At 36.6% G+C, this 60,551-nt stretch overlaps 1 protein-coding gene across 1 annotated transcript; it reads right to left on the reverse strand.

Annotated features, from left to right (window-relative positions):
* Nucleotides 1-11,305: 11,305 nt before the first annotated feature.
* ADAM18 (ADAM metallopeptidase domain 18) lies at nt 11,306-51,387 on the reverse strand. Its single transcript, XM_008061854.1, has 6 exons — nt 51,333-51,387; nt 50,703-50,779; nt 21,870-21,925; nt 19,218-19,296; nt 18,783-18,859; nt 11,306-11,510 (listed from the first exon to the last, which is right to left on the reverse strand). The coding sequence occupies exons 1-6, from the start codon at nt 51,385-51,387 to the stop codon at nt 11,306-11,308; spliced, it is 549 nt and encodes a 182-aa protein (XP_008060045.1).
* Nucleotides 51,388-60,551: the final 9,164 nt, after the last annotated feature.

Genomic DNA, 60,551 nt, shown 5'->3' on the forward strand with positions numbered 1-60,551 from the left:
AGGCGGGTCTCGAACCCGCGGGCTCAGGCCATCCACTCACCTCAGCCTCCCAAAGGCATGTGATTACAGGCTGAGCCACCGAGCCCAGCTATGGGCTATATTTCTAACATACTGAAATGCCTTTTCACAAATGGAATTTTTAGATACACTAAAATTTCTTCTTTAATTCAAGCATATTGGTAATTAAATACAAGAGTAACGAGAGCGCTACGATTGCATTTGTCAAAGAATAGCCTGGTTTAAAATGAACAAACAAACAAACAGACGATGGATGAATACCTCTGTTTGAATAAGTTTGTTCATATTTCCATAGAGTAGTAAGTATGCCTCATCTCATATATCCACTGCTACTATGTTTTTCTATCTATCATTGATCTATTTATCTATCATCTATTTTTTATCATCTATCCATCTATCATCTACGTGCCTACCTACCTACCTACTGGTCATTTATGTATTTATTATCTAATCTATGCATTATTCATTTATTATCTTTCTGCCTATTGTCTGTCATCAGCCTATATATCATCTCTCTGTGTGTATACACATATATATGCAATTTTGTAGGACAGGAAGTTCTCATTTTCTCTCAAATTTCTGAAACATGTAGATTTGACCTTTTAAATGACCTTTTATAGTTTTTTCTGCAATTATCCAATACTTAACAGGATTTTTGCAACAGTGATCATAAAATTTATTGCTCAAACTGGAATAATGTGGATTGAGAAAAGGAGGAACTGAAATAATTACAATTATATAATGATTGAAATAGCTATTTGATGACTAAAAGTTTTGATTTTCTTACTTTGGTGTAAAAATTATGTTTACTCAAAAGTTATTGCCAAAAATAGATACTTTTCTAAAAACAATTATATCAAGACAACAAAGTCAACATTATATTTTCATACATTAAAAATAGCATAAGCAAAATAATTGCTATTGTAGATTCTTCCTCCTTTTGGGGGGAGTCTCACTCTGTTGCCCAGGCTGTAGTGCAGTGGCATGATCACGGATTACTGCAGCCTCAAACTCCTAGGCTCAGGCGATTCTTCCACATCAGCCACCTGCTCATGCAGCTGAGAACTACAGGTATGTGTCACAATGTCCAGTTAAATGTTTTATTTATTGTGGAAATAATGCTTCACTATGTTGCCCAGGCTGTTCTCTAACTTCTGGGCTCAAGCAATCTTCTCATCTCAGCCTCCCAAAGTGCTGAGATTACAGACATGAGCCAACATGCCCAGCTGCTGTATTTCTTTAAAGTCACCTACCTACCACCTTCCCATCATCTCCAATTTGTGGCAACCACTGATCTCTTCTCTATTTCTTTAAATTATCATTTTAAGAATGTTTCATAAATGTAATCAAACCTGTATTAATCTTCTGACAATAGTTTGATTTACTCTTCATAATGCCAGTGAGATCCATGCAAGTAGTGTGTCTATCAATAGTTTGTTCCTTTTTGTTTCTGTGTAGTACTATGGTAAGAATGAACTAGTTGGTGATTATTCACCTGTTGGAAAAAATTAAGAATTTCTATTTCTCAATTTTTGACAATTGTAAATGAGGCCTATGAATATTCATGCACAGGTTTTTGTATGCATATTAGTTTAATTTTTCCTGTACATATGTACAAATGTTTAATTGTTGGGTTGTATGACAAGCATAGAATTCGTTTTTGTTTTTGTTTTTGTTTTGAGTTGGAATCTCACTCTTTCGCCCAGGCTGGAGTGCAGTGGCACACTCATGGCCACTGCAGCCTCCACCGGCTCGGCTCAGATGATCCTTCCACCTCAGCCTTCCAAGTAGCTGGAACTCCTGACATGTGCCACTACACCTGACTAATTTTTAAAAAATTTCATTGTAGAGATGAGGTCTCTCCAAGTTACCTAGGATGGTCTCAAACTCGTGGGCTCAGGCAATCCTCTCACCTTGGCCTTCCAAAGTGCTAGGATTATAGCAATGAGCCACTGCACCCGGCCTAGAATTCATATATTTTTTTAAGAAAATATTTTCCACACTGACTGTATACCATTTTCATTTCCACCAGCACTGCAGGAAAGATTTAGTTTTTCCTCATTCTTGCTAGCATTTGATATGGTCAGACCCTTGAAAAAAATCAGCTGCTCTAATAAGTATATAATAATATCTGACAATGGCTTTTAATTTGCACTGTACATATTTTATATATTTTTAAAATTTTGTTTTGTTTTTGCCATGTCTATATCCTTTTCATGGAAATTCCTCTTAAGGTTTTACTTATTATTTAATTGCATAGCTTGGAATTTTTGAATGTTGATTTTTAAGAACTACTTAAATAATCTATATATTGATACCTTCTCATATTCTCCTTGTTTTAGCCTGCCAGTTTTATTATCATTTGTATGAATGGGATAAAAGTGTAATTTTGTTATATATATGGATTGCATAGTGGTGAAGTGGCTCTTCAGGTAACTATCATCCAAATGATGTACATTGTATCTATTAAGTAAACTCTCATTATTCACTCTCCTTTCACACCCTCAATTTTCCAAGTTCCCAGTGTCTATCATTTCACACTCTACATTCACGTGTATGCATTATGTAGCTCCCACTTATGCATGAGGATATGTGGTATTTGTCTTTTTGTGTATTACTTGTTTCACTTAAGATAATGGCTTCCAGTTCCATCTATGCTGCTGCAGAAGACATGATTTCCTTCTTCTTATGGTTGATTAGTATTCTATTGTGCATATACCACATTTTCTTTATTGAATCATCTGTTGATAGACACTTAGGCTGGTTTCATATCTTTGCTGTTTTGAAGAGTGCTATAGCAAACGTACATGTGCAGGTATCTTTTGAGATAGTGATTTCTTTTCCTCTGGGTAGATATCCCGTAGTGGGATTGTTGGATGAAATGACAGTTATATTTTCAGTTCTTTGAGAAATTTCCATACTTTTTCCTATAGAGGTCAAACTAGTTTACTATGCCACCAACAGTCTGTGAGTGTTCCCTTTTCTCCACAAATGCACCAACACCTGCTGTTACTGACTTTGTAAGAATAGCCATTCTGACTGGTGTGGGATGATATTTCATTGTAGCTTTAATTTGCATTTTTCTGATTAGTGATGTTGGGCAGTTTTTATATGCCTGCTGGCTATTTGTATGTCCTCCTTTAAAAATGTGTATTAAGCCGGGCTCGGTGGCTCAGCCTGTAATCCCGCACCTTTGGGAGGCTGAGGTGAGTGGATTGCCTGAGCCCGCCGGGTTTGAGACCCGCCTGGGCAACTTGGTGAGACCTCATCTCTACAATAAATCAAAATCAGCCATGTGTGGTAGTGCGCGCCTGTAGTTCCAGCTACTTGGAGGTGGAAGGATCGCTGGAGCCCAGCAGGTCGAGGCTGCGGTGGCCGGGAGCAGCCACTGCACTCCAGTCTGGGTGACAGAGTGAGACTCCAACTCAAAAAAAAAAAAAAAAAAAATTTTTCTATTAATGTCTTTTGTCCACTTTTTAATGGGATTATTTGTTGTTATTGTGTTGAGTTTCTTGTAAATTCTGAGATATTAATCTCTTATCTGATGCAAAGTTTGCAAGTGTTTTCTCCCATTCTTCAGGTTGTCTGTTCACAGCCTGTCTTTTCATTATTGTTGGAGGATCTTTTGCATATCAAAACACTTTAATTTTAAAACAGCTCAATTCATATATTTTTTCTTCTCTGGATCATGATTTTGTGTTATGTCTAAGAATTTTTATGCTTAGGTTCTAAATCATTTTTATGTTCCTTTAAACATTTTTAGAGTTCAAAAGTTTAGATTTAAATATAAAAATCACATTTCATTATTAATTTGTCCATTGATAGACAATTAGGCTGATTCCATATCTTTACTATATTGAACAATTCTGCAATAAGCATGGGAGTGTAGATGTCTCTTTGAAATACTAATTTCATTTTCTTTGGATATATACTCAGCAGTGGAAATGCTGGATCATAATATTTATAATTTTTTATGAACTACCATACTATTTCCCATAATGGCTATACTAATTTACATAACCACTAACAGTGTATATGAGTTCCCCTTTATCTATATCCTCACTAGCATTTATTTCTTGTCTTTTTGATAACAGTCTTTCTAACTGGGGTGAGGTGATATCTCATTATAGTTTGGGTTTGCATTTCTCTGATGATTAGTCACATTAAGCATTTTTCATATACTTGTTGGCTATTGGTATGTGTTTTTCTGAGAAAGTTTGTTCAAGAATTTTGCCCATTTGTTGTGCAGAATCTTTTCAGTGTGTTGTAGTTCCGTTTGTTTAATTTTGCTTTTGTTGTTTATGTTTTTGAGATCTTGTATTTTTTTTTTTTAAAAAAAAAGGTTGTTCTGATTGGTGTCATGTAGTGTTTCCCTTATGTTTACCTCTAGAAATTTCATAATTAGAGATCTTACTTTTAAGTGATTAACACCTTCTTTTACATTATCTTGTTGCATTGATCCATTTATCATTATATGATGGCCTTGTTTGTCTCTTTTTACAGATTTTTTTTTTTTGCCTTGAAGTCTGTCTTATCTAAGTATAGATACTCCTGCTTTACTTTGGTTTCCATATGTATGGAATATCTTTTTTCCATATATTCATGCAGTCTATGTGCATTCTTACAGATAAAGTGAGTTTTTTTGTATGCAGCCTACAGTTGGGTCTTTTGTTTTTGTTTGTTTGTTTTATTTATATTTTTATTAAGATGTGGGGTACAATTCAGGGTTAGGTATGGTCATTGTACAGGTAAAGTTTGGGCCTCACTTTGGTCCCCACATCATCTGGCTTGAGATCAGGTACCCCTATTAATGAAGTGTGCCCCTCTGCTCCTTCCTCTGGCAGTTTCCCATTTACTGCTAATCCCTTTCTTATATTATCCTGATAATTGTTCAGGGTCCACTTATGAGTGAGAACATGTGGTACTCAGTTCTTTGTTTCTGTGATAGATCACTGAGTATTACAGACTCTAAATCCATCCAAGATGTCACAATGTTCCTAATTTTGTCCTTTGACAGCATAATATTCCATAATGTGTAAGTACCACATTTTAAAAAAATCCAGTCTACTTTCTATGGGCAGCATGGTTGGTTTCACATTTTTGTTATTGTGAATAGTTCTGCAATAAATCTGCATGTAGGTATCTTTTTTGTAGAATGATTTGAGTTCCTCTGGGTATATTCCCAGAACAGGGATTGCTGAGTCTCTGGGAGGTTGATTTTTACATCTTTTAGGGATGGCCACACTGCTTTCCACAGGGGTTATACTAGGTTGCACTAGGTAGAAGTGTTCCTTTCCCCTCCCCCATCCTCTCCAGCATCTGTTGTTTTTTTGAGTTATTGATGATGGCCATTCTAACTGGAATTAGGTAGTATCTCAGTGTGTTTTTAATTTGCATTTCTTTGATGACGAGTGAGGCTGAGCATTTTTTCATGTATATGTTGATTGCCCATATGTCTTCTCTTGAGAAGTGTCTATTCATATATTTTGACCACTTTTTAATAGAGCTGCTTATTTTTTTCTTTTAGCACATTTGAGTTCCTTATAGATTGCAGATGTTAGGCCTTTGTCAGATATACAGATGGCAAATATTTTTTCCCAATCTGTGGGCTGTCTCCTCGGTCTCTCAATGGTTTCTTTGGCTTTGCAGAAGCTTGCCAGTTTGATGAGATACCACTTGTCTATCTTATCTCTTAGGGCATGGACACTTGGGGTTTTGATTAGGAATTGGTTGCCAGTTCTAATTTCCACAAGGGTGTCTCCAGCATTTTCTAAGGTTCTTATAGTTTGAGGTTTTACATTTAGGTCTTTGATCCATTTAGTGATGATTTTTGTGTATGGTAATAGGTTGGGGTCTTGTTTTAATGTTCTGCATGTGGTCAGCCAGTTTTCCCAGCACCATTTACTGAATAAGTTCTCCTTTTTCCAGTGGTTGTTAGTGGAGGCTTATTGAGATGAGTTGGTTGAGAAATTGAGGTTTTGCTTCTGAAATTTCTATTCTGTTCCATCGGTCATGTTTTTGTTTTAATCAATTCAGTCATCTTATGTTTTTTATTAGAACACATAATTCATTTACAATCAAGGTAATTATTGATTGGTAATAAAAATTTGGTATTTCCATATTGTTATTTGTTTTCTAGTTGTTTTGTTAAACTTTTGTTCCTTTTTCATTTCTTACTATCTTCTTATGTGATTAAGTGATTGATTTTATTAGTAGATTTTGATTTCTTGCTTTCTACTTTTAATATATCTATTAAAAGTTTTTGTTTTGTGGTTATCATCAAACTTACAAAGAATATATTATAGTTAAAGCAGGAGTCAGTTGAAACTTATTTTGATCACAAAAAACAGAAAAAAACAAACTACTCATTAACTATTACTCCCTCATAGTTTGCATTTTAAGATAATAATTTATATCTTCTTATTTTGCTTATCCCTTTACAAAATTATTGTAGTTATTATTTTTTTATTTGTTTTGTCTTTTAATCTTTTTGTTAAGAATATAAGTAGTTTACATCTCATGATCACCACATTAGCATATTCTAAACTTGTCTGTATTTTTATCTGTGAATTTCACACCTTTGGATGCTTTTGTCTTGCACATAAGCATCGTTTTCTTTTGAGTTTGAAAACGTTTCTGTTATAATTTCTTTCAAGAAATTGTTACCCCTTTTTCACTAACATACCTGCAGCAGATGACACTGAATGTCATGTAAGCTGGTAAGTATATTCAGTTGGAAAATACTTTTTATGAATGTTTGACTCTTGTCACACCCTGCTAGCACATTTTGGTTAATGGTTGGATCTGTAATTTTAGCATTTTGATGGATTTAATAAAAATTACTAGTGAGCAGCTTGTCCAACTTTTACCCTGCTGTATGTGTGTAAGCAATGCTCTTTCCATTTTTCTATATCTCTAATCTGAAATAAGAAACCTGTAAGAAATGCTTTTTTCCTTTTCTCTAGCAAATAACTTTGGCAGCAGAGAGTTAAAAACAGAGAATTTTAAAAGCATAAAAGTGTGAAGTCTCTAGAAACCATAAAGATAATTGGTTTCACAGCTCTTAGCTATGTACAGGTTCTCCTCTCCCCCCCCCCCCCCCCCCCCCAGATCACACAGCTACTCACAATGAAGATTGGAGTAAGGACTGAAATAGATTTTATCATGGTTCTGACTGGAGGAGAGGAACATCAGCTACTGCAATGTTCCTAAACCCGTTTCTTCTATCTCCTTTATGATACAGAAGGCTAAACTTCATTGAAAAGAGCAAAGAGATTCATACCCTAAAGCCACCAGTGGGACTTATTACAGCTGGTGAAAGGAAAGAGAAAAAAAGTGTTTTATCTCTGGAGAGAGATACTCTGGACAGAGAATAAATACTTGCTAGGTCTGCATTAACTCTGGAGGAGAGGAATGTTTATGAAGACTACATCCCCAAACCATGGTTCACAGTGTCTGCTTAACACTGATTCTCATTCAGAACATCAGAAAACACCTCTGTTTTCTGTCTCATGCCAAGCCTATGTGTTAAGTTAGTTCAGTAAAAAAATGTAACAGTGGAAATAGCAGAGGATCATGAAAAAGATAGATTTTATCGGAAAAGACACAAGACAAGGCCAAGTAGAGAAACACAAAACCAAGCAGGAAATAAGCATCCTACTGCACATGATCACTTACCAGAGATACAATATCACTAGAGGGATGTGTACCCTCTGGTATGATGAGGGTAACAATAGTAATCACAAACTTCAAAAATACCTGCCTACTGACTAGATTAACACAAAATTTCAGATTAAAGACCTAGCAGAAGAAAAGATGCACTTCTATCTAACCGTAACAAATTAACTCAGTATCAGCTTCCATACACAACAGTACTTGACTTTCAATAAAAAAATGGAAGGCTATAAAGAAGCAACACAACAAAAAAACACAATCTGAAAGACCGAACAACCATAAGGATCAGACTGATATATTACACAGATTTTGAAATGATGAGAAAATAAATTTAAATTATTTTCTTAAAGTCTCTAATGGAAAAGATTATACAGCATACAGGATCAGATATGTAAGTTCAACATCAAATACGAATTTTTAACTTTAAAAAGTTTAAACAATTCAGGGTTAGGTATACAAATACAAATACTTATAATGCAGGTACCCTTGTTGATAAAGTGTACCCCCCTCCCACAGCAGATTTCCACTACTGCCAAACCTCTTATAGCATTATAATTGATCAACTTCTGCTGAAGAGTGAGAACATGTGATGCACAGTTCTTTGTTTCTGTGATAGATCACTCAGTATTATAGAGTCTAAGTCCATCCAAGTGCATATACATGATGGAATATTACACAGCCATAAGAAGAACAAAATTATGACCTTAACATCAAATACTTCTATTGCAATGAACCAAGGCATGAGTTTGCTGTCCTTGTCTACATTTATCTAAAAATAACATTTTCTTATGAAATACCCTTGCATTCTGTTATTTAAAAAGGAGGTGTTAGTTATTTTGCAACTGGAAAACATCTAGAAAAGAGAATAGTGTTCTCTCTGCTTGCCTCTTAAAATATCTCTTACTACAACTTTCTTACAAACTTCTTCTTTTTTTTTTTTTGAAAGCAGGATTTATCAAGAGGACAGAAACAGAAAAGCTCCCATAGTGGGAGGGGATCTGAAGGGGCTACCCTTCTTACAAACTTCTAGACAACACTAATGAGAGTCTGAAAGTGAAGAGTGTAAGTTTGCCAAACTTATTTTGGATTTCTTTGAAATAAAAGTGGAAAATGAAGAACGAAGCTTAAAAATCTCTCATAAGGAGGATGCTGTAATAACAGATATAAAGTCTACATTCCCTGCAAAAAAAAAAACTAGAAAACAGAAGCTTTGAAGAATACAAGCAAATTGATATAATAGATATCTGCAGAACTCTACTCAAATGAATAATATAAAATAAAACATACAAGCTACAATCAAAAGTATTACAAGAACACAATGAAATTCAATTAAAAATCAATACCAAAAAGATATCTAAAAATGCAAAAATATTCACTTCTAAATGCTCCATGGACCAATTAAGGAATAATAACAGAACTCAGAAACCATATTATATTAATGGATTATAAGTATGTGTTATCTAAAATGCATAAAATAGATTGATGTCAGTGAAATACAGAGTGAGAAGCTTCAGATATCTGTATTACATTAAACCAACAAGAAAAATTGTGAAAACTGTTAGAATTAACTTTTTCATGACTTCATAAATTAGCTAAAAACCTTGAAGAATTCTGTGAAAGATTTATTCAAGAAAAATTGCAGATCTTGGTAAAAATAGCAATTTGTGCAGAATTTGAATTTGCCCCAGAGTTGAAAACTATTAGCCTATATTTGTAATGAATACTAGTAGACTGGAAACCACTGAAATAACAGAATGGAGCTGGAATATCTTATAAACTTCATTCCCAAATAATTGTCATGTGCTTCCTAGAAGACCCACTTCGAGCTTGTCTGTATTTAACTGAAATCAGTCCTCACCTAGTATGAAAAGCCTTTTTCCCAAAAGCTTTTTTTGAGTTATGGTCAAGTGTTTTAACTTTACATGTAGGAAATAACTATGAATAACAGTGGGGCAGGCAATAAACTAACCACAAAGATTAAAAGAAAAGCTAAAGAACAGATGTTTATATGAGGCTTTGAAAAACAAAGACAAATTTCTGGAAATCTAGAAGGTCACATAGGTGTAGAGATGAACACATGACTAAGGCTGTGTGCATGCTTAAGAAAGACCTGAAAACGCTTTAAATTCTCAACTCCAACTGATCTTAAGGCTCTATGCAATCAGGAAGTGAAATGAAAGGCAGAGTTGGCTTTTATACATGACTGAGTAATGAAAAAAATGATCCATCATGCAGAGAGACCCATGCTTCAAGAAGAACAAAGACTTCAATAGCTACACACAATGAAGACTTTAGAGATCCAGTTCAAAAAAATTCACAGAACAATTATAACAAAATAACAATAAGGAAAACCCTCGAAAGATGGGTAAAACCAGATTTCCAGAATTGCCACATGATGTTATTTGAAATGCCTAATTGCAATTTTCAACAAAACGGAGACATGCAAAGATCCAAAAGAATATGGCCTATGCTTAATAAAGAAACCATTAAGAGACCTGTCTTTGATGAAAATTAGATGCTAAACTAAAAAAAAAAAAGAAAAGAAAAAGAAGAAAAATACTTTAAATTCGTTCTTTAAAATAATTTCAAAGAGCTTAAGGAAACCATCTTTAAACAACTAATGGGAAATAATATAATTATGTCTCACTGGATAAAGAATACCGATAAAGGGATAAAATGAAAAAAGTAGAAATTTTGGATTTGAAAAACACAATGAATTAAATAATCATTAGAAAAACAAACAAACAAAAAACAGATTTGAGCAGAGAGAAGAAAGAATCAGTGAACTTGATGATAGATCAATTGAGCTTATATACTCTAGGAAGCAAAAGAAAAAAATGGAGAAAAGTGAACAGAACCTACAAAATCTGTGAGACAATATCACTCATATCAACATATACATAATAAGAGTACCAGAAAAAGAGAAAGGAGATGCAAGGACAGAAAGAATACTTTTAAATGTAATGACCCAAATCTTTTCAAATTTGGTTTCAAAACACACTAGTTCTAAACTCCAAAGTGTTATGAACTCCAAGTAGGAAAAATACAAAGAGATTACTCACAAACATATAAGCAAACTGTCATAAGGCAAAGACAAAGAAAGAATCTTGAAAGGAACAACAGAGAAACAACTCCGAGTTATGTACAATATTCAATAAGAATAACAGAAGATATTTTGTCAGAAACAACAGAGGCCAGATAGTAGTGGACTGAAATATTCAAAGTGTTGAATGAAGCTGCCAAGCAATAATTCTATATCCAGTCTACCCATAAATTAATGTATAAATTGTATGTAAAACTATATATCAAAACATTAAAAATAATTTTAACAGTGTACTGACAATAACAGTGACTCTGTCCTTTCTGCATTTCTAAACTTTTTCCATGATATGTATTTTGTTTGAAAAAATACAGAACATAAATGTTGCACAACGCATCATAAAATGACACAGTTGAAATATATTATTATATACAATTTCAGCTATTTTAGATGAACCTTAGATGCTTTATTTAAAGTAATATAACAATATGCAGAATTGAATAGTCTTAGTCAACAGTTAACTAGATTATTTTCATGATTGAAAAAAATCTACAGAGATAATATTCTAGCAAATCATAACATCAGACTCATGATAGTTACCTGTGAACTTAAATGAACTTTATAGGGCTGGCCATTCTGCCAAATATTGCTGTAATTTTCTGTTAACTTTGATACATTTGCATTATTACTTTTCACTTGGTAAATTATGTGCTCAAACCTTGCTGAAGTTTCAAGTGGTTGGATTCTATAGCTGATATTTTCAAACTGAAGAAATCCCCTGAAAATTCAAAAAGCAAAAAAGTTATAAGAAATTCTACAAATGCTCCCATCAAAGTTATAAACTGAAGTGTTGTGAGAAACAAGAAGTCATACTGAAGAACATGGATGTTTTTTGTTTGTTTGTTTTGTAATTTTTTCTGAGTTAGAGTCTCACTCTTGTTACGCGGGCTGAGAGGAGTGCAGTACCACATTCATGGTCACCACAACCTCAACTTGCTGGGCTCCAGTGATCCTTCTGCCTTAGTCTTCTAAATAGCTGAACCATAGGCACGTACCACCACACCTGACTTTTTTTTTTTTTTTTTTGAGTTGGAGTCTCACTCTATGGCCCAGGCTGGAGTGCAGTGGCACGCTTCCAGCCACTGCAGCCTCAACCTGCTGGGCTTCGGCGATCCTTCCACCTCAGCCTTCCAAGTAGCCGGTACTACAGGCACATGCTACCACGCCCAGCTAAGTTTTGATTTATTGTAGAGACAAGGTCACGTCAAGTTGCCCGGGGCGGGTCTCGAAATTGCGGGCTCCCTCAATTCACTAACCTCGGCCTCCCAAAGTGCTGGGATTTTAGACTGGGCCACCAAGCCCGGCCCAATTTTTTTATATATTGTAGAGACAAGGTCTCGCCAAGTCACCCAGGCTGGTCTCAAACCCCTGGACTCAGGCAGTCCTCTCACCTTGGCCTCTCAAAGTGCTAGGATTACAGGGTCACTGCACCTGGCCCTGAAGAACATGTTTTAAGCCTCCTTTCTTTTCCTTTTTTTACTTTTTGCCATCCCTCATTAGCAAAAGACTCTATATCTATCTTAGTTTGTAAACATTTTAAGGAAATAAGTGCAGTGATGAGTATTTTGTAATTTTTGAACAGCAATCATATTCATTCAATATATATTACTTAAGGTCAAATTTGCCAGGAACCAAGATGTTAATCGAGAATTTTAGGAATAAAATTCTTCTTCTTATTGATGTTAGAATAAAGAAAAGCATGTGTGGAGCGGTTATACCTAAAGAGGTTAATATCTATAAAAAACATATTTAGAGAATGTTAGTTTTTCTGAGTTGACATGAATAAATTCTGGAAATCAGATAGCTAAAACCAAAAGGAAGTTAAAGTAAGTATTTTTTTCTCTGCTCTGGACACTTCTTTGTAAAACAAACATATTATAAGTCTCCCAGGATCAATGACAAAAATCACTTATCCCTGTCCTTTATCCCTGAGAGATCTTATTAATTAGTGGTTTTATGTAGGTTACAAAGCTAAGAGTATATAACATATGCCTATTATATTTAAATAAGTGATTAATTTCATTTTTCAGACTATTTCAGATAGTGGATAGAAAATGCAATATCTATACTGAAGGGGATATTCTAAAGTTTCTTTTCATGAAACTATTCCTTTCTGCACAGTATCCTGGAAATGTCTCCACTCAGGATTCCCTGAATTTATTTCATGTCAATGGGCACTTAGGTCCAGGTATTAATATCAATAGAGATCAAGGAGCAAGATGGTAATGGGACAGGTCGGACTGTGAGAGTCTCCGGAAAAGTGAATGTCCATAAAGACCCTCTGCGTGAGTGAAAGTCTGTCTGATGGAAGACTCAGGTTCATGCACTCAAGGCTACCTTCTGGAGGTGATTGCAACCCACCACTGCCCTGAGATTGGAGACCCAGGCACAAAGGATTGCATGCCATTTTCTGGGCTCTCTTGAGAGGAGGCATGAGAGAATAGCCACCCCTCACCACCTGGCACCCAGTTCACACCATCACCTGCAGCAGCTGACCAGGCATTAGCAGGAGGAACCATGGGAAAGGCAGGTCATGGAAATCTGGAATAAAGTTCTAATGCTGGTGAGGAGACACCAACGGATGCCATCTTCTCAGTCATAAGACCAGGCAGAGACCTTCATTGCCCCACCCAACTCTGTTCAACCTTCATCTTGGGACCCAGAGGCTATCCTTTCCTTGGATTCTGAGAGATAGATGCCCTTCCCCCAAGCCGGAATAGGCACAGACACGTCACATCTGAGTGGAAGACTTGACAGCAGCATCAGTGAGTAGGGTGAGTCCAGATCCAATCCATCCTCCTCCCACAGTAGTTGTGGAGACTCTAACCCATGGGGAGAGCAACCCTATCAGCATGTGCTAAGAGCAGAAGGGAGGGACTGGAGACCAGAGTCCCAACCTACAGAAATGGCCATGAAGAGAGCGTTTTTGCTTTCTTCTTGTTTGTTTTTTGTTTTAGTTTTTTTCTTCTCTCTTCTCTCTGTTATTGTTTACATTTTTGTACTATGTTTCTGTTATTCTAAATTTTTTTAGATTTTCTGTTTCTTTATGGGTAATTTTGAAGGAGAGTACACCAATGGGGGTGGGGGAGGGTTGTTTGTTTGCATGATTGCATGTTTTTGTCTTTTCTGTCTTTGCTTGTTTCTCTGTTTATTCTCCAATTGGTATGCCTCTCTGTTTTCCCTCTTCTTCTCTCTCTCCACCTTCCTTTAATCTTGCTCCACCCTTTTCCCATTCTTTTCTATTTTCTTACCTCATTTAGCTTTCAGGAGGCAAACAGACATCCCCACTGCATGTACAGATTGCAAGGCAGTGAAAAGTGGGTTCCAGGGGGCACACACACCTGTCAGCAGATACTGGGATCTGCAGATAGCTACTGAATCAAAACTCTTCCCTTAATTAAATCTCAAAACTGCACAAAGCACAGGTTCCAATAACCAGTCCAGCTTCAGAATTGAACAAAACCAGAGGATCGACATAAGGAAGAATAGGAGATTAAGCAAGCAGAAGTAAAAGCTATCTCCCCATCACTAAACAGCAATATTAAAGAAGAGATAAGAAAAGGGGAGGGAAGAGCCTACACAAATGAAGAAAAACCAAATGAAGAATATGAGTTTCACACAGATCCTTGGTAGGTCAACCACTGAGAATATAGACTTTGGAACTCAAACAATGAAGTGCCCCCAGAATATCTGGTCTCATATCACAAACCCAGATATTAAGGTATTAAGAGAGAGTCAATAGAAATGAGGAGAGATAAAAGTAAAGAATGAAGGAGTTAATAACTGAGATAATAGCAATAAAGAATACAGTGAGTGAAATAAATAACAAACTGATAAGTATGAAAAGCAGAATTAACTAAGCAGAAGAAAGAATATCAGAGCTTGAGGACCAAAGCATGGAACTAATCCAAACTGTTAAAAACATAGAAAAGAGGCTTTAAAAGACAGAACAAAGCCTCTAAGAGATGAGTGATTATTTCAAGAGGTTGAACCTAAGATTAACTGGAATCCCTGAGGCAGAGAGAGAGAGAGCGAGAGAGAGAGAGAGAGAGAGAGAGAGAGACACCACCCTGGAACAAACATTCCATAAAAGAACCTAGGAAAATTCCCTCATCTCATCAGTGTCATGACCATTCAAACACAAGAGGTTCAGAGAACACCAGCAAGACAACCAATGAGAAGAGCAACTCTTAGACACATAGTAATTTTGCCTGCACAAAGTAGGTACAAAAGAAAAAAAAAAACATAAAGGCAACAAGAGAGAATGGTCAGACTACCTACTGGGAAAGACCAAATAGAACAGTATCAGACTTATCAACAGAAACACTTCAGGCTGGGAGAGCTTGGAGCCCAATCTTCAAAGTTCTCAAAGGTAAACTTTTCAACCAAGAATTTTCTACCCAGCCAAGCTAAGTTTCATCAGCAATGGAGAATTAAAATCCTTCCCAGACATTCAATCCCTAAGAGTTTACACTGCCTCCAGACCAGCTCTAAAAGAAATACTTAAGGAAGTATTAAACACAGAAAAAAGGGGGAAAAGCACACAATGCCTTTCCTAAGAATGCAGGAAAAAGATTGAAAACAAACATCAATAAACCCAAAACTCAAAGGAAAGACAACAAACAAATAAACAGCAGCAAAAGAAAACTCTATAAGAACCTCATGACATTGATAAACTCTCACATCTCAATAATTAGCCTGAATGAGAAAGGACTAAATGCACCACTGAAAAGACAAAGAATGGCAAATTGAATAGAATATTATGAGGCAACAATATATTGTCTCCAGAGACTCATCTCACCAGAAAGAACACTCATAGACTCAAAGTAAGAGGATGTGAAACAAAATTTCAGGTGAACGGAACACAAAAGAAAGTAGGAGTCACAATCTTAATATGAGACAAAATACCATTTAAGCTATTAAAATTTGAAAAGATATGGAAGGTCACTACATAATGATAAAAGGTTCAATCCATCAACGAGAAATATCCATCCTAAACATGTATACACCCAACATAGGAGCACCAACTTTCCTAAAGCAGCTTCTAGGTAAACTAAAAAAAAGATATTGACTCTAACACTATCATAAGTGAGGATTAAAACACCTCACTAATAACCCTAAACAGATCATCAAGAAAAAAATTCAATAAGGAGATTGGGAACCTCAACGTGAGTGATGCTTGACCAAAGGACTTAGAGAACGCTCCACCCAGCAACCACGGAATATACATTCTACTCATCACCACGTGAAACTTACTCTAAGATTGTCCACATCCTAGGCCATAAATCAAACATAAACAAATTCCATAAGATTAAAATTCTGCCATGCACTTTCTCAGACCATAGTGGAATAAAAATAAATTTCAACACCAACAAAGTTCCCCCCAAATCTTCAAAGACATGGACACTAACCTGCATGATGCTGAACAACTCCTGGGTCAACACAGAAATCAAAACAGGATTAAATGGTACCCAGAAACAAATGAAAATGAAGAAACATCTTACCAAAATCTTTGCCAAACCTTGAAAGCAAGTCTAAGAGGGGAATTTATATCCTTATGAACACACATGAAGAAAATGTAAAGATCACAAGTTAACAGCCTAAAAAGTCACCTAAGGAAGCTAGAAAAGCAAGACCACAAAAACCCTAACTTCAGCAGTAGAATCTAGACACCAAAATAAAAGCCCAAATTCTGGATATAGAAGACAAAAATAAAGTACAAAAGAATAAATGAAAGCAAAAGCTGATTTTTTGAAAGGATAAGCAAGATTGATGGATCCAAGCTAGACTGACTAAGAAACAGAGAGAAAAAGTTCAAAGAAACACAATCACAAATGTAAAAGATGAACTCACAACAGACCTCAAAGAAATACAAAAGTTTATCAGAGATTACTACTTGCACCTGTATGGAAACAAGCTTGAAAACCTGAATGAAATTAAGGACTTTCTGACATCACATAACCTCCTCAGGTTGAAACAAGAAGACATTGAGACACTAAATAGACCAATAACAACCCAGGAAATCAACAATGTCATAAGAAAACTACCTACAAGAAAAGGCCTGGACCAGATGGCTTTCCAGCAGAATTTTACAAAACATATAAGGAGGAACTGATACCAATTCTACTGAAAGTATTCCAGGCAATCGAGAAAGATGGAACTCTCTCCAAATCATTTTATGAAGCTAATATCACATGGATACCCAAACCTGGTAAAGATCCAACAAAGAATCTGAACTACAGTTCAATATCCTTAATGAACATAGATGCTAAAATTCTCAACAAGTTTCTAACAAACTGAATCCAGCAACACATCTCAAAAATCATCCACCATGTCCAAGTAGGCTTCATCCCTGGGATGAAGGGCTGGTTCAACACCTGCAAGACCATAAACATAATTAAATACATCAACAGATGTAAAGACAAAAACCACATGATTATATCATTAGACATGGAAAAAGCTTTTGATAAAATCTAACATCCCTTCTTGATAAAAACCCTTGAACATCTAGGCATAGATGGAACATACCTCAAAATAGTAAGAGCCATCTAAAAAAACCCCACAGCCAACATACTGCTAAACAGACAGAAATTCAAACCCATTTCCCCTGAAAACTGACAAGATTCTGCAAAGTCAAAGAAACCACTGAGAGAGTGGGGAGACAGCCTACAGGCTGTGAAAAAATATTTGCCAACTGTATATCCGACAAAGGCCTAACATCTAGGATCTACAAGGAACTGAAATATGCTGAAAAGAAAAAAACAAACTGCCCCATTACAAAGTGGGCAAAAGATGAATAGACACTTCTCAAAAGAAGGCATATGAGCAGCCAACAGATACATGAAAAAATGTTCAGCCTCATTAGTCATCAAAGAAATGCACATTAACTGGGCTCAGTGGCTCAGTCTGTAATCCCGTACTTTGGGAGGCTAAGGTGAGTGGGTTGCCTGAGCCCATGGGTTCGAGACCCACCTGGACAACTTGGCGAGACCTCATCTCTACAATAAATCAAAAAATTAGCCAGCTGTAATAGCGTGCACCTGTAGTTCTGGCTACTTGGAAGGCTGAAGCGGAAGGATCGCTGGAACCCAGCAGGTCGAGGCTGCAGTGGCTGGGAGCGGCCACTGCACTCCAGTCTGGGCAACAGAGTGAAACTCTAACTCAAAAAAAAAAAAAAGGAATGCACATTAAAAACACACTGAGATAGCACCTAACTCCAGTCATATTGGCCAACATCATAACTCAAAAAACAACAGATACTGAGAATGTGGCAAAAAGGGAACACTTCACTGCTGGTGGGAGTGTAAACCAGTACAACCTCTGTGGAAAGCAATGTGGTAATTCCTAAAAAAATCTAAAAAAATCGACCTTCTATATGACCCCATAATCCCCCTACTGGGAATATACCTGAAGGAACTCAAACCACTCTATAAAAAGGATACCTGCACACATGATTATGGCTGCATTATTCATAAAAGAAAAGCATGGAACCAACCGTGCTGCCCATCGAAAGACGACTGGATAAAAAAAATGTGGTCATATACATGATGAAATATTACAAAAGCCATAAAGAAGGACAAAATTATGAATTTCTCAACAACTTGGATGGACTTAGAGACTATAGTATTTAGTGATCTATCACAGAAACAAAGAACCAAATATCACATGTCCACACTCATAAGCAGACCTGAACTATCATAATACTATAATAAAGGGATTGGCAAGTAGTGAGAAACTGCTGGTGGGGGGGAGGGGACACCTCATCAACTAGGGTACCTGTATAATGAACATTTGGATACCTAACCCTGAATTGTATTCCATGAATTTAAAATTAAAAAATTAAAAAAATTTTTAATAGATATAGAATAAGTCCTTTCATACTTAAATTTCCCTTAAAACCTTTCAGGATTTTTGTCTGCTAGCCACTAAGTTTCATTCTAAAGTATGTCCTTAGTTCTCCATGCATAGATATCCTATTAGATGCTCTTACCTGAGTCCAGAACATAGACTGAGTGTCACAGATGAATCTGGAAATTCTGCAACATGTCCTTGGTAATGACAGTGCATCTGAAAAGTGGTATATAAAGAACAATATATAAATTATTTATGAATAAAAATACTGTCAAACATTTCAGAAGGCTCAAGACATTAAGACATTTGATGAAAATAAGATTATGAATTATATGAAGCTATTAAATTTTCAGGAACAAGTTTTTGACAATTTTCTTTACTTTGTAGCACTGAGGTGACCATGAGTGTTCTCTTGTATTGGGTTTCATACCTATCACATGTCATTTCTATGTCAATCATACAACAGTAGCATAAAACATTCCAATTAAACTGTAGATATGAAACAAGCGCATCTTAACTATTGGGAAATACTCTAAAACATATAATAATGAACATCTAAGACAGCTGATATTACCTTAAAACATGAAGACTCAGGATGAAAAGACTCAGTTTCATTATATGTATAAACCAAAAAGTTCTGAGATAAGAATGAGCTAAAAGAAAAATGAGTCATAATTTTAATATGAATATAGACATTAAAATAATAAAACAAATTTTAAGTGTGTATCATTCATATAATAACATTATTTAATTAGAGCAATTTTAGTGAGGCACAACAGTTGAAATTCATTGAATTGATGCATCAGGGATTTCAGGTTTCAAACTCTGGGACTTCTGTCTGTATCAGATATTAGTGTGTGTGGCTGTGCATGATGTCATTCCACAAATATTTACTGAATGTCTACTATTCAACAGACTCTCTTATAGGTGCTAGTATTCAGCAAACAATAGACAATCACCCCTATTCCTCATGACAGGTACACATTCTACTTGCATATTAGGTGACAATATCTAAGACCTGAGAGGTGATGGTTACAAAATATAGATAGGATGGTATAGAAAGGCTTGTGGGATAGATGCTTAAAGACCTTAAGAATAAGCCACATGGGGCCAGGCTCGGTGGCTCAGCCTGTAATCCCAGCGCTTTGGGAGGCCGAGGTGAGTGGATTGCCTGAGCCAGCAAGTTTGAAACCCACCTGGGCAACTTGGTGAGACCTCATCTCTACAATAAATAAAAAATCAGCCGGGCGTGGTAGCACACACCTGTAGTTCCAGCTACTTGGAAGGCTGAGGCGGAAGGATCACTGGAGCCCAGCAGGGCAAGGCTGCAGTGGCCCGGAGCGGCCACTGCACTCCAGTCTGGGTGACAGAGTGAGACTCCAATTCAACAACAACAAAAAAAAGAATAAGCCACATGAACTTTCACAGACATTTTATTCCAGACAGAATTAGTACAAAGTGCAAAGACACTGAGGCAGAAATATGCTAGGGGGCAATGTGACTGGAGTGGAATTTGTTGTGATAGAGACAGTAATAAGATCTGGTGTCACAACAATGAGGAATCATTGGAGGATTTGAGCAGATAAAGAAAGTACTAGACCAGTTTTAATAGAATCAGACTGAATGCTGTGTTGAAAATAATCTGCAAGTAATAAGCAGAATCAGGGAGACCAGTTAGAAGGCTATTACAGTCATAAATGCAAGACAAAATGGTAGTTTGAACAAGGACAATAGCAGTGGCAGAGGTCCAATTCTGGTTATATTTTGAAAGGAGAATACATGGGATTTAATAATATATTAATATGGGAGAAAATAAAGATGTCAAGTATGATTACAACTTTTTAATGTGTGCTCTTTCTCTTTTTCTTTTGGAAAGCTAATTGAGTTGCCATTCACTGAGATGATTGTGAGAAAGATAAACTTGTGAAGAAGACCACAAGTCAGAAGTTAATTTTGGATGTTACCTATGAGACTTATAGTAAATGTTTATCAAATTCGTAATCAGATAAATTGAATATGGTATTTATTGGCAAGGAATACATTAGAGAGATAAATTTGGGTATAATCAACACATAGATGGCACTTAAGGCCACAAGAATAAAATGACCACGTGACTGAATATAGCTAAAAAAAAAAAAAAAAATTCCAAACAGTATTATGTAATATTCTAAGACTGGAGAAATGAGGAGAAATCTGCAGAGAGAGATCACAATAGTAGGAGTCAAAGAATCAATCAAATCATGACCATGAGTATGTAGTATCTGGTGGAACACAAATGAAGAAAATATTTTATGATCAGCTATGTCAAATGTTGCCAATTGTTTAAGCAAAATGAAGACTAAACGACAAGGATGGCATTCAAAAACATGAAGTCAATTAATTGCCTTATCAAAAAAATACTTTTAGTGGAGATGTAGAGACATGAAAAGCAAGCATGAAGTTAGTAAATCTGAATTAAATGGGCAGAAATTAATTAAATGACAAAATTTTTCTCCTGTCTTGTTCAACTATAAAGATGTAAGAAGACAAGGGGCAATTATAAACATATATATTTTAAAATGTAGGCACAGAAGAAGCTATTTGATTTTGTTTTTATAAAATGTTGAGAAAATGCAAATCAGGATACAGAGATTAGATTGATTGTTGCCTGGAATTCTGGATGAAAATAAGAGTTTAACTCTGAAATGATATATGAGCTCCTATGTGAGGAAAGTATAAATTGATTTGTGCCTGATGGCTGCAATACTGCATAAAGTTATTATAACTATTAAATTGCATACTTCAGGGAATTTTATATGTAAGGTATACTAAGTAAAGTTGTTACAAACAACACATATATAATTAAAACATCATAAAAATTGTGTCACCATGAATTTCCCACCAATAATTACTTAAAATATAATTATGTTTGACTTCACATCAGACATACTTAAGAGACAATTTGCAATTATTGGATGCAATGGCTAAAACTCTACTGGAGATTGATAAACATGTAGTTTGTTGTTTAATTTGAAAATATTAAGTTGGAAAATTAAAATGCAAAAACTTCATATAGCCACTATTTATGATCTAATGAATTCTAAATTTAAAATGAATTGATAAAACTTTTCAATTTAGAATACATTATAACACATTTATGAATTTGAATACTGTACAAAAACTTTAACCCTGTAAAATCTAAGTGTAAAGCTTTCTCTTCTCCTTAAAGGAAAAAATCATGTCTTACTATTTTCTGAGATGCAGAGTGTATGGTTTTCCACCAATTGTAATGTCATAAATCACCTAAAATAAAGCATATCAAGAAATACAATTTAGTAGATCAGAAATATATAAAATAAAACACTATTTTTCACCCTAGTTAATAAAACAGATTCACTCAGTCCATTAAACATGAACATATTTTTTAGAATTTATTACTCTAAATTATAATATTATAGTATCTTAACAAAATCAAGAACACTGTGGTAAATTTAATATGTGGGGATAACTTTTAGAAATAAAATGAAGATTACATTCAAAAGAATATAATTTTAATCTTACTACTACCATACTAACTTTCTGTTTAGAAAAAAAATGCATTTCTTTAGTTAAGATGATTGAGACATAGCTGTAGGCTTAAATTTCATACCATATATAATGAACCAGTAACAAATTTATATATAGAGAGAAAGAGACATATATACTTAGAGTCACTGAACATATCTCAACATATAAACAGACCTAAGAGACAAGACGCCTGTGAGGAATTCCACACCTCCAGGGACAAGAGAACTAATACACTAATGTGGTACATCCAGAAACAGAAAATGACTCTATGAAATTCTACAGAGGTAATAATTGGACTATGTCCACAAATGCAGACAGACATCTATCTTAGCAAATTCACAATTTCTTCTCAAGACAAATCAATTTCAAAAGTGAGCTCCAATTTTAAGCTAGAACAGAGTCTGTGAACAGAGCCTGAGAAACTGAACAGCGCTGCTTATCACTGGAAATGCTGAGAAGTACAAGAAGTACACAGACTCAGAGGGCTATCTGCTAATAGCCCGGAGCAGAAGCAAACTTTATCCCATTATTCCCCTAAGACTAATATAAGCTGATCTAATACTTTATCAGCATTGATCCAATGCATTGAACACAAAATAGAGGCAGGAAAATATCTGACGGAATCTCAACTACAATGGGGAGAACATATACACAAAAAAACTATTTAACTTCAGAGGTATGTCTACATCAAGAAAGAAAGGTAACAAATTCAACAAATGAAAGGAGTAATTTATTAAATTTCTCCTGAGTAAATCAAAAAGTATGTGAGTAAAACAATACTTTTATAGAAGTATGTTTAATATCCTTAAAAAAATTAATTGGTATTACACTCAAGAATTAGCAATTGGGTGTAATAGAAAAATATTTCTATAATTTTCCAACTCTTGAGTGCTTATAAAATGCCTAGCACTAGCCGGGCTCAGTGGCTCAGCCTGTAATCCCGCGCCTTTGGGAGGCTGAGGTGAGTGGATTGCCTGAGCCCGCGGGTTCAAGACCCGCCTGGGCAGCGAGACCTCATCTCTACAATAAATCAAAAAATCAGCCGGGCATGGTAGTGCATGCCTGTAATTCCGGCTACTTGGAAGGCTGAGGCGGAAGGACTGCCAGAGTCCAGCAGGCGAGGCTGTGGTGGCCGGGAGCGGCCACTGCACTCCAGTCTGGGTGACAGAGTGAGACTCCAACTCAAAAAAAAAAAAAAATGCCTAGCACTGTCCTAAGCACTTTATATACTTTTGTAACGTTTCTATCCCCACAAAAACTGCAATTTTCATTTTGAGAAAAAGATTAAGTAACTTTTCTAAGATGACACATTGAGTGAGTGTTAGAACCTGGCAGAGAAACAATATGTTTTGCCACTATATTAGACTGCTAGCATGTGAAGAAGAGGTAATTTTTATTGAAGAATGAACAAATATTATGAGAACAAACCAATTATAGATCATATAATTGCAGTTGTAAATTTTTAAGTAAACTATTATCCTGAATAAAATTTTCAATATATCTGAAGGAAGAATTAGTGAGGTTGAACATCGAAGTTAAGAAAGTTTCTGTGAATTAAAAATGAAGTGATTTTAAAAGTAGAAGATCTGCAAGAATAAATAAGAAAGAGAGGAGTTATTTCCAGGACTTCCAGTATCCGCTAGGAAGAAATTAAGTAGGCAGAGTCAGACAAGATGACGATGGAACTGGTCAGAGTGTGAGAGTCTCTGCAAAAGTGAGTGCCCATAAAGACTGTCTGCATGAATGGGTGTGTGCCAGTGGGTGAGTGAAAGTCTGTCAGAAGTGAAACTCAGGTTCAAGCACCCAGATCTCTCCTCTGGAGGTGACTGCAAACCACCACTGCCCTGATATCAGAGTCTCTGGCATGCAGGAACATCTGCTGTTCTTGAGGGTATTTTTGGAGGAGACAGTAGAAATCAGCTGCTCCTCAGCACCTGGCAACTGGCCCACCTACCACCTGAGGCAACAGGCTGGACACTAGCAGCAGAAACCATGGAGAAGGCCCAGTGAGGAAACCTAAAACTGAGTCCCACTGCTAGTGAGGAGACTCCTGCCATCATTTTCTCTGTCCTGGGAACAGAGATCTGCATTGCCCCACTCAGCTCTGTCCAGTCTCCAACCTGAGACCTAGAGGCTATCTCCTCATTCCTCTGAAATCGACCATCAAGCATGGAGAGACAGACGCCCCTCTTCCACACAGGACTGGACACAGACACATCTGATCTGAGTGGGAGGCTTGCCAGAAGCAGCAACGGAAGACATATCTAATTCACCCTCCTCCCACAACAGTCCACAGGACATCTGACCCACTCTGAGAGCAATCTGATCTGTCTGCACTGAGAGCAGAGGGGACTGGCCGGAGACCAGAGCTGCTCCCTAATGAGGTGGCAGCTAAAAGGAGCAGCACGCTTGGGAAAAGAACCTGAAGTTCCAGAAACTGCCACAGAGGGAGCGCTTTTTCTTTTTCTTTCTTTCTTTCTTTTTCTTTCTTTCTTTCTTTCTTTCTTTTTCTTTCTTTCTCTATCTTTCTTTCTTTTTCCTTCCTTCCTTTCCTTTGTTTTTGTTTACATTTTTGTACTTGCTTTGTTTGTGTTAGTTTATTGTGATGTTTTTACATTTTCTGTTTGTATATAGGTATTTTTGAGGGTGAGTATATCAACAGAGGTTTTATTTTTTTGTAATATTGTTTGTATTTCTTTTGTTTTTTCTGCTTTGTTTGTTTCTTTGTTTATTCATTAGTTGATGTGCCTATCTGTTTTCCCTCTTCTTCTCTTTATTCACCTTCCTTTTGTCTCCCTACTTCCTTTTTCTATTTTTTTTCTTATCTTATTTTGCTTTCAGAGGGTAAACCTACATCCCTACCACATACACAGATTGTAAGGCAGTGGGAAGTGGGTTCCAGGGGGCCCACACACTTGCCAGTGAATACTGTGATCTGCAGAAAACTTCTGAACCACAGCTCCCCACTTAATTAAATCTCAAAACTTCAAAAAGTAAAGTCTCCTAACCCAAGTCCAGCTTCAAATTTGAACAAATCCAGAGGATCTACATAAGGAAGAATAGGAGATTGAGCAAAGAGAAGTGAAAGCTATCCCCCATCATTAAACAGAATTGAAGAAGAAAGGAAAAACGGGGGAGGAAAACCATCACAAATAAAGAAACAACAGGAGAACACAGGTTCCAAACAGACTCCAGGGAAGGCAAGAACTGAGAATACAGACTTTATAACTCAAGCAATGAAGAACTCCCAGAACAACTGGTCTCAAATCACAAACCCAAATATCAAAATATTAATAGAGAGAATAAATAGAAATGAAGAGAGACAAGAGGAAAAAATGAAGGAGTTGATAACTGAGATGACAGCAATAAAAAATACATATATAACAAACTGAAAGAAATATATAACAAACTGATAAGTATGGAAAGCAGAATTAATTAAGCAGAAGAAAGAATCTCAGAGCTTAAGGACCAAAATATGGAACTAACCCAAACTGTTAAAAACATAGAAAAGAAGCTTAAAAAGACAAAACAAAGCCTCTAAGAGATGTGTGATTATATCAAGAGGCTAAATCTAAGATTAACTGTAATTCCTGAGGCAGAGAGAGAGAGAGAGAGAGAGAGAGAGAGAGAGAGACAGAGACCACCCTGGAACAAACATTCCATGAAATTATCAAAGAAAACTTCCCTTGTCTCATCAGAGACATGACCATTCAAAAAAAGAGATTTGGAGAACCCCAGCAAGAAATCAGTTGAGAAGACCAACCCCTATACACATAGTAATTCACTTACACAAAGTAGATATAAAAGAAAAAACTCTAAAAGCAGCAAGAAAGAAAGGTCAGACTACCTATCAGGGAACACTAATTAGAATAACAGCAGACTTATCTACAGAAACACTACAGGTTAGAAGACAGTGGAATACAACTTTCAAATTTCTCCAAGATAAACAATTTCAACCAAGAATTTCCTACCCAGCTAAGCTAAGCTTCATCAGCAATGGAGAATTAAAATCCTTCCCAGACACTCAATCCCTAAGAGTTTACATTGTCTCCAACCCAGCTATACAAGAAACACTAAAGAAAGTATTGAACACAGAAGAAGAAAAAAAGAACAACCATGTTCTTCTTAAGAATGCAGGAAAAAGACTGAAATCATGCATCAATCAATGCAAAAATGAAAAGAAAGTCAACAAACAAATAAACAAACAGCAGTAACAACAACAAACTATAAGACCTTATGACAGGGATAAACTCTCACATCTCAATAATTAGCCTGAATGTGAATGGACTAAATGCACCACTGAAAAGACATAGAATGGCAAACTGGATAAAAAAACATGATGCAACAATATGCTGTCTCCAGAAGGCTTATCTCACCAGATTCAAAGCAAGAGGATGGAAAACAATTTTCAGGTGAACATAACACAAAAGAAAGCAGGAGTCATGATCTTAATATCAGACAAAATATTATTTAAGCTTTAAAAATTAAAAAGATATGGACGGTACATAATGATAAAAGGTTCAATCCATCAACAAGAAATATCCATTCTAAAGATATATGTGCCCAACAAAGGAGCACCAACTTTCATAAAGCAGCTTCTAGGTGAACTAAAAAAAGATATTGACTCTAACACTATTACGGCTAGGGACTTAAATATCCCACTCACAACCCTAGACAGATCACCGAGGCAAAAAATCAGCAAATAGATCTGGAATCTCAACTTAACACTTGACCAAATGGACTTTTAGATACCTACAGAACACTCAACTCAACAACCACGGAATATACAATCTACTCACCACCAAATGTAATGTACTCTAAGATTGACACATCCTTGGCCATAAATCAAGTGTAAAAAAATTTATAGATTTGAAATAGTCATGGACATTCCCAGACAACAGTGAAATAAAAACAAATATTAACACCAACAAAGTATCCCCCAAACCCACAAAGATATGGACACTTAATAGCATGATGCTGAATAACTACTGGGTCAACATGGAAATCAAAACAGAAACCAAAAGATTCCTGGAAAAAAAATGAAAATGAAGAAATGTCTTACCAAAATCTCTGGGATGCCATGAAATCAGTACTAAGTGGGGAATTCACATCTCTATGAACACACATGAAGAAAATGGAAAGATTATAAGATAACAGCCTAGCAAATCACCTAAGAGAGCTGGAAAAGCAAGACCACCAAAATCCTAGCCTCAGCAGAAGAATCCAGATCACCAAAATAGAAGCCCAAATACAGGACATAAAAGACAATAATATCATAGAAAAAAATCAACAAAACAAAAACTGGTTCATTGAAGGATAAACAAGATTGACTGACCCTTATTCAGATTGATTAAGAAAGAGAGAAAAAGCCCAAATAAAAACAATCAGAAATGCAAAGGGTCAAGCCAAAACTGACCTCAAAGAAATACAAAAGATCGGCCAAGGTCTGAATGATGGCGGCCGAGCCAGATGGACTATGCAAGTCCCAGTGTGAGTGAGTGAGTGAGTGAGAGTATGGAAAATTTTGTGTTCATGCTGGTGAGCTGGTGAGTGAGTGGCGAACTGAGTGAGGGCTAGGGAGCTAGCCGCCAGGGATCTCCTGGTGCAGCAGCTAGTGCTGCTGGGCTTGGACTCCAGCAATTCCCAGGACACAGAAACTGAGTGCCATTTTCTGTTTTCTTTTCTTTTTTAAAAAAAATCAACAAAAGCCTTCCTGGGAAGATGCTGGGAGAGACTGTCTAAATAGGGGCTTGTTAGCAAGTGGTCAGGCCCCTGGAGCAACAGCTGATGCTGCAGCATTTCTGCTTGGTCCCTGGTTCTTTCCAAGTTGCAGAAATCCAGTGACATTTTTTTTTCAATGGACAACAGTCTTCCTATGAAGAAGCTGTGGGGAGAGAGCATCGCCCCAGGCTCTGCCTCACAATTGCAGTAGTAGAGACTGCCAGCTCCAAGTTTTGCCTCACTGCTTCAGCGAGTGGCAGAACACTGGCAACAGGGGATGTGAAGGGAGTCCACAGGCAAAGCCTCATGGAGGAGCACAAGAGATTCACCCCACCACCATCTTGAAGGCGGGCAGAAAGTGCTCCAACTTGGTCACCACGGAGCAACAGATCTGATCTCTGTGACTGGTGGATCAACTACTCAGGGACTGATCGTGACCCAGAGGGGACACTCTGAAAGCATAGACTTTGGAGGAACCTAACAAGTGCTAAGTTCCAGGAGCCCCATGCCCTACCCTGATCCTGCTGCAGGACAAAGGGTGTGGCCAGAAAAGGATGAGGAAAGACTCTAAAGAGATCAGTGGTCAGTCCAGGGCTGATCCCAACCCCCTCCTCCCCAGCAATCCTCTGAATGTCAGAACCCACATAGCTGGGCCACAACTGAGAGGAACAAACCCAGGCAGAGCCTGGACGTCAACCGCTACAGGAGAACTCCATTCCAGGATAGGCCTGACTGGGGCACCCCCGGTGAGAGTACATAACTGGAAAAGAGACAATCCCATACCTCCCCATGGAAGGAAATATCCACCATACGAGAGTGGGAGGGGAGGACTGCAGGCCCACCCACCTCCACCACCCCTCCTCTTTCCCTGCTGCAGACACTGAAGAAAGAGTGAAAGAGGTGGCTTTGCCGGACAGACCTGATTAGAGGAACAATCACAGAGCATGTCACAAGAAGGGAGGGTTTGGGGGTTTTTTTTAGTTTTAATTAAAAAAATGTTTTAATGTTTTGACTGTTTGTTAGTTCATTTATTTTTAAAATATTTTTCTATTGTGCATGAATGTGTATGTGAGGGTTTCATCTGCATCTCCCCAAAATCTCTTTAATTTTCTTTTTCTGTTTCTTTCTTCTTTTATTTGTCATTTTCTGTTTATGTGTGTTTGTGAATAACTGAGTAGTCATCTTACAATTTTGTTGTTGTTCTTGGTTTATTTTTGATCTTTTGTTCTTCTGGGTTTGTTTATTTTCATTTTTTATAGTCTAAAGTATGCATCAATATATGTGAGAGGGTTTGATGTGAATTCCTTTTTTTTTTTTTTCGGTCTCCTGCTTTTCTTCTCTATTCACTTTGTGCTAGCATGTGTATGTGTTTAGTTTTCTTGTTGTTTTTTTCTGTTGTTGTTTGTTTTGTTTCACTTTGTTGTTATTCCAGTTTGCTTTGGGGTGTGTGTGTGTATGTCTGTGTGTGTGTTCAATTGTTTTTTGCATTGGTTTCTGCTTTGCATCGTCTATAGAGTGGTGGTGGGAGTAGGTCTCAGGGAACATATACCACATAAGTGAACATTGTAATTTGCAAATCATTTTTGAGTCCTAGCACTCCATCTCCTACTTTATTAGAATTTCACAAACTACAAGAGATCCTATTTCAAAATAGAACAAATCTAGAGCCCAGATCAGGCAAGAATAGAGGACTGAGCAAACATCAGAAGGGAAAGCCTCTCCCACTGACACTGAATAACAGAACTAAAGAGAAAAACAAGAGATCTGTCACAAATAAGGAAAACCAAAGGAGGACCACAGGCAATTTCAAGTGTACCACACAAAACTCCTGAAAAATCAGACCTTGGTGCCCAAACAATGGAAGTCACCAAAGACTGTCCCCAGAATACAGCAAGGATTAGGGAATGGATGGAAAGAGTGAATAAGACTCAAGAAAGACAAGATGTAACACTGAAAAAACTTGTAACAGAGATTCTGGCAATAAAAAATTTCATCCAGGTAATAAATAACAAGTGACAAGCATGGAAAGCAGAATTGATCTAGCTGAATAAAGAATCTCAGAACTTGAAGACTAGAACATGGAATTAACCCAAACTGTAAAAAACATAGAAAGAAGACTCAGAAAGAAAGAATAAAGCCTACAAAAGATGTGTGATTATATCAAGAGGCCAAACCAATGCCTGATTGGTATCCCAAAAGAAGAAAGGGAAATGGAGAATAACTTGGAGCAAATATTCCAGGAGGTAATCAAAGAAAACTTTCCCCATCTCACCAGAGATATGACCAGTCAAGCCCAAGAGATACAGAGAACCCACCAACCCTTAGACACATAATAATTTGCCTATACAAAGTAGGCACAAAAGAAAAAATCCTAAAGGCAGCAAGAGAGAAAGGTCAGACTACCTACTGGGGAAACCAATCAGAATAGCAGCAGACCTATCAGCAGAAACACTACATGCAAGAAGGGACAGAAGCCCTATATTCAAAGTCCTCAAAGACAAACAATTTCAACCAAGAATTTCATATCCAGCCAGGCTTAGCTTCATCAGTGATGGAAAACTAAAATCCTTCCCAGACATCCAATTCCTAAGAGATTATGCAGCTTCCAGACCAGCTCTAGGGGAGACACTTAAAAAGGTAGTAAGCACAGAAGAAAGAATAAAAAGAATGATCACACACTTCCCAAGAGAACAGCAGAGCACAGAATCAACAGAGAATTCAGCACAACAAGAAACATGAAAGCACATATTTATCAACCCCAAAGTCAAAAGAAAAGCAAAACAAGCAGACAAAGAAAAAACTTTATAACAACCTCATGACAGGGATAAACAATCACATTTCAATAATCAGCATAATTGTGAATGGACCAAATGCACCACTGAAAAGACACAGAATGGCAAACTGGATAAGAAAGCATGACCCAATTATTTGCTGCATCCAGGAGACTCATCTCACTACAAGGGACACACACAGACTCAAAGTTAAAGGATGGAAAATGAGTTTCCAGGCAAATGGATGACAAAAGAAGGCAGGAGTTGTAATCTTAATATCTGAAAAAACAACCTTAAAGCTATCAAAAATTTAAAATTATGCAAAAGGATACTACATACTAATAAAAGTTCAATCTCTCAACAAGAAATATTGATCCTAAACATATATGCATGCAACACAGGAGCTCCAGTATTTATAAAGCAACTACTAAGTAAACTAAAAAAAGATACTGACTCTAACACTAATATAGCAAGGGACTTGAATATCCCCCTAACAGCCCTAGAGAGATCATTGAGGCAAAAACTCAACAAGGAGATCTAGAACAAAAACTTGACCCTCAACTAAATGGACTTAGTCGATACCTATAGATTATTCCATCAAACAACCACAGAATATACATTCTACTCATCACCACATGGAAAGTACTCCAAGATCAATCACATCCTTGGAAATAAATCAAGGATAAGCAAATTCCATAAGGTTGAAATCTTGCCATGCACATTCTCAGACCAAAGAGGAATAAAAAGAAATATCAACACCAATAAATTTCCCCAAAATCCATAAAGACATGGACACTAAACAACTTGATGCTCAACAACAACTGGGTCAACACTGAAATCAAAGCAGAAATTAAAAGCTTCCTGGAAACAAATGAAAATGAAGAAACATCTTACCAAAACTTCTGGGATGCCATGAAAACAGTATTAAGAGGGGAATTTATATCTCTACGAGCACACATCAAGAAAATGGAAAGATCACAAGTGGAGAGCCGAACAAATCACCTAAGGGAGCTGGAAATAGAAGACCACCATAACCCCAACTTTAGCAGAACATCCAAATCACCAAAATAAGAGCCCAAATAAGGGACATAGAAGACAAAAATATCATAGAAAACATCAACAAAACAAAAAGCTGGTTCTTTGAAAGAAGTAACAAGTTTGATGGATCCCTAGCCAGAATGACCAAGAAAAAGAGACAAAGCCCAAATAAACATGAACAGAAATACAAAAGATCAAATCACAACTGACCCCAAAGAAATACAAAAGATTGTCAGAGATTACTATGTTCACCTATATGGAAACAAACTTGATAACCTACATGAAATGAAGGACTTTCTGACATCACACAAGCTCCCCAAGTTGAAACAAGCAGACATTAAGATATTAAATAGACTAATAACAACCAGGAAGATGACTCTGTCTTATGAAAATAAACTACAGAAAAAAAAAAGCCCTGGATCAGACGGCTTTCTAGCAGAATTCTAAAAAACATACAAGGAGGAGCTGATACCAACCCTATTGAAAGTGTTCCAGGCAATCGAGAAACATAGAATTCTCCCCAAATCATTTTACAAAGCTAACATCACTGCAAAGATCCAACAAAACTCCATAAAGATCTACAAAAAAAAAAAAGAGAGAGAGAGAGAGAGAACTACAGGCCAATATCCCTTATGAACATAGATGCAAAAATCCTCAACAAGATTCTAGCAAATCGGATCCAAAAATACATCTCAAAAATCATCCTCCGTGACCAAGTAGGTTTCATCCACAGGATGCTGGGCTGCTCAACATCCACAAGACCATAAATATCACTAAATACATCAACAGATGTAAAAACAAGAACCACATGATTATCTCATTAGATGCAGAAAAAGCTTTTGAAAAACCCAGCATCCCTTCTTGATAAAAACCCTCAAACACCTAGTTATAGAAGGAACATACCTCAAAATAGTAAATGCCATCTACAATAAACCCACAGCTAACATATTTCTAAATGGACAGAAACTGGAAAAATTTCCCCTGAAAACTGGAACAAGACAAGGCTGCCCCTTCTCACCCTCTTCTTCAACATTATGCTGCAAGACCTAACTTGGACAATTAGACAAGATAAAGGAAGCAGGAGTATCCAAACAGGAAAAGAGGAAGTCAAGTTATCCCTCTTTGCTGATGATCCCATACCTTGAATATCCAAGATAATCTGTCAAAAACCTGCTTGCACTGATATAGGACTTTGGCAAAGTCTCAGGGTACAAAATAAATGTGCAAAAAACTGTTGCATTCCTATACACCAACAACAAGCAGGCAGAGACCCAAATTAAAAGCACAAATCCCATTCACAATAGCCACAAAAAATGAAATACTTCAGCATCTTCCTAACCAGAGAAGTGAAAGACCTGTATAATGAGAACTACAGAACACTGCTCAAAGAAATCCATGAAGACACAAACAATTGAAAAAATATACCATGCTCATCGATAGGAAGAATCAGCATTGTTAAAATGCCCATCCTACAAAAGGCAATCTATAGATTAAATGCAATACTCATTAAGTTACCAACATCATTCTTCTCAGACCTGGAAATGATACCAATCCTATTGAAAGTATTACATGCAATCGAGTAGTATGGAATGCTCCTCAAATCATTTTATAAAGCTAACATCACATTGATACCCAAACCAGGTAAAGATACAACAAACAAAGAGAACTACAGGCCAATGTCCTTGAAGAGCATAGATTCAAAAATTCTCAACAAGATTCTAGCAAACTGGATCAAACAACACATCTCAAAATCATCCACCATGACCAAGTAGGCTTCATCCCTGGGATGCAGGGCTGGTTCAAGATCCACAAGACCACAAACATAATTAAATATATCAACAGAAGTAAAAACAAGAACCACATGATTATATCATTAGATACAGAAAAAGATTTCAACAAAATCCAGCATCCCTTCTTTTTTTTTTTCTTATGTTGGAGTCTCACTCTGTCGCCCAGACTGGAGTGCAGTGGCCGCTCCCGGCCACCGCAGCCTCGACTTGCTGGGCTCCGGCGATCCTTCCACCTCAGCCTTCCAAGTAGCCGGAATTACAGGCATGCGCTACCACGCCTGGCTGATTTTTTGACTTATTGTAGAGATGAGGTCTCGCTGCCCCAGGCGGGTCTCGAACCCGTGGGCTCAGGCAATCCACTCACCTCAGCCTCCCAAAGGCGCGGGATTACAGGCTGAGCCACCGAACCCGGCTCAGCATCCCTTCTTGACAAAAGCCCTTGAACACCTAGGGATAGGTGGAACATACCTCAAAATAGTAAGAGTCATCTACAATAAGCCCACAGCCAACATACTGCTAAGCAGACAGAAATTGGAACGATTTCCCCTGACCAGAACAAGACAAGGTTGCACACTCCTACCCCTCCTGTCCAACATAGTGTTGGAAGTCTTAGCTAGAGCAATCAGACAAGAGACAGAAATCAGGGGTATCCAAAAAGGAAAAGAGAAAGTTATCCTTCTTTTCAGATGACATGATCCTATACCTTGAAAACCCAAGATAATCTGTCAAAAAACTCCTTTCACTGATAAAGGAGCTTGCCAAAGTCTCAGGGTATAAAACAAATGTGCAAAAGACAGTTGCATTCCTATATACCAATAACAAACAAACAGAAACCCAAATAAGAAGCACAATTCCATTCACAATAGCCACACAAAAAATGAAATAACTTGACGTCTTCCTAATCAGATACATGAAAGACCTTTACAACAAAAACTACAAAACACTGCTCAAAGAAAACAAAGATGACACAAACAAATAGAAAACTATTCCATGCTCATGGATTGTAAGAATCAGCATTGCTAAAATGTTCATCCTACCCAAGGCAATCTACAGATTTAAAGCAATAACCATTAAATTGCCAGCATCATTCTTCTCATTTCTGGAAACAACAATACCGAGATTCATATGGAATCATAAATGACTACAAATAGCCAAAACAATGCTCAGCAAAAGAAACAAAGCGGGAAGTATCACACTCCCAGACTTTAAACTTTATTATAAGGTTACAATAATCAAAGCAGCCTGGTGGTATTGGTACAAGAACAGGCACATAGACCAGGGGAACAGGATAGAGATTCAGGAAGCAAAACCTCAATTTATTCGACAAAGCCTTCACTAATCACCACTACGAAGAGAACTAATTCAGTAATAGTTGCTGGAAAAACTGACTGATCACATGCAGAAGATTAAAACAAGAACCCTATCTATCATCATACACAAAAATCAACCCTAAATTTATCAAAGACCTAAATGTAAAACAACAAACTATAAGAACATTAAAAAATGCAGGAGACACCCTTATAGAAATTGGAACTGACAACCAATTTCTGATCTAAACCCCAAGTGCCCATGCCTTAAGAGATAAGAGACAAGTGGGACCTCATCAAACTTACAAGCTTCTACAAAGCCAAAGAAACCATTGAGACAGTGGGGAGACAGCCCACAGACTAGAAAAAATGATTTGCCAACTGTATATCTCTCTCTTTTCTTTTTTTTTTTTTGAATTGGAGTCTCACTTTGTCGCCCAGACTGGAGTGCAGTGGCCGCTCCTGGCCACCGCAGCCTCGATCTGCTGGGCTCCAGTGATCCTTCTGCCTCAGCCTTCCAAGTAGCTGGAATTACAGGCACATGCTACCATGCCCAGCTAATTCTTTGATTTATCATAGAGATGAGGTCTCGCCAAGTTGCCCAGGCGAGTCTCGAACCCGCGGGCTCAGGCAATCCACTCACCTCGGCCTCCCAAAGTGCGGGATTACAGGCTGAGCCACTGAGCCTGGTCTGTATATCTCATAAAGGTCTAACATCCAGGATTTACAAGGAACTCAAATGTGCCGGGAAAAAAAAGCCTTATTTTAAAAATGGGCAAAAGATATGAGTAAACACTTCTCAAAAGAAGACATACAAGCAATCAACAGAAACATGAAAAAATGTTCAGCTTCACTAATTATCAAAGAAATGCAAATTAAAACCACACTGAGATTCCATCTAATTCCAGTCAGGATGACTATCATCAATCACTCAACAAACAGCAGATGCTGAAGAGGATGGGGGAAAGTGGGAACACTTCTACACCATTGGTGGGAGTGTAAACTAGTACATTCTCTGTGGAAAATAGTTTGGCAATTCCTAAAAGATCTAAAAATTGACCTTCTGGAAATATACGTGGAGGAATGCAAATCACTCTATGAAAAAGATACCTGCACACACAAGTTTATTGCTGCATTATTCACAATCGCAAAAACATGGTACCAACTGTGCTGCCCATCAAAAGAGGACTGAACAAAAAAACTACGATACATATACACAAAAGAATATTATGCAACCTTACAGAAGGACAAACTTGTGAACTTTGCAGCAACTTGGATAGACTTAGAGTCGATTATACCGAATGAACTATCACAGAAACAAAGAAGTACCACATGTTCTCACTCATAAGTGGACCTTGAACAATTATCATAATACTATAAGAAAGGGATTCACAGTAGTGAGAAACTATCAGGGAAGATAGGAGGGCACACTTCATCAATAAGGGTACCTTATCTCAAACCAGGTGAAGTGGGGACCAAAGTGAGGCCCAGACTTTACCTACACAATGACCATTTGTTTACCTAACTCTGAATTGTACCTCACAACTTTAAAACAAAAAGATTTTAAGTAGGCAATAAAAGATAACAAATAGGAAGCAATAGCTAACAAATACTACTTCAAAATTTCATAAAAATGAAGATAAAAGCATTATTTAATGTACTCATCAAAGGTTGCATAGGAATTTGAAAACATTAACAAATATAGGTAAGCCTAAGAAATATTACAGTTTCATTTCCAAATCATCTCAATAAAGCAAATACTGTAATAAAGCAAGTCATAATATTTTTGCTTCCCAGTGTAGATAAAAGTTATGTTTACACTGTGCTATAATGTATTCAGTGTGCAATAGCATTATGTCTAAAAATGTACAACCTTAATTTAAAAAATACTTTATTGCTGAAAAATACCAATTCAGAAATACAAAATGAGCATGTGCTTCTTGAAGGTGGCAGAGATAGACTTGCTCCACATAGGGTTGCCACAAACCTATTTGTAAAAAACACAACATCTTTGAAGTAAAATAAAGCAAAGCAAAATACAATAAGGTGTGCCTGTACTAAGGGAACTACAATAGTCATCAGATTTCTGAAAAGAAAGAACCAACTTGAAGAAATCACGTGATCCAATTTCAAGATTTTTAAATAAAGCTACCATAAACAAGATAGCATGATATTGGCAAAACACAATGGACACATGGACAAATGGAACAGAAAAGAGAACCTAGAAATAAATTCACACAAATACAATTGACTGATTTTTGAGAAGGTGTAAAGGCAATTAAGAGAAAGGGTTGTCATTTCAACTGATATAGATGGAAAAATTAGATGACCGTATGCAAGAAGATGAAAATACAGACCTCACACCTTATACAAACATTAATTGAAAGATCATAGACTTAAGTGTAAATATGCAAAACTATAAAATTTCTAGAACACACTATAGAAACCTCTCTGCCCTTAATATTGGTAGTGAATTTTTAGATATGGTAACATAAGCACAATCCCTAAAAGAAAAAATAAATTGATTTTTTGTCAGCTATTTTCCCATCTATAGCTTATTTAGGGTACTTCATTTTCACAACAATGTGCTTCTTACAGTTAAGTATTTTAATTTAAATAAAATCCAAATTAACTAGAATATGTGAAGAGCTTTAAAAACTCAAAAAAAGAAGCAAGCAATACAATTTAAAAATGGACAACATTTTTGAAAAGGCATCTTACCAAAAAACGTATGTAGATGCAACATAACAAGTACATACAAAACACTGAATGTCACTAATCATCAGGAAAATGTAAATCAAAACCTCCATGGTATATCACCTCACACTTGTTAGGATGGCTATAATAAACAAAAGAGATAAGTCTTGGTGAGAATGTGAAGAAATTGGAACCCTTGCACACTTTGGGTGGAAATGTAAAATGATGCAGCCATTAGAAAAATCAATATGAAAATTTCAAAAAATTAAAAATAGAACTTCCATAGAATCCAGTAATCCAACTTCTGAGTATTTATTCAAAATAGTTGAAACAATGAACTCACATGTTCACTGTAGTATTTCTTTCACAAAATCTAGGGTGTGGAAACAACCTAAATATACATCATAGATAAATGGATTAAAAATGTGGTATATACATTCAGTGGAATACTATTCAGTCTTTAAAAAGAAGAAAATTCTGCTCTATGCAACAACATAGATGAACTCTGAAGACATTATGACAAGTGAAAGACGCCAATCACAGAAGGACAAATGCAACCTGATTCTACTCATATGAGATATGTAAACTAGTCAAATTCATAGGATCAATGAGTGGAATGGTGGTTGCAAGAGGCTGGGGAGAGGCAGGCTCGGTGGCTCAACCTGCAATCCCAGCACTTTGGAAGGTTGAGGTGAGTGAATTGGCTGAGCCCGCGGGTTCGAGACCCGCCTGGGCAACTTGGCAAGACCTCACCCTACAATAAGTCAAAAATTAGCTGGGGGTGGTAGCGCGGGCCTGTAGTTCCAGCTACTTGGAAGGTGGAGGCAGAAGGATCGCCGGAGCCCAGCAGGTCGAGGCTGCGTTGGCTCGAGAGTGGCCACTGCACTCCAGTCTGGGTGACAGAGTGAGACTCCAACTCAGAAAAAAAAAAAAGGCTGGGGAGTGGGTATTAAGGCGTTATTAATCAATGAGCATAAAAAAGTTTATAAAGAATGCTCAAAACTCAATAGCAGAAAGACAAAGAATCCAAAATAAAAAATGAGCAAAGCACCTGAAACATGATTATTCAAAGAAGACATGAACATGCTCAACATCTATGTTAAAAAGTGCTCAACATTACTACCAATCAGGGAAATGTGACATGGTATTTCATTTGTATTTCTTGTCAAAATGACAAGAGATAATAAAATTTGGCAAGGGTGTGTAGAAAAGTGAATCCTGGTACACTGTAGGTGGAAATGTAAACTGGTGAAGCCATTATGAAAAATAATATGAAGATTCCTTAAAAGATTAAAAATAGAAGTTCCAAATGATCCAGTCATCCCTCTTATGGGAATATACAAAAAGGAGATTAAGTCACCACCTCATAATAATATCTGCATTACCATTTCACTGCAGCATTATTCACAATAGCCAAGATATGGAAATACCCTAATTGCTTATTAACAAATGGATACATAAGTAATATGAAATATTATTCAGTCATTAAAAGGAAGATTCTGCCATTTACCACATGGATATCCCTGGAGGACATTATGCTAAGAGAAATAAGGTAGACACAGAACAAAAAATTATTGTATGAAACCATTTATATGTGGAATCATTAAATAAAGGTCAAATATACAAATATAGGAAATAAGACAGTGGTTACCATGAGTGGGATGGGAGGAGGAAATGGAGAGATGCAAATCAAAGCATACAAAGTAATAAATATGCATGATAAGCAAGTCTAGAAATATACAATATGCTGACTATAGTTAATAAAATTGTTTTGTATTAGGAATTTTTGTTAAATAAGTAGATTTTAACATTTCTTGTCACAAAAAAAGTAACTATGTGAAATGATAAGTTAATTTTCTTCATTATAGTAATCATTTTACTATCTATTTGTATTTAATAATATGTTGTAAATCTCAAATATATACAATAGATTAATTTTGTTAAAAAGATAAAATAAATAAAAATACATACCTTGTTCATGAATTGGGACATAAGAAAATATTTTCTTCATATTTGTTTAACACAATTCCTATCAAAGTCCCAGTCATGATTTTGGTTTATTTAGAAAAAAATATATTGAACTTTCTATTGTAATACAAAAGAATCAAAAAGCAAAAACAATTTAGAAAGTATAAAATGGGAATAAGCAGCCTATTAAATTTTAAGATGATATTGACAAGAATAACGAATATCATAAAATTGTCAGAGGAATACATATAAGGGGGGGATGCAAAAAAACCAGAATTATCTTTTGGAGGGCAGGTTCTTGGTAGTACAGGCTTTTCCTGCTCGGTAAGTGTTCTAGGAACCTATAGATTTCAGTGTACCAGCTAGCACTGTTGTGAGAGGCTGCACTGGGATCCAGTGAAATTTTTTTGGAGATTTTTCCAATATATTTGTTCATTTCATAATGGGTGATTCACAAGCATACCTGCCCACACTACTGAGTGTTCAGCAGTTGACCAAAAACAGCATGACCCCTGTGCCTCACCCTCCCTATTCACCTGATCTCGCCCCGAGCAATCTTTTTTTGTTTAACTGCATAAAAAAAGTCCTCAAAGGGGCATGTTTTGCCAATGTGATAAGAGGTGAAACAAACAAACAAAAACCACAGAAGCACTAAAAGGTATCAAAATTGACAAGATCAGAAACTGTTTTGAACAGTGAAAAAAGCATCTCGACAGATGTAGTGCATCAAATGGAAAGCACTTTGAAGGTGACTGAAGTTTAAATATGTAAGAATAAATGCATAATTTTTTATAAATAAATTATGGGTTTTTTGGTTCCCCCTCATATATGTCAGTGAAACAGAATAGAAAATTATAAAATAGATTGACTCAAATATGTCAAATTGCTTTTGAAAAAGGTAAAAGCTACCTCAGTAAGAATGGCCTTCATTAATAAAAAACAGCAACAGATGCTGGCGAGAATGTGGAGAAAAAGGAATACTTCTATAATTCTGGTGGGAATGCAAACTAGTGCAACCTCTTTGGATGACTGTGTGGCGATTTCTGAAAGAACTAGAAATTGACCTCCCATAAGACCCAGCAATTCCCTTATTGGGAATATACCCGGAGGAACCCAAATCATTCTACAAAAAAGATAACTGCACACGTATGTTTGTTGCAACTCTATTCACAATGGCAAACACATGGAACCAACCATGTTGCCCACTGAAGCTGAACTGGATAAAAAAATGTGGTACACATACACAGTGAAATATCACGCAGCCATAAAGAAATTCAAACATATGGACTTCGCAGCAACTTGGATGGATTTAGAGTCTATCATACTCAGTGATCTATCACAGAAACAAAGAACAACATTCATTTCCTTGTATATCTTCCTTAAAGTTCTTAGGAGACTAGCTACGTTGTCAACTAACAGTGATATTTTGAAAGGAACCTTTTTCTTCTTGAGCAATAGCTACCAACAATGGACTTACAATAGTCAGCAAACCATGAACACATAATACTATAAGAAAGGGATTGGCGATAGTGGGAAACTGTCAGGGGAGGGAGGTGGTATCGGCAGTTGAAGGAAACTGCAAGGGGAGGGAGGGGCACACCTCATCAACAAGGGTACCCGCATAATCAATGTTTGTATACCTAACCCTGAATTGTACTCCACATCTTTATAATAAAAAGTAAAGAAAATAGAATAAAGAAAAAGGTAAAAGCTATCCAATGGAAAAAAATGTATCTTTGTCAACACTTGGAACTAAAGCAACTAAAGAGCTATTACCAAAAAAAAAAAAAAATAACCTTTTGCCTAAGAGTCACCTATATTCAAAACTTAACTCAAAATAAATATTAGCTTTGGCATTAAAAACATAAATTGGACCTAATCAAAATTTTCTTTTGTTAAGCACCCTTCAAAAAGGATGACAAGTTCTTTGAAGGATAACTTTTAAAAAATGAGGCCAGGCTCGGTGGCTCAGCCTGTAATTCCAGCACTTTGGGAGGCCGAGGTGAGTGGATTGCCTGAGCCCATGGGTTCAAGACCAGCCCGGGCAACTTGGCGAGACCTGTCTCTACAATAACTCGAAAATTAGCCGGGCGTGGTACGTGCACCTGTAGTTCTGGCTACTTGGAAGCCTGAGGCAGAAGGATCATCAGAACCCAGCAGGTCGATTCCAGGATAGCCGTGAGTGTGTCACTGCACTCCAACCTGGGTGGTGGAGTGAGACTCCAACTCAAAAAATAAAATAAGATGTGTATACAAAAAAAATGAAAATTCATGCAACAGACTGGAGGAAAAATTATTAATACATATATTTGAAAAAAGACTATCTAGAATGTATGAAGATTTTTAAAAATAACAACATAATTAAAAGATTTTTTACAAAAATTATAGTAGAACCTTCAAAATAAGTACATACTACGATTCTAAATATCATCAATGAGTCACGAGGAATATAATTTAAAACAATTAGCTACTACAAAATATCCATTGGAATGACTAAATTAAAAAGACTGACAATAACAACTATTGCCATGAATGTGAAGCAGCTAGTACTCTCACTTAGCAAGCAGTCCAGAAGATCTAGCTAAGATAATTGACGAAGGTGGCTATACGAAAGATTTTCAGTGCAGATAAAACAGCACGTCTGTTTATAGAATGGTTTGCTGACTATTGTAAGCCCATTGTTGGTAGCTAATGCTCAAGAAGAAAAAAGCTTCCTTTCAAAATATCACTGTTAGTTGACAATGTACCTAGTCTCCTAAGAGCTTTAATGAAGATATACAAGGAGATGAATGTTGTTCTCATGACTGCTAACACAACACCTAATCTGTAGCCCATGGATGAAGTAACAATCTTGAATTCCAAGTATTATTATTTTAAAAATACACTTTGAAGGCTACAGCTGCGGTAGATAGTGATTCTTATGAGAATCTGGGCAAAGTGAATTGGAAACCTTCTGGAAAGGATTCACCATTCTAGATGTCATTAAGAACACTTGCAATTTATGGGAGGGTGCAAAAATATGAAAATTAACAGGAATTTGGGAGAAGTTTATTTCAACCCTCATGGATGACTTTGAAGAGGTTTAGGACTTCATTGGATGAAGTAACTGCAGATGTGGTGGAAATAGCAAGAACTAGAATTGAAAGTGGAGTCTGAAGATGTGACTAAATTGTTGCGACCTCATGATAAAACTTGAATGTTTGAGAAGTTGCTTAATTTTGAATGAGCAAAGAAAGTAGTTTATTGAGATGGCATTTATCCCTGGTGAAGATTGCTGAAATGGCCACAAAGTATGTAAAATATCACATAAATTTGGTTGATAAAGCAGTGGGAGGGTTTGAGAGTATTGACTTCAATTTTGAAAGGAGTTCTACTGTGCAGCACATCAAACAGCGCTGCACACTACAGAGAAGTATTTCATAAAAGGAAAGATCAATCAATGCAGCAAACTTCACTTTTGTCTTATGTTAAGAAATTGCCAGCCACCCCAACCATCAGCAACCATCACCCTGATCCGTCAGTAGCCGTCAATCTCCAGGCAAGATCCTCCGCCAGCAAAATGATTACAACTGACTACAAATGATTACATTACTCAGATGATTATTTTTTAATAATAAAGTATTTTAATTGAAATATATTCATTGCTATTTTAAAATATAATGCAATTGTGCATTTAATAAACTACAGTATATTGTAAACATAAGTTTTATTTGCATTGAAAAATAAAAAAGTTTGTGTGACCCACTTTATTATTATATTATTCACTTTATTGGGGTGGTCTGGAACCAATCCCACTATATCTCTGAAGTATGTCTAATGACTTTCAAATTAAAATAATATTAAGTAAATGCATTATAAGTCACAATAAGTGGGAACCTAACCAGAAAGAATCATGAGACGGTTGTGACTTGTTCCTAAAATTCTACTTCTGAATCAGGTGCTGGTTTAGGAGGTGTGTTTGCTTTGTGAAAATTCACTGGGATATATGTTGGCCACCAATATGAAATGTTATTTTCATTTTAAAAAAGAAAACCAGAAAAATACTCTATTTTGGAAATTAAAGGTAAAATGTCTTCCTTCCCAAATACTTGAGCCAAAAAGGGAATGACAGTATTCATTTTAAAATATTGGGAAATGAATAAAATATTGTGGAATATAATTCAAAAAGTATTGAAAATAAAATCAAAAGTTTTAAAAATATGCATTATAAAATTAGTAATTAAAAATAAGTGAGGTAAGAATTAAATTTTAAAGTTTGAAGAGATAATAAAATAAGACATACATCAGAAGAAAGAATAATAAAGATAAGACTGGAATTAATAAAATGGAAATAAAACTGCACTTTAAAAAAATACTAAATTGCAGATACAAAATGGAAGAGAGCACAAAGTTTTTGTAAATTCAGAAGATCTAAATCTAAGTACTTTAATATCACATGCAGACTACAATTATTCTGCAAGAATTGATGGCAAGGAGCTCATTTTACTCGAATTTGGAACTAGGTAGCAGGACAAATATCTTAAAGTCTAAACTTGGAATTCATAACAACATTTAACTGAACTGTTCAAGACCTTCAACATACCAGGGAATTTAATGTCAATCAAATTTAACTTAAATTTGGTGATACTTCCAGAGATTCATAGAGAAAAATACAAATTCTTTCTGGTAGAATAAGAGTTCTAAGAAAAATATTTCCACATGGATGCTCTCAGGACAGTAATTTAACACTCAAAAATCACATTAGACAAAAAAGAAAACATAAGAACATTTCCTAAAGCATAAAAAATTGGTAGGACACAATCTACAACACATAAAAAGGGCTAGAAAGTGGTTGACTTATTCTTAAGAAAAAGACAATTGATAGATGTGGACACTGAGATAACCCAGACTGCTAAACTGTTATTAAAGCAACCATTCTAACTATTACACTGTGAGGAAAAGGCAAAGATTTCCACAATAATGAAAGAGAGAAAATCTCAGAAGAGACAGGGAAATGCTAAAATAGAAACTCTCTTCAATATTTTACTGGATATTTAATATTCTCTTGAATTTTATTCAATAGAATTTCCATTAAATATTTTAGATGTGGTACTAACCACTTCAATAAGAAAAAAGATATAAAAAAGTACATATTGTTAACTAAGAACTAAATTGAATATATATATGTATATGTATATGTATAAAAGAAAATCAGAAGAAGACTGTACAATTGGTGTGGTGGCCCAGAGTTACTTGCAACTGCTGTGGTGGACCAGTGATTTGAAAACTTAATACATGCCCAACATTTAACAATCAGGAGGCATCACATAAAAATTCAGATTCTTAAGACTTCCAAATGTTTGACAAAAGTCAGAATATTTGATCTATATATCCTATACACACACACGCATATACAACCCTTTATATATACACACACATATATGTATATAAAGGCCTTGTTTTAAACACTAGTATTTGATATGTCTGGCTGTGTTTGTATGCAAAAATATGCATCTCTAGGAAGATATACATATATCTCAATACATTATATACATGCACTATAATATATATAGGTATATACATTCTTATGTTCTCTATACTGGTACGCACAATCAACAATCAGTTGAAATAGATATTCTGTTTCAATGGTTCTTCCCAAACTCTATTATGTCACCTATATATGTGTGTATGTATATATCACTTGCATTGTTGTATGGTGCAGCCATTTATGATTCAAACACTTGTTTCAGACTATAGCCTGATAATACACTTAACATGAATTCATCATATAAAGTGTAAGAAAGAGAAAAATAGCCCCTGATATCAAAGAGCTGGTTTGGTACTATCAGCGAGGCTTGGAATTCTGCTGTTGAAAATAAACATTTTAAAAGGACATCAGCATCACACAAGGTGACTGTGAGATGATTATACTTCAAGACAAAAACAAGAACGCTTTTATAATCATCTGTGGAGACAAACAATATGTAAATATTTCAAAACCACTAAAAAATGACCAAATCTATCATACTCAGTGATCTATCATGGAAACAAAGAACAGAGTACCATATGTTCTCACTCATAAGTGGACCTTGAACAATTATCATAATACTATAAGAAAGAGACTGGCAGTAGTGGGAAACTGCCAGGGGAGGGGGGGTGGGATTGGCAGTTGAGGGAAACTGTCAGTAGAGGGAGGGGCACACCAAATCAACAAGGGTACCTGCATAATGAACATTTGTATACCTAACCCTGAATTGTACCCCACATCTTTAAAATAAGAAAAAGAGAAAAAAATGACCAAATCTCGCAGTCTTGGGCTAATGTGAATGACTGTTGCTTCTTAAGTAATGACCGCAGTAGGGATGTTCTAGTATTCTTGTCTTCTATATAAGACTTATTAAGATACACAGTCATTTCAAAGACCTAGAAAAGACAATGCAGAAATTCATATGAAAGCAAAAAATTGCACAAATACCTAAGACACTTCTCAGTAGAAGGAGCAAAGATGGAAACATTACACTTCCAGACTCTAAACTTTAATACAAGGCTACAGTAACCAAGAGAGTATGGTATGGTATGGTACAGGTATTGTCGGGGACTAAATAGTTAAAGCATGTAACTGTCTACCTAGAAAAGCAGAGTCCAGATAAGAATAGTATGTGTCTTTCAAAGTACAGAAAGTGCTGGTCAAGGACAAAACTAATATGAAATGTTAGCAGAACAGTCTGAGTCAGGATACAAACACTTCTTGATAGAGGGGAAGTTTAATGTTGAAGATTGGGGAAGTTTGAATGCCTGATTGTATAAAAACTCTGGAATAAAGAGAAACGGGGCCACTCAGGGACTAGCCTCAGTGCCCTCCCTTTGCAGCAGAAAGGAGTCTTGTATTTCTTTTACGTCTCCACTCCCTCTTTCAGGTACCCCAATAACCCCGGCTGGTCCGGACAAGGTATAAACACTAGACAAATGGAACAGGACAGAGAATCCAGAAATAAAACCAACTCATCTTTGACAAAGCCACCAATAACAAACACGAGATAAAGGAAACCGTATTTAGCAAATGGTGCTGGGAAAACTGGCTAGTCACATGCAGAAGAATGAAACTGGACCCTTTCCTATCAATATACAAAAATCACCTAAAAATGGATTAAGGACTTAAATTTAAAACCTCAAAATATATGGATTTTACAAGAAAACTTAGGGAACACCCTCCTGGACATTGGGGTAAGCAATGAATTCATGGCCAAGTCCGCAAAAGCAAATGCAGGTAAAGTTAAGATTGACAGATGAGACCTTATCAAACTGATAAGTTTTTCACAAACTTATCAAAAGATACACCAAGAGGGTAAGGAGAAAACCACAGAATGGGAAGAAATATTTGCAAGCTGTGCATCTGACAAAGGCCTAACATCAACATCAGGATCTACAAGGAACTGAAACAAATTGAAAGAATAAATAAATAAATAACAACCCCATTAAAAATTTGGAGACAAAGGATGTGAACGGACAAGGAAGACATACAAGCAGCCAAAAAATACATGAAAAAATGTTCAGCTTCACTAACAGAGAAATGTAAATCAAAACTATAGTGAGATACTGCCTAATACTGGCAAGTATGGTTACCACAGCTGTGAAGAAAAACGAATGTTTCTACACTTGGTAGAAATGTAAGCTAGACCAACCTTTATGGAAAGCAGTGTGGTGATTTATAAAAGAAATAAAAACTGAGTTTCCATATAATCCAGCAATCTCTCTTCTGGGAATATACCCAGAGGAACATAAATTGCTCTACCAAAAAGACATCTGCACATGTATGTTCACTGCAACACTATTCGTAGTAGCAAAAACATGGAACAAACCCAGATGCCTATCAAAAGTGGACTAGATAAAGAAAATGTGGTACATATACATGATGGAATACCATGCAGTCATAAAGAAGAACAAAATCACAGCCTTTACAGCAACATAGATGCAGCTAGAGGTCATCATATGAAGTGAACTATCACAAAAACAAATAACTGAATATCGCATGTACTCACTCATAAGTGGGCCCTGATCACTAGTCACAGCAACACAAGAGCAGGATTGGTAGATGCTGGACACAGTTAGGGGAGGGAGGGAGGGAGGAAGGGGGGCGCATGCCAACACACTGGGTACCTGATCCACTATCAGAGAGAGAGAAAGTCAGCTAGAAGCCCAAACTTCACTTCCTCCCTCCCCTAACAGTGTCCAGCATCTACCAGTCCTGCTCTTGTGTTCCCATAATTTTATAAAATTCAGGTCACTCCTTTATGGAATAGAAGAATATATTTTCAAATCATTTTTCTGATAAGGAGTTAATATCCAAAATGCTGTAAGAAATTCCTACAACTCAATAGCCAAAAAAAGTCAGCCAAAATGAAACAAAACAAAAAACTATTTAAAAATTTGCAAAGAATTCAAATAGACTTCTGTCCAAAGAAGACATACAAGTAACTATCCGGTATAAGAAAGGATACTCAACACAACTAATCATCAGAAAAATGCAGGATCAAAACTAAGTACATTTGTTAGAATGGTTATCATAAAAAAAAATAAGAGAGAGATAAACATTGGCAAGAATATGGAGAAATCAGAGTCCTTATACACTATTGGTGGGAATGGAGAATGGTGCAGCCACTATGAAAAACAATATGGAGGTTCCTCAAAAAATTAAAAAGAGAACTACCATAGAAAATGCAATGCAGCTACTGGGTACATAGCCAAAAGATTTAAAATCAAGGTCTCAAAGAGATATCTGCAACTCCAAGTTCACTGCAATATTATTATTCATAATGGCCATGTTATGAAAGCAACCCAAATGTCCATTGACAGATGAATATACAAGGAAAATGTGACAAATAAACATATTGGAATACTGTTCAATCTTTTTGAAAAAGGAAATCCTTCTATTTGTAAAAATGTGAATGCACTTGGAGGACATTATGTTATGAGAAATAAGCAAGTCACTGAAAGACAAACGCTACATGATTTCACTTATATGAAGTATCTAAAATAGTCAAACTCATAGAAGCAGAGAATAGAACCGTGGTCACCAGGGCCTAGAGAGAGAGAGAGAAATGGGAAATTACTGCTCAATGAGAGCAAGGTTTCAATAATGCAAAATAGAGAAGTTTTAGGAATCTGCTGGCCAACATAGTACCTATAGTTAATAATATGGTGTTTTGCAGTTTAAAATATATTAAGATACCGGGCTCGGTGGCTCAGCCTGTAATCCCGCACCTTTGGGAGGCTGAGGTGAGTGGATTGCCTGAGCCCGCGGGTTCGAGACCCGCCTGGGCAGTGAGACCGCATCTCTACAATAAACCAAAAAATCAGCTGGGCATGGTAGCGCATGCCTGTAGTTCCAGCTACTCGGAAGGCTGAGGTGGAGGGATCGCCGGAGTCCAGCAGGTCGAGGCTGCGGTGGCCGGGAGCGGCCACTGCACTCCAGTCTGGGCGACAGAGTGAGACTCCAACTCAAAAAAAAAAACCAAAGAAAAAAAAGAATACCCCATCACAGCAAAAAATGGCTTCAAGAATTTAATATAGAGAGTATTAAAAATGCTGCCTGGCATGGGGTTTCACACCTGTAAAATCAGCACACTGGAAGGCAAAGGCAGGAGGACAGCTTGAGGCCGCCAGGAGTTTAAGATCAGCCTGAGCAACATGGGAAAACTGTCTCTAAAAAATTAAAAATAAAAATATTAGCTTGGTATGGTGGTGCATAGCTGTAGCCCCAAGTATTTGGGAGGCTGAGGTGAGAAAATTACTTGAGCCCAGGACTTTGAGGTTGAAGTAAGCTATGATCATGCCATCGCATTCCAGCATGATTGACAGAAGGAGAGTATCTCTTTTAAAAAAATGTCACTAGCGTGTCAAAAGCCAATGTTTAAAAAATACAAAATTTGTGCTGCTGTAGTGACAAAAATAATAAAAGCAATATATAATGACAATTCAGAAAAACAAAAGATTCTAAAAATATAGACAAGTACTGAACACCCAAGCCCTGCATAATTGTAATAAGCTTTTTGATAAGCACTAAGCAATTTGAAGTTTAAAGTGATTTTGCAATGACAATGTACATCAGTAGTACATTTTTAAAAAGTATAAGATAATGAATGGGATTTATGAATTAGACTCTATATCCTGGCATTTGTAGATTTGGTGCTCTTAATATTTTTAAGAAAAAAAGTATATATATATATATATATATAAAAGGCTCTTAATATTTTTAAGAAAAAAAGTATATATATATATATACATATATATATAAGGCTACTTCAGAAGGTTTTTGTGAGAATTAATGAGATTAATATGTGAAAATACTTTCCAACATCTCTAATGAAACTTATTTTATTGTGATTCCCAAATACAGTTTCACATATATTTATTTTTATCATAACTGTTCAGTTGTAAGACATAATCATGATAGTTCCAATACTGTGTACCAAAATAGAATCAATAGATAGTTGTATTTTTTTCCTTACTCTTATTTTTAAAATAGTTCCTTCAACCTGAACAAATTTTCACAAGGTTGATGTATATTCACCCCAACATTTTAATCTCATGTAAATATAAACTCCTGTATTTTGACTTTTAGCTGTAAAATAAAACATTTTAACTATGTTAATTTGAAATATTGTAATGAAGAAATAGTCAAGACTGGATGCCTTCAATTTAATCACTTTTTAATATAAAAGGTAAGCAATAGCTCAACTTTTCCAGTTAATATTTATTTATTGTAATATTTGCCATCACAACTGGGCAAATGTGATCCTTTTCTTTTTTCTTTCCTTAATCATTGTTGCTACTAAGCCTGCTGTTTGTGGGTCAAATTTTGCATATATAAATGTATTCAAGACCAATTTATTTGTCACTTAGTAGCCAAAACCAAATTTGTTAATTTGCTGGCTAAACCATTGCCATGTGTTATTTCCTACTGACTTTTTCTTTTTTCTATCAGTATTATTGCTGAAAGATGTTCAATATTTCTTGAGAATTGTGAAGAAGTCATATGTTAAGAGATGAAGGGAAGGAACAGGGAAATAAGCAGTAGAAATGTGGGAACAAGGGGATAAAAATATATTAAGAAATAAAATAGCATAGTCAAAATATTGTGCTTTGCAAGTGAATACAAATTAGTGTGATCTGACTCAACATAAAGGTAAATAAAAATAGCCTTATAATTTTAAATATAGAACAAACATTATGGATCACTTACCTTTCTTTCTGAAACTTCACTCTCATTTGAAATTATTTTCTGTGGAATGGTGACATGCACAAATATATTTTCAGAATCTGCAGTAACAAAATATTTTGATTTTTGTTTTTATGGCATCAACAATATTCTCAGTTATTATCCCTAGTTCAGGGTGGAATCTACAGTTGTAAGTAAAATTGTTTTGTATGTGCTCACACTCCTTCTTGTCCACAGATTTCACTGCATTATCAGTGGCACATTAAAAATGGTTAAGATACAAACACAAAAATCAGACATTGCAGTTCTACAGACCTAACTGGTTCTCTCTGGGCTTTTCTCAGTATCCTGAGGAGTAGATTGAGGGCAGTATACCTCCACTTCCATCACAGAGTGGGATGACCCTGGAAGACCCGTTGGGTATGGGCCACTGAGACCTTGGACCCTAAAGCAGATGCCTCCTCCACTAATGTCCTTGTCAGCTGGCCTGATCTGGGAAAGGGTGAAATGGAAAAGGTACCAGCTTGTGATGGGGGGGGGGGGGGGAAGAGAAGGATTCAGAGTTACAAGGAATTGCCCTTCCCCCGCCTGCCCAGGAAGAGCCCAGCCCTGCTTGGCAGCAAAAGAAGGAATGGGAGGCTACCGTGAACTTACCCAGGTGGGCTTGCAGCCTTCCGAGCTCAGCGAAGAGTGCAAGGAGAAGGAACATGGCTCAGCCAGAGCGCAGGAAGCACAGCCAAGGACGAAGGCTGTCCGTTGGCGGTTGGGCAGGGCTGAGGCTCGTTTGCAGGCCCTTGGCCCCGGGTCACTGGGTCACTCAAGAGGACAGTGCGCGGACCCAGGGCCCTGGCGGTGAGGGCTGGAGATCTCTAGATCCTGCGCGACTACAGCAGCACGGAAAGGAAACACCAGGCACAAGCACACACGTTTGCATCAAACTGGTTTGTTGTGGACATGTTTAAGTTGTTTAATCCCCTCAGTAGCGACACAAGAATACATAAATCTTTTTAGTGATGTTCTTGGTAATTTTGTTTCTCTACGTCACAGTTCTATGGCAGGTTTTAATTACTGTGAAGGAGAAAAAGGAAAATAGAAATGACGACTATTATTAGTAGCAATTTCCTGCATTTCAACGTTCTCACCACACGCACAAAAAAGATAAATTGGTGAGATGAAGGGTATGTTCGTTAGCTTGATTGGCTTTCTAAAACGTATGCATAGGTCAAAACAACACATTATGTCCTATAATTGCACACAATTATTTGTCTAAAATAAATGTACAAAAAAGAAACTGGAGTTTGATTTTGATAAGACAATCAAAGAGTACTTTTCTTCAGCTGCGTACTTCATAATACCAGATTATAATCAGCGGCAGAAGGGAAAGGAAAATTTCAATATTCAATATTTATTATCCTGCATATATAAAGGAGCAATCAAGAAAATGGAACTTTATCTTGACAAGGCAATCAAAATCACTTTTATTCAATTGTGTACCTTGCTCACACAATTACAACAATAGATTATGATATAGTGTTATAAAGGAAAAGGACAACTTTAAAATGCAGCCTGTGTTTTGTTAACAAGTAACTCTAAGCTCTAAGAAGTTGTGGACATGGGAAGGGCAGCTAGGCAAGGGGAGAGAGGAAAAGTGACGCCACTGTAGATGAAAGAGTATGCATTTGCCTGCATGAACTTGCTCACAAATACCCTAAACTGCACAAGTCTAAACCTAACTCTTTTTCTGTCCCACCTCTCACTCAAACTTTCTTTCACCCCAGTATACCCTATTACAGAGATGAATTGTGTTAACAGTTGCAAAAATAAACCTTGGATAGAACTAAAGCTTGGATCTCTAGCTACTGGTACACCTGGACAACGGATAACTCAAAAATTACTGTTAAAAAGAGGCAGACTAGTGATCACAATGGCCCAAAATAAGTTGGTGGCAATGAGGTTGAGGAAAATGTAGTACAATCATCCCAATTTGCATTTTTAAACTGTACTGTGAAATAATTTACATATCATACAATTTACCCATTATGGTGTACAATTGAATGAGTTTTTTTTAGAATATCACAGATACATGTGACCATCATCACAGTCAACTTAGATTAGCTTTTTCTCATCATGAAGAAACTCTGCCTGTAATCCTGTAATCCCACGCCTTGGGAAGCTGAGGTGAGTGGATTGCCTGAGCTCGCAGGTTCGAGACCTGCCTGGGCAACTTGGCGAGACCTCATCTCTATAATAAATCAAAAATTAGCCAGGCATGGTAGCGAGCACCTGTAGTTCCAGCTACTTGGAAGGCTGAGGCGGAAGGATCACCAGAGCCCAGCGGGTCGAAACTGTGGTGGCCGGGAGCAGCCACTGAACTCCAGTCTGGGTGACAGAGTAAGACTCCAACTCAAAAAAAAAAAAAAAGAAAGAAACTCTGTACCATTTAGATATCACCCCCCCCCCACCAATTCATCATCCTATTCCTTTACTTTCAGTCCAAAACAACTACCATGCTAATTTTTGTTAAACTCTAGACATGTCACTATTTGGGACATTTTATATAAATAAATACTATAATATGTGTTATTTGTAAATGACTTTATAAACTTACCATAATGATTTCAAGGATCATCCATTTTGTAGTGATGTCAATGCTTCATTCCTTTTATGACTGAATAATATTCCATTGTTCGGAATTACCACATTTTAAAATCCATTGTTCAGTTGATGGACATGTGAAGAAGGAAACTCTGAGCCTCTGTGATGAGGTTCTTCCTTCCCGTTCCTAGGAGCATCATTGTCTTTTACTGGAGACTCTGTGGGGTCCTAGGCATACTCCAGGTAGGCTGACAGCTCCCTAGTTCATGTATAATGCTTTCAGGTATGTAAAAGTGAACCAGTCTCAGCAAGGGGCAGATGGGGAGAAGAAGGGAGACTGAAGCAAGAAAACCTTACCCATTAAGAACTCCACGTCAGTGAATACAGAAGAGTAAATTCAGTTTCCCTCAAGACAAAAAAAAATTGTCAATCTCTCCTTTCACTTTCTGAATTTTTCTGCTGATTTTTTTGTGTTGGTTGTCAGATTTATCTTGCATCTCATTGAGCTTCTTTATAATCAGTATTATGAAACCATTATCTGACATTTCAGGAATTTCACTGTGGTTAGTTTCTGTTGTTAAAAAATTTGTGAACCCCTTAGGAAGCATAAGACAGTTTTTTTCATTCTTTCAGGGTTGTTTCTCTGGTTCTTTCTTATCTGGATGAACTAGGTGGCTAATCTCTGTGAGTTCTTTTGATATAGATGACTTGTGTATGTAACTTTCCCACCTGCAGTTTCTATGTAGTGGGGGTGTGAACTGCTTCCTGTGAGGCTAGGGTGGTGGTGGGGGAGAGTGGTCTCAGGAGGCTTAACTTGGTCCTCGATGGTGTAGGCTGGTGTTGGCAAATTACCTATTGTGATGCATTGTTCAGTCTCTAGACCAAGAGGGGGTGCCTATAGGCAAAGGGCTGGCTATTATAGATGTGGATGAATATTACTTGATCCTTCTTTACTGGAAGAAACGCTCTGTTTTCTCAGCATTGAGTTGGTCTGTAGAGTACACTATAGTCTGTGTTCCCAGTTCAGTCCCTGGGCAGGGAGAACCAAAATGGATGGGGCCAAATCAGTAAGGCCCAGTTATGGGTCTACTAGTGTCAGGCACAAGAACCTGCTTGAGGCCGAGTCTAGTGTGTGACCTCAGAGTGTCTAGAACATCAAAAAGTGGACAAGGGACATGAATAGACACTGCTCAAAAGAAGACACACAAGCAGCCAACAAACATATGAAAAAATGCTCAATATCACTCATCATCAGAGAAATGAAAATTAAAACCACAGTAAAATATGACCTCACACCAGTCAACATGGCTATTACTAGAAAGTCATAGAACAACAGATGTTGGCGCTATTGCAGAGTAAAGGAAACACTCATCCACAGTTGGTGAGATTGTACACTAGTTCAACCTCTACGGAAAACAGTGCAGAGATTTCTCAAAGAACTAAATGTGGAATTACAATTTGACCCAGCAATTCCACTACTAGAGATCTACCCAAATGAAAATAAATCAATATTTTTAAAAAAAATACCTGTACTTGTAGGTTCATTGCAACACTATTCACAAGAGCAACATTATGGAACTAACTTAAGTGCCAACCAACAATTGACCAAATAAAGTGTGGAATACTATGCAGCCATAAAAAAGACTGAAATCATGTCCTTTTCAGCAATATGGATAGAGTTGGAGATCATCATACTAAGTGAACTGACTCAGAAACAAAAAACCAAGAGTTAAAGGGTCACAAAGATGGAAATAATAGATACTCAGGACACCAATAAGGGAGAAGGTAGCAAAGGGGGTCAGGAGATTAAGGGTTCAGAAATTATCTATTTGGTATGATGTTCACTATCTTGGGAATGGGCCACCTGAGACACAATCCCCACCACTACACAATATATCCATGTAATAAACATGCATGTGTACCCCCCTAAATAAAGATTTTTTAAAAGGACAAAATCCTTTACACCCATTTATACAGCCAAGAAAGCATCACCTGGTGAAAGAACATGTGTCTGACCAGGAACTCAATTTGAATAATTCCTTTAAGGTAGAATGGGTGCTAGTGACTATCTGAGGACTTTGGGGCTGACCTTACCTGGAAATTCTTCCACTCAATATTCCAAAGCCTGGGATGGATAAGGCAGAGGAATCATGAGCTTTGGGGCAGATGTGGGCTGTAATTGTCTTCCCTCAAGGTGGGAGTGTCAGCATGGCTGTAGGAATCTGAGCAATCTGAACATTTTCAGCTTGGGGTGTAACAACCTTCTGGATAAAAAAGAATGAAAATTGTTTATTTTCTACTAAATATTCATGGCAGACAGAAGGATTAATAGACATTAGCTTGAAAACTTTCAGTCATAGAATTTATTTTGGTTGGTACATTTGAAAGCATTAAGCTATGACAAAATGAGAAAGCAGACTGTTTCCACTTTTGAATCAAGCAAGTAAATGATAAACTTCCTAATAATATCTTTCTCTACCTTATGACTTTTTGATGCTATCACATAGTTACTGTTGTAAAAGAAATATAGAAAAATAGAAATATTAAATGTTCCTTAATAAAAGTAGTCTAATTTGACAATGCAGCCATAGGAATAGCAATTCATTAGCAAATTAAAACACTGCTTATATCATTCTAATCTGTGCTTGATATTCAAAAAATTTGTAAAGCAAAGTTTCTTTTTCATGAACAGCTTATGATAGCAATATTAAAAGTAAATGTTGCAAATTGATATTCACTATGTTTCGTTAACATGATCTCTAACTTTGACCTGGGTAAATGAAGTCATCAACAAGAAATAGAGGGAAAAAGAATAATGTAAGCCTGTGAAAAATTAGAAAAGTCACTGTTATGTTGTCTATATGTATTTACAGAAGAAGAGTACTTTAAAAAATTATCTGCATTTCCAACAGGTTCCCTTATGCACGTTCAAAACCAAACTCATTCTTCACACCCCTGCACCTTCTCACCCCAACTGAAACCAGTTATTTCCCTACCATTCAGTATGCCATTGGTAAAATGTGTCACTATCCTTTCTGCCAGAAGAGTGGAGGTTTTTGTAGTTCTCTTTTATTCTAACCCAAATACATACATCTAGTTACTTCTGTCATATCTCTCAAAACATGCTGGTACTTTTTCTCCTACCTGGTCCTGCCCTCATCAAGCCTTTCTGCACATTCAGTAGTGTCTTAGTTGGCTTCACTAATTAATCTCCAGTTCTGATGGAGTTATTTTCCCTATTTTATCCTACTGAAATAAGCAAAATGCACCTCTATATCATTCCAAATCCATCTTTTACCACTTCAAAAATACTTATGTCCTTAATCATATAAAAGAATATCCATCATCTTTATCATGGCACACCAGACACTTGGCTTAACTCATGATTACCTATGCAAATTTCATCTCTCAATATTTATGCATTTTACAAGTCCATTTATTTATTTATCATTTATTTTAGAAATGTGGGATACAATTCAGGGTTAGGTATACAAATGGTCATTATACAGGTAAAATTTGGGCCTCACTTTGATACCCACTTCACCTGGTTTGAGATCAGGGACCCTTATTGATGAAGTGTGCCCCCCTCTTCCTTGCCACTATCCTGCTACTGCCAATCCATTTCTTATAGTATTATGATAATTGTTTAGGGTATGTTTATTAGTGAGAACATGTGGTACTCAGTTCTTTGTTTCTGTAATAGATTACTGAGAAATTCATCCAAGTTGCTGCGAAGTCCATAATTTTGTCCTTTTTATGGTTGTATAATATTCCACCATGTATGTGTGTACCACATTTTTTTAATCCAGACTACTGTCGATGGGCAGCACAATTGGTTCCATGTTTTTGCTATTGTGAATAGTGCTGCAATATACATACAAACACAAATATCTTTTTTGTAGAAAGATTTGGGTTCCTCCGGATGTATTCCCAGAAGAGGGATTGCTGGGTCATATGGAAGGTCAATTTTTAGATCTTTTAGGAATGCCGCACTGTTTTCCACAGAGGCTGTACTGCCTTACACTCCCACCAAAAATGTAGAAGTGTTCCTTTTTCCCCACATCCTCTCTAGCATCTGTTTTTTTTTTTTTTTGAGGTATTGATGATGGTCATCCTGACTGGAGTTAGGTGATATCTCAGTGTAGTTTTAATTTGCACTTCTTTGCTTACTAGTGAGGCTGAGCATTTTTTCATGTATCTCTTGGTTGCTTGTATGTCTTCTTCTATTCATATCTTTTCCCCAGTTTTTAATAGGGCTGATTTGTTTTTCTTCTTTTTGGCATGTTTGAGTTCCTTGTAGATTTTAGATGTTAGGCCTTTATCAGATATACAGTTAGAAAATATTTTTCCCCATTTTGTGGGCTGTCTCCCTGCTCTCTTGATGGCTTCTTTTGCTTTGCAGAAACTTTCCATTTGATGAGATCCCATTTGTCTATCTTATTTTACGGCATGGGCATTTGAGGTTTTGATCAGGAATTGGTTGCCAGTTCCAATTTCTATAAGCATGTCTCCTACATTTTCTAAGGTTCTTATAGTTTGAGGTTTTATGTTTAAGTCCTTGAGTTGATTTTTATGTATGGTGCTAGGTAGAGGTCTTGTTTTAATATTCTGCATGTGGTCAGCCAGTTTTCCCAGCACCGTTTACCAAATAAATTCTCTTCTCCCCAGTGATGTCCACCCTACCCAAGGCGATCTACAGATTTGACACTATACCCATGAAATAACTAACATCCTTCTTCTCAGACCTGGAAACGACAACACAGAAATTCATATGGAAACATAAATGACCATGAACAGCCAAAACAATCCTCAGCAAAAGAAGCAAAGTGGAAGGTATTACACCTCCAGACTTTAAACTTTATTATAAGAACAATAATCAAACCAGCCTGGTCTTGGTACAAGAACAGGCATATAGATCAATGGAACAGAATAAAGATTCCAGAAGCAAAACCTCAGTTTCTTACCCAATTCATCTTCGACAAAGCCTCCACTAAAATGAGTCTTAAAAAGTGATAAGAATTCAATCTTTGCCTGTCTGACAAAGGCCTAACATCAAGGATCTGCAAGGAACTCAAATGTGCTGAAAAGAAAAAAACAAACAGCCCCATTACAAAGTGGGCAAAATACATGAATAGACACTTCTCAAAAGAAGACATATGAGCAGTCAACAGATACATGAAAAAATGTTCAGCCTCACTAGTCATCAAGGAGAATCAAATTAAAACTATACCAAGATACCACCTAGCTGCAGTCAGAATGACCATCATCAATAACTCAAAAAAATAACAGATGTTGGAGAGGATTTGGTGAAAAGGGAACAACTTTACACTATTGGTGGGAGTGTAAACTAGTACAGCCTCTGTGGAAATTAGTGTGGCAATTCCTAAAAGTTCTAAAATCAACCTTCCATATGACCCCGCAATCCCCCTACTAGGAATATACCCGGAAGAACTCAGGTCACCCTATAAAAAAGATACCAGCACACGCATGTTTATCATAGCATTGTTCACAATAGCAAGCACATGGAACAAACTCTGCTGCCCATCAAAAGAGGACTGGATAAAAAAAATGTGGTGCATATATACAATGGAATATTATGCAGCCACAGAGAAAAACAAAACCATGAACTTCGCAGCAACCTGGATGGAATTAGAGCTTATAATGCTGAGTGATCTCTCACAGACACACAACTGAGTATCACATGTTCTCACTCATAAGTGGTCCTTGAACAACTACTGTATTACTATAAGAAAAGGATTGAAATAATGGGAAACTGTGGTGGGGGGTGGGGAGGTGGGATTGACAGTAGGTTGATAAGTGCCTGGGGAAGGGGGGACACACCTCATCAATAAGGGTAGCTGCACAGTGAGTATTTGTATACCTAACCTTGAATTGTACCCTACAATTTAAAAATAAAAATTAAAAGAGGAAAAAAAAAGAGAATCCAAACTTTGGAAACAGAGAGGTCTGGTTACATATTTTAGCCTTGTTATCCTCTTGCTTTATTTCAATAAACAAATTTAAGCACTTTTTCTTATATTCTACATGAAGCCTGTCAATGCAGTCTGTTGTTTCACCTTCACAATTTATCCACAAGATCATCTTCACCAACTCCTATGTTAATAATCTCTCCTGAACCGGGCTCCGTGGCTCAGCCTGTAATCCTGCGCCTTTGGGAGGCTGAAGTGAGTGGATTGCCTGAGCCCGCGGGTTCGAGACCCGCCTGGGCAGCGAGACCTCATCTCTACAATAAATCAAAAAATCAGCCGGGCGTGGTAGCGCATACCTGTAATTCCGGCTACTTGGAAGGCTGAGGTGGAAGGATCGCCGGAGCCCAGCAGGTCGAGGCTGCGGTGGCCAGGAGCGGCCAATGCACTCCAGTCTGGGTGACAGAGTGAGACTCCAACTCAAATAATAATAATCATCATCATCATCATCATCATCATCATCTCTCCTAGATTATTTCAATAGTTTCTCCCCTAACTGGTTTCTACACTTCTACTCTTGTCATCATGGAGATTATTTTCAACAAACCAGCCTTTTAAAGTTTAAGTCTTGGGTTTGAAATCTGAACAATTCACAGATACCTTCCTTTCACTAAGCTAAAAAGACAGATGGCCTCTACGAGTTCCAAGACCCTCCATGGGTATTACTTCTCTGACCTCATCACAACTACAGCCCTCTTTCTAACCCTTTTCCATATAATCTGACTTCCATGGTATTCCTACCAACTTATTTTTTTTTATCATATCATTCATGTGCTTGAAAAGCTCCCATTTAAATATATGCATGGATAATTCTGCCAACTCAGTGCTTAAAAAGGAGAGAGTTGGTTTGCAGCTAGAATTGAAAAGTTCAGTCTTTGTCTCTGGGAGAGCTTGAGTGTCTGGTTTTGACTTTTTGTTGAGAAAAAATCATTAGGATTTTAAAATCTAAAACAAGGAACAACAAGGTCTTGTTTTTTTCTGACTCCCAGTGCTTGTTTGCACTTTATCTTGCTGCACTATAGCCTTTGCATTTAAAACAAAGTTTTTTTGTCTTAATATTATTGCTTTTTTTTTTTTTTAGCAAAACTATTTTTGGGAAGAAAATACAAAGGAATATTAGAGATGATTAACTTTAAATTGGATATTAACATAAGGAATAATAAGATTTCTATGAAAGTATTTTGTGCAGTGCCTAGTGCATAAAGAGTGGTTCAATAAATGTTGAATGAATGAATAACAATTTTTTTTTTTTTTTGAGTTGGAATCTCACTCAGTTGCCCAGACTGGAGTG

This window comes from Carlito syrichta, unplaced genomic scaffold (genome assembly GCF_000164805.1).
Source record: "Carlito syrichta isolate Samal-C Ts95f unplaced genomic scaffold, Tarsius_syrichta-2.0.1 Scaffold305630, whole genome shotgun sequence".
NCBI classification, from domain to species: domain Eukaryota; kingdom Metazoa; phylum Chordata; class Mammalia; order Primates; family Tarsiidae; genus Carlito; species Carlito syrichta.

Bases quoted from the DNA above. Each gene is read 5' to 3' on its own strand.
- ADAM18 (XM_008061854.1), bottom strand. From the start codon at position 51,387: ATGTTCCTTCTCCTTGCACTCTTCGCTGAGCTCGGAAGGCTGCAAGCC. The intron at 50,780-51,332 runs GTAAGTTCACGG...TTGTTACTGCAG, and splicing joins AAGGCTGCAAGCCCACCTGG to ATTCTGAAAATATATTTGTG. The intron at 21,926-50,702 runs GTAAGTGATCCA...GCTTTATTTTAG, and splicing joins GTGAAGTTTCAGAAAGAAAG to GTGATTTATGACATTACAAT.